This window comes from Sphaeramia orbicularis, chromosome 9 (assembly GCF_902148855.1).
Source record: "Sphaeramia orbicularis chromosome 9, fSphaOr1.1, whole genome shotgun sequence".
Classification (NCBI taxonomy): Eukaryota; Metazoa; Chordata; class Actinopteri; order Kurtiformes; family Apogonidae; genus Sphaeramia; species Sphaeramia orbicularis.
In genome coordinates, this window is record NC_043965.1 from 33,326,440 (window position 1) to 33,386,576 (window position 60,137).

The window sequence follows — 60,137 nt, forward strand, 5'->3', positions numbered from 1 at the left end:
TGTATTGTGACTTTTCTTGCCATTCTCATTAATTCATTATATTTACTCTGAATTGTGATGCTAAATTTAACATAACAAGATATGAACTGATAAAAGTCTGTTAGCTGTGACTCACATTTTGCTCATCAGAACGACACGACCGTGTTGACAGTGAGAGGCAGACGGAGACAACAGGGAACAGAGGCATCCTCATCGCCCACAACAGGCCCCTCTGATGTTCATTTTCCAGCAAAAGCACCTTTCCATCACAAAGTTCATCATGAGCAGCGTGCAGCAAGAATGAGCAGAGCTTTGAGACACGGCAGTCTTACCCGAGACACCCACCCACGTCAGCAGTGACACTTCGACTGAGTCAGGTCTTAAAAACTGAAAACCTCCACATTCTGAATGACTGTATATGTGACTACCAACTGTCTGAGCACATACAGTCACTACTTATTCTCAGAAAAGTTTTCTATAGCAACACATTAAATTTTTTTAATTACATATTTTTAAAAAACTCATTCTTAAATATCCAAAACACACACAAATTGTCCAAATGTGTTATTTCTTTTTAGCAAACTAAACAACAACATGCTGCCACTTCACTGCGGCTTTTCACTTGGATTCCAAAACACCATCTTTACACTTCTGCTCAGATGTGTCATTTACAACTAATTAAATTGTCAGAATGCATTTGCACATTTTTGCAGGTGTAATTAGTATTAGAAACTCATTACTGGATTAATGTCCTTGTTGTTAATTAGGCTCTCCTCCTGCTAAGTTTGTGAACTTCTGATTTCTGCTAACAGTGCAGATTTTATCAACCAAAATTCCTAATGGCTTTTGGTATTCACAGGTGTTTAATGAAGCGTACAGCAGATGACACCCCTCTACGAGTGTTTGTGGTAACTCCTCTGTTCTGCTGCTGGAATCAGAGCGACGGTCTGAGGAATCCTCTGCAGAGGGAACAGCTTTCACGCTCTTCATGAAGGTGACACTCATGTCAGTGATGCCCTAGAGCACAATGACAGCCTCCGACAGCACTCTTCCCTGCTGTGCATAAACTACATATACTGTACGCCATATGCACTGTATCCATACCGCCACCTGAGACTGTACAAGCCAACAATGACAAAGTCCACACTCATATTTACTCTTTAGATTCAGAGTAAAACTATAACTTTGTCTGAGAAATGTATAATGTTAATACTTTTTTGCAGCATTGCCATTTTTATTATTCATAGTTTTCATGTTTTAATTACAAGTGGACCACAGGTAGAATTGGATGCTTGTCAAATGTTTAGGTCTTTAGTGAACTTGATCACCTTTTGTATCCGAAGTGTCGATGGTGGGATAAGCAGTGTAGCCAAACTCTCCAGATGGGCACAGACCACTTTTGCTGTCAGAACCACAACTCCATCGTGAACCCTGCCCAGCTTCACCCATCAAAAAGCTTTCTCACATGGTTTCACTTTTCTACTCCACTTTATGATATGGAGTATAATGATGATTTTCAAAGACCACATTCTAAAATTAAAATGGAAACAACCTTTTCTCAGTGTGTGCAAGCTGTATAAGCAGTTTAAGTGTTGAAGGACAAGTTAGGAGCAGTTGCGTGTGTTTAAACATTTCACATGTGGCGGACGTGTTTTAAGGCATCTTTTAAACTCCCTTGCTATCTCCTCAAACCTTCCAGGCCCACTTACTGCTCCTCGCAGCTATGTTGCTCAGAGGATTTGGCCCGCTGAAGTTGAGCTAAACTGCAGAGCAGCACATCAAAGCCCCACCCTCTGAGAGTCCACCAGATGTCCCATGGTCATTTTTAAACTCACACCCCGGTGCATGACATGGAGCGGTGTGGAAGCATGTAGACAGAGGTGGATGGACTGCTTGGAAATTGGAAAAGGAAGCCTGTATTTATGAGGTGGTTTGAGGTGCTGTGTTAAGACGGGCTTAGCCTGCCACTCTCCCTCTGACAGCCCTGTTTCCCCTGAGCTGGGGTGACCAGAGACGGAGAGAGGTGAGGCCTGTCAAAGCAGGTCCGGACCAGACCTGAACCCACGGTGAACAGACCCCCAGACAGGTGATCGGCAAATCACATGGACAGAGGTGTTATTAAGGAAGATTTAACTGGACCAAATAGTCACTTGACTGGTAGGTTGTTAGTAAACAGGAAACATGGACAGATTGGCTGCTAATATGATGCCTGTTACCTATAACTTACTTTAAAATCAAAAAGAAACACTAAGGAAAATTAACAAATAAAACTGATACAGTGTTAAAGACATAACCACACAGATTGGAGGCCACCACTCTCCTGTTGACGTCAGTGTCCCAAAGTGTCTTAAAGGAAGAAGCTGAACGTGTGGTCTTCCTCTGCAAGGCCACCTTAACAAGCCCCCAGGCTGCACTCTGAGAAAAGCAGCACATCAAATCTATCTTTCTGTACCTCAGCTAGAGGTAAGATGAGTGATCTCCCAGAGCAGGGATCCCCCTCCACCCCCACCCCCACCCACAGCTCTCCTCCCCTCACTCTGCCACGGCGGCCAGCGCATGTGAGTCAAATTATTGTAATTGAGCAGGGATGGAGTCGGGTGTGAGGTGATCTCTCTCTTCATCCCCTCCCTCTTGCTCTCTCGTTCTCTCTCTCAGATATTTTGGCACATGTTGTGAAATGACCAGCAAGCATCTTTTCCTTTCACCCCCCAGCCCCCCACCCATAACACTGCCCCTAACACAGAAATCAATTAACTTCTTTCATGTCAGATCAAAGGCCCAATGCACCGTCCAGATCTCTCCACAACCTGTGGGACAATTAGCTCTCCCTTTGGACATGGACCAGGCTGGACAGATGAAGGTAAGCTGCTGCCACTGTTCACAGACGTGTGAACTAGTCATAAACAAACATGACCTGACTGGACAGAATGTCAGCTCGCCTCAGTGTGGATCCGCAGTGCTAAAGTTTCAATCTAACTAATAGTCAGCTGAAAAATGAACAAATTTAGTTCTTCACTATCTTAAGGGTCCAGTGTGTGATATTTAATGATCTATAATTACAGAAAATTTTATAATTAAATTTTGAAGTCAAATAATTAAATCAGTTGATTTAGTTATAATGCTGATGTTAACACATACCCTTCACCTAAACCCAAATAAACCAAGGTTTGGGTGAATCACTTGTGTACTTTTTAACTTCTCAAACACTTTTTCACACTTTACTGAACACATGTAATATTCAACAGTGCCATAAACGTTAGCTCTACATCTCTGTGAAGTAAAAAAAAAAAAAATCCCCTCCCAGTCCAACCCGCAAAAAACGAGTCAACTCTTAGAAAGAAAGATGTCAGCTATGCTTACTGCTTAGGCTAATAGACTAATCAATTGTTCATGCACATTCATAATTCATAGTTGTTTTCATTATCATGTAATCACATGAAAATAATGAGAAGAATTGTGTTTGTTGCCCTAAAACATGCCATTTGTACCTAGTCTATAACCAACTGAAAATTAATTTTGACATAATTGGCTTTGAATTCTGGGTAATTTTAAGACTTTTTTTTCAATTTAAAAAACATGGCTGATCAACTCCCTTCCCACTGTCTAACCATTCAGTTAGACAGTTCACATCATCAGAGAACTTCTACTTTCAGAAAGAGTTTTTCGAGATGTTTTACTAGAAAAATTGTAGTGCAGTGTTTGAGGAAAAACACTTGAATAAAATAATGACAGTGTCTCAGGGCGTAGCATTTAAGATAACTCTTCAGTCAGGTTCAGGTCACTAAATAATTTACAGTACCCTCATCACGTAATTCCTGCATTTCTTACACTTTCAAACAACGATTTCTTACCCTTGTTCCACGATATTATTAAACCACAAACAAACCACAAATTTTGACCTATGTGATGCTCCTTTTTGTCACTTGCTGTGACTGTTACCAAGGTAAAGTATGTCCTCAAATACAGTTCAGTTTCTAGTTGCTACCTTTTTAAGCTTAATACAAAGCAGACATTGTTTTTCTTAAACTATCTGTCATACATTAGACTAATCTAAAAGAAAACCAAGACCAGTCTGACACTAAGGACCAACATCTTTATGCACCCAGACCCTGATTTACCAATTACTTGTGCAACAGGGGGTTTAACTCATCAGCAGAGGAAATGATGAGAAAAAGAAACATGCAACTGAAGGAAAATTGGCTTTTACTTGGGCTGGCACTGCGGTGGCACTAAAAAAGGAGAGGGACATCAAACTGGTCAGACTTGGGGAGGGTGGGAGGAGAGCTTTCGTCCACAGACAGGTGCACTGACCCTGTCCACCCCTGAAGGTGCCACTTGCATTTTATTGGACATTTATGGCTGGCCAGCATTTTTTAACAGCCACCTGGATGCAATAAAGGGCCAGCTCCTGAGCTCTGGCTGCCCAGAGGATTTCCCAGCAGCTCCCGCGGGACCTCTGGCTAGTTAAGATGTTTATTAAGCTGAAAGTGGTCCAGTGGGAAAACACAGCACTTCTGAGAGATTCGGGCCAGCAGTTTTCTTGTTAGTCGGAGCGCTCCCCGGAGGATTGGGTTTCTTTTCCCTTCAAACCTCATTGGGAGGACAGGGTCAGTTCATGGGGCATGAGGTTGACCAACTGGTAACTAGGCACATGAATGCAGAGAGGGAAATATCTAGAGACTATCAAGGTCAGCTCGGAGCGATTCCCACAAACTGAGCATATGAGTCAAACATACAGCTCCCCTGTACCGTCATGGAGCCACAGTAAAAAAGTTTCTAATTTCTTAGGAAGTAGTAACAGCACAAAATGTGGGTTTCAAGCATTGTTTATATCTGAGATGAGATTTGTTTTCATTGAGAGTTATCTTACAATACCCTCAAGTTAATTTAGTAACTAAAATAAGTGATTTTATAAAAGCAGAGCGGCAAATAAGTGTGGTTATAGCTTTTTCTGGACACATGGGAATCTAATAGGAATCTGTTCAGTGGATTGTGATGTTAGTTTTGCGTGGTGTGTGACAGATCTTGACCTCACTAAGCTTTTCTGGACCTTTTAGTTCAAAGCTATGGCCTCAGGCGCCTTCCCCTTCAAACCTCAGTTAGCATGCTAGCCCTTGTTTTGCTTTCTGAAAGTCTGCAGCCACATTCTGCCCAAAAGAGAGGATTTTAGAACAAAAATTCATTGAGGATTAGCGTGGTTAAAATTACATCCTTGTTGCACAGTTGTTATAAATATGACTTTTTTTTTTTTCTAGTTTAATTTTGTGCTTTCTCCGAGCCAAAGAACCAAGCCTGTGGTGAGAACTGAGCAGCACATGCGGCCAGTGATGGGTTTTTTAGTGCTCTCTGCCTAATGTTCAGGACAGATTAGAAATGTTCGCCTGTGACAGATGCTGTCTAGATCTTCACTACCAGATCCACCCAGCTGCAGAACATCTGGTGGATTTCTACCTTTTCTCTGAAGTGCAGCCTATTAATGACACACTCACAATCATACATGTGCGGCACACACACAAACACGTACACTTAGTTCACACAAATCACGCTCAGCTTGTTGAAATGAGACAGAGAAAAAGAACCACACTTGTACAGTATTTATTTATGGCCACGCTAAAATAAGAGATGCCTGATTGTAATGATAATTTAATGCCTCTGTTGCAAGATTTTATGCATATTTTGTCTCTATTGCAATCAAACGCTTATGATTTTTCATTTCTTGCCCCAATCATTTATCATAGTGTACTTATTTTAATAGCTGTTATGAACTTTAACACCTACACTAAGGCTAATTACCCAATAATATCCATTATAATAGAGCCATTTAGTCCCAACTCATTTTCAGAGCCAGTATTATGTAGATGTATTTAGAATGTCTTTCACTACTTAAGCCACAAAGTCTGCAAGTCTGCAGTTTATTCAACAGACACACAATTTATGCATTCCACATGAGGGGTGGGTAGAGAAGTTCTACGTTTGTTGTTAATGGCACACATCCTAAAATCATGCTCCTGGCCTCCTGTAGCTTCACGTTTTCTTTCTTTTTTTTTTTTTTTCACCAGAGGAAACATTATTTTTGTCGAGACAAATCCACTGAATAACATGATCAACTGATGAAAGGTGCTGCAAATCTTGCCCGAACTGAGGCTCTTTTGCTAATGATGAAAACGGCCACGTATGAGAAAACAAACGCCCGTTTCCCACCGTGAAGTGACGAAATGCCGCCTTTTGTGCACATGAGCCAATGTTTGCATTATGATTTTGATGGTGTCTGATTGTTACCCTCCGCCGGCCTTTTCTCACAGGGCAAATCATTGTTTTGTTTTTGTGTCAGTCCCCCACTCAACACCTCCACGTTGGATATTCAATGGTCCTTGTTAGAGAAATATTTCAGATTCCTTGGGCGCTGATCAACAGTGTTCTCCAAATGCCCAGCAGTTTGGGGAAGTCACAAATGGATGTAGATGTGAGCCTCATGAGGACATTTGGAAACCATGGTTTAATTTATTTTGAAACAATCCAGCGGTAAATTGTTCCTCGTGTGTCTGAACAGTTTAGACTCACATGCAGACTTGTTTGGTCATTGTCTGTGAAGTAAAACAGAAGGGAAGGGGAGATCCCCACATCATAGACCAAAAAGCTTTTGTTATTACTAGGCTTCATAGTGTTTCATCTGTTGCCATCTGTGATCCAAATTTGAAGCACTTTTTTTTTTCTAATGTTTTGAAGGTAATCCTTTGGAAAAGCAAAATACTCATCGAACTCTCACAAAATATTTAATATTTCTTTTTATTGTTGTGTGATGCAGAAGAGGCCTCAGTCAATTTACATCTAAGGTTTTATGACTATGCAACAAAAAACTATGACAAAATACTTACATAAATTATATGATTTATCTTAATAGAAAAAACATGTAAATTTTTCTGTCAAAATGAAAGCGTCTCAAATCTGAACCATGTAAGCAAACATGACAACTTCCAGAAAAATAATAGAATAAAAGTATAAAGTTATTTCATACATTAAATACATTATAATTATGTTTATATTTAATCTATAATCAGGCATTTTAATATATTACACTTATTTATTGCTTAAATTTTGGTGAATGCTGTATAATTTAATTGTATATGTACATTCACTTTTCTCACATGTTTATTCTCTCACTGTAGATTTAACAACATTTTACGAGAGAAATAAAAGTATCAAATGTGTAAATTTCAGATATTTAATATAGTTTCAGTTTTTGCTCAAACATCCATTTATTTGCTGTTTCATTTCCTCATCAATGAACTATATTAATTCAGCTTTTTTTTCCATGCATAAATACATTCACCTCCAACTTTCATCTCATATTTATTTTTTGCTTATTCAATACTTTTTGTAATCTTTCATCATAAACCTGACTATGTCTAGATCTGTTGTTTCAGATTTTGCTGCTACACTAGTGTTGTTGTAACTTCAGATGCATTTAGACGTCATGTGTACAAGGTAATGGTTTCATGTACAGTAGTTTTATAAGATAACATTTTACGTTTGTATAATTTTTATAAGTGCATACCAGACTCACTGCTTTTATCATTCAAACAAAAATGTGAATTAAAAAGTTAGCAAAACAAAGACCATGAAACTATAAAAATGGCAAACTTAAAGTCTGCCTTTAAATATATACTATTTTTCTCATAATTTTCTGCATATCCTTATAAAGATGAACATGTCATTTAGTTTATGTTTGTCTTTCATAATTAGAAGCATAGTTTGGGAGAAGAAAGCACATAATTAAATATTTTCCTTTAAAAAAATCTATATATTTTTTTCTGAAAACATGCAGCGCAATTAGTTTTCTACCACCAAGCTGACTTTGCAGTGTTTTAATTTTAGCACTGTCCAAATCACTGCGTTTTTGAGGGACTGTGTAAGCTGTACTCTGGTTAAGCAGAGTATAGTTGTACTACCTGGTTTTGTCCAGCAGGGGATGATATTGTAATTCAGATAATAGACAGAGGGTCTCACCATCACCTCATTGGGGTAAAGGGACCTTGTAAATAAATCTGACTCCCTCTTGGATCACTGTCATCAGATGAGCTCGTCTTTGACAAAAACCTCTCCACACATAATGATTAGTATTTTTAATATGATAGCACGGTTTATAGCATTTTATCACCTGGAATTAAAAAAAAAAGTATTAAAAAGTTGAAGTTTAACCAAACGAGAGCTTGATTAAAAGTTTCTTATTTTATTTTATTTTATTATGATGATGTATATTTTGAATGTCACCAGGGGATCTGTGTTTCCATAGATTTAATAAACCAGAATTTGAGTACAGTATTATTTTAAATCTATCCATATCCTCTTCAGAGTTTGTTAAATAAATACAAATAAGCACATCTAATTTATAACACTTGAATTATTAGCTGCATAAAAGGCACAGTTAATCTTCCAATACTCACCTGTCATATCTTTAAATCCTTTAACCAACTTGTTTTTACTTGTCTTTTAATAAGTTAAACCAATGATAGGCAAATTACTCTAACATTTTTTCCCATTAATATTAATATAGATTACACCAGTGTTGCAATATTATTCATTTTTTATTATTATGTCTTTGAATAAATAAGTTTAGAATAAAGCAAAGTATCAAATCTTAATTTTACTTCATGTTGAACAAACGGATCTAAAAGGTTTTTTTTTTTTTAGACTCACAGTACATTTCAGACTTGTATGTCAGCTAGCTGTCACACAGGGCCCTGTCAGACCATCTGTCAAGAACTCAATAAATTTGTCAGTGGAAAAAAGCTGAATCCAATAAATCATAACATAAACAAATCTAGCCATGGGTTGACAGTGCTGTATTGTACTTTGGTTTAATCCCCTGGGAGTTGGGATTATCCTGCAGTATCATTTTTTGGCTGTCTCAGTAAGATAAGAAGGGCCATGTGGTTCAGGCGAATAAAATCACAAATATGTCACTGCAAAGGATGATGGGGATTGGACGGAGCTGAAATAACTGTTTACTGTTTGTGCGTCTGCATTTAACAAATCGAATCAAGTTTTAGTGTTTAAGTAAGCATGAGAAATTCAGAAATTAAAACGTATATGTTGAATTTTACTTCTTTTTTTTAAAAAAATTATTACTATTATTGAGGTGACGTTGATATTAAAACAAGTTTTCTAAATTTCGCAGGCTGTTCTGGGGCCTCAGGCCTCTACATGTGGCCCCTCTTTTTTAAGTATAGCTCCAACAATATTCATTATTCGAAGTATGGATGCAACTTTAAAAAAAACAACAAAACAAAAAAAAAACTGCAGAAATATTAAGACTCAGCAAAGAGAGATTCAATTACAGTTGATTCGTCGTAAAATGCCGACGAGCAAACCTTCAATAAGCTCCTGATCGGTCAGCGGTTCCGTTGGAAAAAGTGCTCTGCCCTTGAAACCTGCAAAACCCCGCAGCCGCATGTGCGCAGGAGCGTCCGTTGCGCGTCGCATCCGGATAGAGAAGTAATAATAACAAGCGCCGAAAGTGGGGAAAAAAAAAAAATCGGATCAAAACGTGCAGACTGCAAAGTGTCACTGTTGTTGCAAGGATGTTCAAGAGCAACTAGCACCGCAAATAAATCAAGGGTGGCTCTATTTTTTTTTTTTTTTCTTTCACTGTAGCTTTTTAAAAAAGCATCATGGAGAGCTAGAAACACTCATTAAAAGATCAAAGTGAGTTAACTATCAGAGTCCCCCAGCCCTGCAATTTAGGGAGCCATTATGTCTTTAGTTTGCAGAGTTTCCCCTTTGAGGATGTTAAGTGTTCTCCCCTTTTTCACTAAGGTATTTTATTTTTAAATGCTTTGTATTGGACACAGGCCTGTCACTGAAAATGCTCATATTTCAGCTGAAGGAAACTAAGGTGGTAGGATAATACAACTGAAAAAATAATAATAACAACATGATGACATAGATGCAACTCTTATTACTGCCCACATTTAATTCAATATGTTCTGGTTTTGCGCTGAACGTTATTATTTCGTGTGATTTTGGATTCCATTGATGATCGCCTCCGGGTTGACACAGGCCTGACACTCGGTCACAGTGGGAGATGTGTGAGTTATTGTCCTGGTAGGAAAATACATGGATCCTGTGAGGATTATAAACGGTTTGATGCAAATGTAATTAAAGCACAATAACTGTCCATATGTTTATAACTATATTCTACTTTTTGTTTGTCAATTTATGGAAGATATTTGTATTTATTTGTATTCACCAAACATCAGTCATATTTTATTTATGGATCTTTTTCGGACTAAAACCTCGATTATTATATAAAATTGACTGATTTCATTAATAGTATACCAACCATAATTTGTTCCCGTCTTCGTTTTCTGTATGTACTTTTCTGAAAAACTTGCAGCCTGGTTTAATAACTTGTCAAATTCACTAAGTTTGGGCTGACAGCAGACACCACTGTGCGCAAATGGTCACAATTTTTAACTCCACAGGCCAAACCCCTGCTCTATCATTTGAGCTTCAGAATAATCATTTCTCCTTTTTCCGACACCATATAATCTTCTGCATTGAAATCCTCCTTCATTTTTGTGTAAGACTTAGAGTAATAATTAGAATCGTCAAGTTTAACCCAAATAAATGCGCATTGCTTTAACCGTGCATTGGAACGCTCTCTTACCTTTCCGCTGGATGCAACAGTTCTGGTTGCTTTAAAGTGAATTGCTTAAACTTTAGGGACCATTGGTTTTTGTTCTTACACACCTGCTGCAGTTTTTTTTTTTTCTTCTTCTTCTTGCTTTATTATATAGAAGGCGAGGGAGGGCTCGTTGTGCAGAGGCTCATTAAAACACTGCAGGCTAAAAGTTGGCGGATTGATTTATTGAATGAATGTTTGATGTCCTCATTCACACAAGTGACCCGGCTGATCACTGAATGATGAGGGGGAGGTTGGACGAGCACTGGATTTATATATGTTTTTTTTTTTTCAAAAATGTATTGATTATATGGTATCTGCTCATAATGCTGCTTAGTGGTAAAATAATCCAATATAGTGCGAGGCGGAGGTAATTGACCCCATGCTGATGGAAGTGCTAGAAATGGAGGAAAAAAAAGCTGAGCTGGGGGTGGATGACTTCATGATTGGCAGCTATGGACGTTTTACACCAGTAGGATATGTCTTCTGCAAAAGCTTTAACAGACAATGACTTTTATATGTCTTTACTGCAGGTATTTGTGAGGTGGTTATATTACAATAAAAAAACGGGACTACAGGTGAAAGTAATGAATATCCTTTTTTTTCTGCTTTTGTTTGTACTGTCTCTATTTCCAGCTATTCTCCTTTTGGACGGCAGAGGGCAACGCCAACAATCCGTTCTCTGTTTCCCAAACTGGGCTACAGGTCATCGCCTTGATACCTCAGAAAAGACACCAAAAATAACACGCTGCTGTAGGCCATAGGACTGGAGCTAAATAATGCAAATAGAGATTTTACACATACATTTATTTATGCATTTATATTTACCTCTAATTCTGTAAATACAAACATTTTAGTTAAATAATGATGGTTTATTTGTTTAATTTTGAGCGATATTAGCTGTAACTTTTTTTTTTATTTTACCACATCATTATTATTATTATAATTATTATTATTATTATTATTATTGTTGTTGTTGTTGTTGTTGTTGAGAGTTGGGACAGTCTGATATTCACTCCTCATGTTTTCATCATTTTTATGCAGCATCGAGTAGGTTTTATTCTAAAATATTAAACGGTAACTTGTCCAGCATTACGCACACAATGCGCGTAAATCATGCGTAAAGTAATATTCCTGTGCCTTCCTTTTAAACGTTGCTCAGTCGTGTTGCATCATGCGTCCAGTTTTCTTATGTCTTCATGTTGGAGCCTTTTTTTCTTTCTTTCTCTCTATCTCTGTCTCTCTCTTTTTTTTTTTTTTTTTGGTAAAGAGGTTGATAACAATCAGCCTCTCACGCAGCGTGACATGGGAAGCGCCGCGCAATCCCATTAGCAGCCCTGTAATTTCAGACAGGCCTCAGTGCAATATTTCATCACACCTTCGCAAACATCTCCACTTTAGTGCACATAGGCCTGCAGACAGAAAAAAACAGAGAACGGGGCTGCTCATTGCTAGAATATGCGTTACTGAATAACGCTTATTTTAACGATGGGCAGAATTTAATGTTATATTTAAGGAGATTTTTTTTAAAAATTTATTTATTTATTTATTTATTTTGGAGCAGACCTGCAGCTGATGCATTTTAAGTAAAAAAAATGATAATAATAATAACAGGCTATAAAATGAAAATACAGCATGCACTAGAAATATTTTTTAATAATAATGACAATAATAATAGGCTACTGCTTCAATAAACAAGTCAGCAATAATACTAAAAAATATAATGACCATAATAAGCAATTCCTGTGTATTCTTCTTGTTCTATGTGTTCACCGGTGGATGGATATGACCCATGGTGGCCACCTCAGTGCTGGACAGACTAGTCTTATCTCCAGTCATCGCCAGGTGCATCAGCTGAAAGCAGACAGCAGCCTCCACAGGAAACAATACACAAAAGAGCAAGGAAAAGGCATCTGATGCTCCAAGAAACACACACTGTCTGTATACTCAGCCAAATGCTTTTTTTTTTTAAATAGTGGAGACATTTACTGTTTTTATGTGTTGTAATATTTAAAGTATTTTCTGCTAAAAAGAAAAAAAAATGATACACAGAAATATATCTGCAGCAGATATCAGAAAGCGCATTCAATTATCGTAAAGTGTAAATGTATTGCACCATATTATTATTATTATTATTATTATTATTATTATTATTATTATTATTATTATTATTATTATTATTATGGGTGGTGGTGGTGGTTGTTATGTTGTTGTTTAGAGTAAAGCCGGGCCTCTGCAAAATATCATTTTTCTTCGGTTGACTCTCCATGTGTGTTGTTATTGGACTGTGTGGAGTGCACTGGATTCTGCTCCAATCGCATCCCAATAGCAGTGAATGGGGATTGAAAAAAGTGTAGCCATGCATGCAGGAGTGGGAGGATCCACTGGCTTCATTCTCGATCTCAGACTTTTGCAGCGACAGGGGCACAACTAACCGTGTCTGTACTTCTAAAGAGTTACTGCCGGGACATCTCCACTCTCACTATCTTTGGATTTGTTTGTCACGTTTTTTTTTTTTTCTTCATCTTCTTCCACTTGTTTTTTTCTCCACCTCCTCTTTGGCGAAACTGTTTCTTTCCTGCAGAAATTCCCTTCTTTCTCCCCGTCGGCTTGAGGACGTGAAGATAAAGCTTCCTCAGTCCCAGTATTAACAGGTGACTGTTCAGAGAGTTTTCCACGTGTATTGTTTTGTTTATGCGTCTCTGACACTTGAGGGATTTCCATAACCGGCTTAGACTCATTCTAACTTTTAACCTGTAAACACCAGACGCGCCTTTTTTTTCTAGGCTATTTCTCCCTAAGTTGATTTTCTTTTTCTTTCCTCCTCCAAGCTGCAGGCTGTCTCACATACGGAACTCAAAAACGGTTTCAACAGGTTTCAAGTTCGTCGGCGGCTCTTCCTCCAGACTGCTTTTTTTTCTGGATTTTCTTGTCAAGTCTGATCGTATTCTTATGGATATTGCAACAGGTCTGGTGTCACTGGAGCGCCTCTCCGCGGGAGAACAGCCCGAGACGTGCATCATGCTGGACGGCATAAAAATTGAAGATCATCCCCTGCGATCGGGACAAGCCACACTCGGAGTCATGCTCGGTGAGTCTCTTTTTTTTTGGATTATTTTATTATTTGACTGTAAACCTCAGCAGATCACTCACAGGTCCAAACCCTGCTCTGTTATTCCTGTCTGGATGCCATTACCTTTTGCGTGCATGCCCACTGTTTTGTTTCCTGACACGTTTCTTAACCTCCGGCCGGCAGACAGCATGCAAAACCTCACCAAAGACGCATTAATGTGCGTAAAAACATGGCAAAACTAAACCAACATTGGCCACTTTAGCTTTATTTTTGACTAAATTGTCAAAGAAACGCATCTTGAAATACCCAGACACACCAAACGAGGATGTGTGATGCATTCTACAGGCCTTAGATGATGGGAAATCTCATATTTACGCATTTCTTAAAACTATTAATTTGTTGGAATTTACCTTTTAATCAAACAGTGTGTAGGTTTCAGCCAGTTTGGAACATTTTACCACACATGTTAAACGGTGTCCCAGGCCTAATGTGCTTTTGTTGTGTTGTGTTTTGTGTTTTTTTTCTGACGGGGCCTATCCTGTTCGGGTGTCTGCCGTTTCCAGGGACTGAATGTCATCATCCATCCGTGTGTGAAGGATGCCAGCGTCCCATCTCCGACCGCTTCTTGATGCGCGTCAACGATTCGTCATGGCACGAAGAGTGTTTGCAGTGCACCGTGTGTCAACAGCCTCTCACCACCAGCTGTTACTTCAGAGAAAGGAAACTTTACTGCAAACACGACTACCAACAGTAAGCACATTTCGGGGGATCCCATTTTCTTTCTTTCTTTCTTTTTTTTTTTTTTTTTTTTTTTTGGCATTTCTTTACATGCTTTGGTTTGTTTGTGCAGTGGCTGTCCTGCTATGGCTGACCTGCAGGCCCTTTAATGTCTCACTTATTGTGCAAAGAAAAGTCCTCTGGAAGAAAAAAAAAAATCATAAGAGTTTATATTTTAATTTTACCAACTTTAGAAAAAACAAATTGCAGTTAGAAATATGATAAACAATAGTTGGTACCTGTTGTCATTGCACAATTATTCTACCGTGTGTACAAGATTTGCATCAGATATCACAAATAGGAAATCAACCTTAGAAATACGTAGAATCAAATCATGTCCAAAACAAAGCAGAAAAGTATTTCAATAATCTGTAACATGGAAATATCCATAGTGCGTTCACTCTGGCTGCAGGACGCTTGCGTTATGTTATTGGTCATATATTATTTGTCACATGCTTGGCTTTGTTATTGTCACAGTGGCCCACGATATTTCCACATTTGTCTCGCCGGAACAATTTCATTTTTAACAAAAGACGTAATCCCACTCAGGCCCGAGAAAGCGCAGGCGGTGCAGTGTCGGTTTTTATTCCGTTCTCTGCAATATGTTCCCTGAACGCATCATAAGGTCTTTTTCCCCATCAACCGCTTTACACTCAGTCGAAACATTTAGCAAGTAATTTCTGTAGGTTTCTTTGTAAATCCTGAGCTACAGTGCATGCAGGGTAAAAAAAAAAAAAAAAATTCAGATCAGCTTGTCGACATTTATTTCTAAATCCGTTGCATCGATTTTCCTTAAATATGACATTATATCTTTATTTTGTATTTTTATATGATTATGTTTAGTTTTTGTAGTATTTTATTTTATTTATTGCATTTCACTATATGTGATTTTTTTTCTTTTTATTTTCTTTCCATGGCAATTACTTCACGTTATTATTAAATAAATCTGCACGTTTTACTCTGTAATACATTATGGTAAATTAAATAAGGCAAATTATAAAAATTACTCGGGCCATTTTCCTACGCGTGAATTATGCACATGAACACACTCACGGTGTTTAATGATATGAATAATTTTCAGATAAACTGTAGCAGAGTTTGGAAACATTTCAAAACTGTCGCACGATAACTGATGGGTGACGTATAATTATGTCATTATAGGATTAAATTCAGCTTTATAATTTATTATCATATCTGCCAAATTTATAGAATATATGAGGAAAAATACATTTTAAAATTTCCTTTTGCTAACATTTGCCTTTAAAAAAAATTATAATAAAACAAAAGAAGTCTAAAATTGTGCTTTTTATAAATTATTTTTCACAGCAAATATTCAGAACAGTATTTTTAAATTGCAAAAAAGGCCTAAAGCAGAAAGTACTTTAAATCAAATTGCATTTTTTATTTTTTCCTTTGCAAAAAAAAATGGAGGTAATGGCACCAATTAGTAAATTATGTTATTAAATTATCACATATAAGCTAAAAGTTGGCAGATGCATTGAGGCACATACTAGGGCAAGTAGCAGCAGTAACAGTGCTGAGGGTTACTGTTTGGCCTGTGAGGACCCTGGGGTGCCCTGTGTTTCTCGTTGCATGAGTGCTTTTCATGCTTGTCACTAAATTTTCAGCTTTTGTGTCTGGGCTTTTTAACAATCCTTCTTCGATTACCAGGACATTATGGCTCTCTGCTAGATACCTTGCAACCAACAAAGAGTTACATCTATTGCCATGCGTGCCATTCATCCAGCTTTGTGACAGGAGTGTAGGCCGCTGTTAACAATGGAAAATTCATAGCAGTAACTATGGGATACCAGAGTCACGGCGTCACGGCTCAGAGGTGGCTGGAAGCTGAGACAGTCCGGCAAAGAGCAGGATCTCTTTCTCATGCCTGTTTTACCACAGTTCACTTGTAGTTTGTTTTATTTATGTAGTGTGTGTAAAAAGAAACACTAGACACAGATATGGACGTATTTTACTTCCAAATAACATTCTTTCCTGACATTTAGATATGATTTTTCAGAGCCATATTTGGTGTAAAGCTCCCTTTTTCTTTACTACGTTTGGTATTGTGAATCGTGTGAGCTTGTTAGTCCGATCATCCCTGCCAAACACAACAACCTGCTGGGCACCGCTCTGCCCCCTCACACACTTCTTCATCACACGTTCCATCTTTTAATTCTTCACCCTCCTTCTCCCACTTTTTTTTTCCCCCACCCCTTATTCCCTCCCAGGTTAAAAACTAGCTGGAGGGTCCTTCCATCATGTAGACAGAAGTATCTCTCTCTCTCTTTTTTTTTTTTTTTGTTTATTTCATTTGCATTGATGGGATACTTAAAGATGTAATTGGCACCTTTTTGACTTTTATGACACCCATTTAAGATGCATTTGTCAGCCCACAAACTGCTTTGGGCTGTGAGGAGAGCTCCTAGCCTTACAGAGGTCTGCGTGCCTAATTACATTCCTACAGCAACTGATTCATTCCCCGTAATCAGCTCTCACTAGCTATAATAAATCAAGGAATTGGCAAGCAGTCTTTTTTCACACCTTTGGATCAGGTTTAAGTGCAGACAGGGGAAAACAATTGTGTACTGTGTTATTAAAACTCCCACCAACACAGTTTAACACACCTTGCTCCATATAGTGCAGTTATATAGTAACAAGATTGGATTTTATTAGCCTTTATCCCATATATTTTCCTCTTTTGTATGTCAAGCAGCTGACCAGTGTTAATCATTCCTGATTTGTATGGAGATTTGACAAAACATTGAGTGTAATTAAATAATAAATTGGGTGATTATTTTTAGGAGACAAAAGTATTACATGCAGATATATTTTCCCAAAAAAATTGACAAATATATGCGGTCATATTCTGGAGCAGGAGAAGGACTTTAGTGAGAATATTTCATGTGTGAGTTCGATAAAATGAGAGCAAACAGGCAGAGCTGTCACTTGAACGGGAGCCGTAGCCGTAGAGAAGGAACATGCTTGAACGAGACGGGCGGTATGTAAAAGGCAGAGTGGAATTACACCACCTTGAGAGAGTTTGTTGTGCCCTGGTGTTTGGAGGTCAATTATACATCATTAGAAAGAAGGAGATCCTTTCCCCAGAGGGATCTTTCCTCTAACCAAGCAGATGGTTTGAGAGGAGCCATGTAATAAGGCTATCACTTGACCGAAGTGTTGGACAACACCCCTGTAATGGACTGCCTTGTTAGAAACTGCCATGGGTTCCATCTACAAACATAACATTAACAAACTATATTATACACTATGCAGCCTACTTTTGGTCCTGCTGATGCATAAAACCTTGCATTCCACAGCGGATTTTTTCCACGCTCTATAAAGTTTTACTGTCTAGCAAAATGTTATTTTAGAATGTTTTATTTGTAACCTATCCAAATACATCAGCATGCCGAATTTTCCGAATTTTGTAATTCATGTGTTGTAAGCAAAATTAAATTCAGGTCACGGTAGTATGAGTAGTAGAAAAACACAGCAGTGATGAAGCCATAAAAGCAGAGCTCCCAGAACCTGTCTCACCTCCCATGCATGCTGGACGATCCCCCAGTGTGCTGAGAGGTGCTTTTTAGAACTGTTTGGAGTGCCCTCCTGTGAAATTGTTGTTTTTTAATTAGCTGTGCTTGGGACGCTGCAGCAGTGTGCTGGATAGATGCTGACGGCTGGGTTTCTGTGTTAGCTAACCAAGTGTGTGTTTTACTCACTATAGGACACTCCCGTGTGGCCTGGCACTTTGTGAACACTCATACATGCACATAAAAAAAGAAACAAATGAATGTGCTTTGCATTGTCAACCCAGCCGGGTACCTTTATACCCGTTTAATTAAAGACTGTCCACACTATTTCACAAAAAAAAACACCCGTGTAACTCTCATAGGCTGAACTGTGGGTGTATGTTCTAACTTCTAGCTATTTTGTTTTTCTGTAAATTCTCCCTAAAAAGGATACAAATGTGTTTTCAGCCACTGCTCTTCTGGATAAATAAAAGAGGACCTCTATAGAGAGACAAATCTAATGTTAGAAACACTAAGCTGGATAATATTGCTTCAGCTTGCTGGGATTTTTAGTGCTGGGCCAGGAGCTAGCTGAAGCTGGCCCCGTTCCTCTGTAAGGAAGTATTGGGTTTTATGTCAACATGGCCTGGCCTGTCCCAGCAGCGTACTAGGATGCATCATCTGTCATCTCATGCTTTGCTAACAGTTCCACTAACATATTTAGCCCCATTAAAGAACCTGTTGATAGTGATAGTGAGTAATATTTATGTGTATCACCAGCTACATCAGGGATTCTCCTTTTTTTGTCCTTTCCAGTTCTCCCAAATAGCTTCTTGAAGAGATAAATATTTGATTTAAACACATAATTTCACATGATACCCTGGATATGTAGTTAGTGCGGTTATAAATTTTACACCATCTTAATATGTAAACCGTCCAGTAGTGTTCTCTATATATATTGATTTTATTTATTTATTTATTTTGTGATGCTGCCAGTAAATCTTTGGTGATAGCCGCTGCGTTATTCAATCAGGTGATTTTCAAGCAGGTTTATTTTTGTAAAGGCATTTCCGCTGTGTGTTTTTCTGTAGGAATGAGTTGGTGCAGAGTGTGTGTCTGAGTGGGGGGGTTTGTGAGTATGTGTGTGTAGCAGCAGTTGGAACACAAAGCACTTTGCAGGACGCTATGGGAAGCCACAGAGGCTCAGCCACGGTAATGCCCATCACCACTTTAGAGGCCAGACTGGTGGCGAGGGATGTGGAAAGAGGTCTCTGTGGCTTTGTGTGGGGGAGCTGTAGTGCAGGGGAGGAGAAGGATCTGCAGAGGGATCTGCCTGGTGTGCTCACATTACACTGGATGATAGCAGAGGGGTGCAGAGGAACTCAAGCATGCAATTTGTTGGTAGCCACAATTTAACCTCATCTCCTAAAGCCGGCTGTTAGGCAGCCAGTGGGACATGTCAGTCAATCGGGAATGCTAATCAGTGACGGTGGAGAGAAAGCCTTCGGCTCGGGCAATGCAGTGATTTTCATTACTGGCTCCAAGTCCTCGGGCCTTCAGGTTTATTTTCACAGCATGACAACTCTTCATAACAAAAAGGAAGGCAACCACAAACCATTAAATGCAATTTACAAATTAGATTTTGGCTAAATCTGTGAAATACTGTAATAGGCTTGGCATTTTTAAAGTAGCCAGCAGAGAAATACACACACTCAGCAAATGTTTTCAGTTTCAATTTGCCAGATTACATGTTTAAGGATTGGCTGATACAGTTTTATTCAGTGGCAAAATTTTGGTCTTTTAAGATTATTAATTGCAATTTTCATTTGTGGTGTATAGACAGTGAAGTGTAACATTCACAGAATGAGTTTGTTGAGTCATTTTTAATTACTTCAGATCTGTTTGTTTCATTTTGCTTCTGTTTAAGCCACGTTAGTTTGGAAATAGCCCACACTTGTTCTCGAAACAGCCTGGTCGAACGTGCATGAGAAATTGAGACACGGACTCTGCTGCTGGCTCATAGTATCGCTGCTGGCCCCAACTGTGTATATGTGATCCCACTCTGGAATGTTTTTCCAACACGTAGGCTTTTCACAGATACACTAGAGAGGACTGGCATCATAGTGGCAAGTGCTGCATTCAGACTGTTGTGTGCCCAAGGCTTACTCTCACACTCACGCCACACATTCTAACTCTACATGGGAATGGGCAGAGCACTGTGTTTGTCTACATACACCCCAGGTTTTGTGAGGGTGTGGGCGCATGTGTATGTGTGTGTGTACACTTGCTTCCTTTCTCTGCTCCTTCCTTTCTTCCTTTGTCTTTAATCTTTGCTCATTCTACTTCTTTATACTCACCCTCGATTTTATTTTTCAACAAGGATACTTTATATTTTACCAGTTCATCTTACATGTTCCATGTCAAATTTGGTTGTTTGACTTTCAGCAGTATAGATATTTATACGGACAAAGCAAAACACATTTTTTGTCTTTTTTTCACTCTTAATCTTCATCAAATGAGATTAGCTTCCAAATACCGGTATTCCTGCCCAAAGTGACTGACAGAGATTTGCACTTTTATCATTAAGTGTGACACTAAGCTGGTCAGAGCTTTGTCTTGAATGGAGGGTCTGACGGAAACGGGGGCTCCTAATCCTTTTATTTGTGTCAGGCCCAGAAAGAGGGAAGAATGGGGCCGGGGTGGGATGGGGCCGCAGAATGCCACGGCCCTTAGTCCCCTCCAGACTCGGCCTCCACAGCCAAGTGAGCATGAGACTCTTCTTATGTGGTCTATGCACTCGAGCGGACGTGAACGCACACACACACACACACACACACACACACACAAACACACACACACAGTTGCACACATAGGGATGGTTGTGCATCACCACTACAGTATGTGCAAATGTTTGCACAAGCACATGCACACAAACATAAATAACATGTCATATGTACAAATACATATGTTCGCCTAGCTACATACACAATCAGAGTACCATCACACACTTACACATTTTTGTGTGTACCTGCACACAGCTGAGTATGTGTCTGTGTATGAGGTTGTGGATTGCAATAGCAGGAGGTTCAGTCTAGGATGAGATTAATAAAGTTTGCCGGTTCCCTGGTTGAGGTCCAACCCTGGCTTTTGTCTGCAGCTCACATCGGGTTGTGGGACTTCAGCTCCTTTGTGTGTGCACCCTTGTGGTAATCCATCTCCAGCGGGAGTCCCCTGGGGCACTTTATTTACTCATTCAACTGTTTGGAAGTCTGTTAGACTGCAGATCAGATGCAGTGAGACCAATGTGATTACTTTAACCAGCACTGCAGATTCCTACCCAGCATCTCCTCTCACCCTGAGCTGGTGTGCTCTGCAGGTGGGAGAAAAGGTCCGCTCCATCATCCTCCTCTGTCCAGCCTGTTTACTGGCCCACTTTGAGGGCCTATCCAATATTCTTGCAATCTGTTGTAAAAAATATTCTGCAGTCGGTATTGAACCTCCTGTGCCCACACAGTCCAGAGCTTATTTGATTCTTCCATCATCCTTTTTATCATCCTTGTGTACTTTCCTTTGTTATTTTCCCTCCAGCATTTCCAAAATACAAGTTATGCATATAGAGAGGGTTTCCAAAACTCAGAATCATAATTCAACACCATATCAAGTGTGGTGTCACAGTGTAAAAACTAACATCTCTGTTTTATTGCAAACAATGAGATGGATTTGGTTATCCATCCATCAACATAAACCCAGAGCTATGTATTTGGGGCTAACCCCTATGTTAAACCACTTCAGGCTGTCAGGCTCTCTGAATTTACTCTCCGTCTCTCCCCCTGGTGTGGCAGGGGAATATGGTTGAAATCAGCTGCCAGGACAGCATCTCGAGCAAAAGCTCCCTAAACTCACTCTTAGAACTGGCCGCTGATTGGTGATGGCTGTCTTGGCAAGAAAAATATCCCTGTATGAAAACAGTGCAGATTGAGTTTCTATTCGTCTGACTCACTCCCGTCCTCTCTGACCGGCCCCCCCACAGCAAGCCAGCATGATTTGTGCATGAGGTCCCGTGACCCATGGAAGCTTCAAAAAGCAGCAAGGGGAAATATTTGGATGATCCTGATGGGGGAGTAGAGATGTGGGAGGGAGGCAAAGATGGTGGGGGCTTGGTGAGAGCAGGGCTAACTGGTGTAAGGCGAGGCAGATGTGGAAGATCTGCAGTGCAGTGGTGGTGATGACAGGGGAGTGTGTGTGTGCAGAGTACAGAGAAGGTGACTCCCCATACTGGAGACTTAGCCCACTATCCAAGTACCCCCCAGGCACCTACCACCACCATCAGTGTCCTTAAGGAAAGCTACAACACAGACCCATAAAGAGATAGCAAACAGTAGAAGAAACTGTGCACTGGGGGTTGGAATGAGCTGCAACACAAGAGGCATTTTATCATCAGGTACCATGCCATGATACTGATCGTCTGTACCCCACCCCCCTGCTGTACACCCCCATCCCCTCTCTCCTCTCCCTTTACCTTTCCTCTGCTGGCTGCATATTAATATTTCCCAGAAAGCTGCTACAATACATCTTCTTGGGAAATTCCACGACTCTTGAATGCTGCAAAATGATCTGGTGTCTCTGAAAGGGATGGATAAGGGGATAAAACATAAACATTTTTCAAAATGTTTTTGGTGCATGTGTGATTTCATAGGGGTCTCTGGATGGAGATTTCTATTCGGTTGCCTTTATAAGAAAAATGTGTTGCTGCAGGTGAACGCTGAGTTGTTTGCACAATTCATCTAAATTTTGTCTTCTAGCATATCGTATTGTTTGATTCAACCTCATGGTTTCATAGCGCATTATTTATGCATGGAATCTGCCTCCAGGGCCAGTTCAATGGAAGCCCCATTGAACAGAAATAGCTATAGAAGACTGAGGCTTGATGCAAACCCAAACTCAGCGGTTAAAAAAGCAAAGCTGCGGTCTGAGGCAGCTCAATCAGTCTTTGGCTTCTATGCTTGTCGCTGCCTCCTCCTGAGAGTGAGTGGGTGAGTGGGCCTGCTGACCCCCTGAGTGTCTGTCTGCCTCACGTTGGCCCAGCAGGCCCTTCCACACGGGGGATCGCCATCCCAGCCCCAGGCTGAAGCTGTGCTCTGAAACCCAAGCTCCAGCGTTGTGTTGTGATCCCAGCTGGAGAGACAGCTCTGGCTCTGAGTGGAGCCCCCTCGCAGTGTGCAGCCAGGGTCATCGGTGGCCTCTGAACCCCCATCACTCCTCTATGCTTCTGCTCAGTACTGACTCAATACTCAGTATGACTATGTTATTTATTAACCCAGAGTCTAATAGTTCTTCTAAGGCTCTGTCTCACAACAAATATCAGAGAAATACGTTCTGTTGAGGTCATGTTATCAATAACATCTAGCTTGAGAGGTTAAGCTTTCCAAAATGTTAGCTCTGTCTGGACAATTTTCTAGATGAATGTTTCACATGACTTGTAATGTCACTAATAACACACTGTCAGTGAATATGCAGTGATCTGTTATGTCTGTGTTTGACAGTTTCACTCTCAAATGTTAATCTGTAAAGTAACCAGAAAATATGGTCTTAGGAAAAATGTCTCTCTGAGTGTTTGTGGTGTGACTATGTATTCATGTGTGTGTTTTTGCAGCATCTTACCACCGCATGTTTATCTCATGGTATCTTATAGGTTCCAGCTTTATTTTATGCAGTAGTGTTTCTGCATTCCTGTGTGAACGTGCTTGCATGTGTGTAGTCATATGTATGCTTGTACAGTGTACCCACTTGCATGTGTGTGTGTCTAGTGGGTCTGTCACTCAGCCAGGCCTTGGACATGCAGTTGGCAGGCGACGCAGTCTGTGGATTCTCCTCTTGGTCATGCTGCTGTGGAGGCAGAAAGCGGTGCGTGCCACCCAAACCACCAGTCAGCCCCCCCTCTATCATCATCAGCAGCCCTCTCCCTGCTCTCCTTGCTCTCCCTTCCTGGGCCCCAGTGCCTGGGCTGTGGCCTGTGGATGAGTGCTACATCCTGGCTGTCAGCACAGGGGTTAGCTGGGGATTGGCCTGCGGTGGAAGCGCAGTATCAGGCCCTGTCTGTCAGCTCCTCAGTTCCACTTCCTCCCGCCCCTCAGCGCAGGCTGCCGTCAGTGGCACAGTCGTACGCAGAGTCCTGCCGGAACGCTGAGCTGTGACTGACTCAGATATCTGGTTTGAAAATGAAACGAACGCTCTCAGAATAGGCATATTCATAACCATGCCAATGAAAAGGGGTTGTTTAAAACCCTTAAGTGCTCGGGTGTTGTGTTTTTTAAACAGACCGCGAAAGCTTTGACAGATGGTTTACTATTTCGCCCAGTATTTAATTTCAGGTACTTTTAACTGTCGCTGTCTAACTTCCGAGGAACGACCACTCACCCACAGCATGTATTTGCATACTGTTACATCTCCCTTGAGAGCTTTTTATTTTTTTTAACTGGAAAGACCCATTCCCATTTATCAGATTGATAAATGCTTGCCAAATGTCACTCAAGATATTTTATATATCTTGTGGGTCATGTATTTTGAGCCAAGTTTTGGATTTTGTGTGTACTTGGAGCCGTATCTTCACTGTCTGTGGATCACATTATCTGATACACACACAGGTATATACATGCTTACACACACATGGACACACATCTGTACTCCACATGGCCACAGACAGGCCTACACATGTCGAAGGATTTGCGACTATAATCAGATTAATTGGTCCATCTCTCCTTGGAAACATCACATATACACATGAAGGCCTCTGGTAGCTTTCAGCTGGATGCTGCTTACACTAACCAGAAGCCAGGCAGCAGGCGCAAGGTCAGCCGGGTCACAGCATGCTCTCTGGCATCAGCATCTCTTTATGGCTTACATGTACAGAAAATTATTACAGCACTTTCAGCCTCGTTCTGTCTGACAGGGAAGGAATTTCAGTCTGTTCCTCCTGAGGGTTCCCACTTATTTAAGCTGCACTTTCTTTTAGTTACATTTGACACAGAGAAACTTTTTTTTTTTTCTAAAACACAAACATGAAAGTTAGTATTGCTTGGCAGAAACGTCGTCCTCTTCAAAGTCAGTGCAAAACACGCTTGGCCTTTGCAACGAATATTATAAGTGCATTAACCATAATCCTTAATAACATTCTCCAAGCTGCATGCAGGTTTAGTGCCTGTGTGCCCTGTGTATGTTTTTCTTATTGCCCACAAATATGTCTATGCAAGGAACTATCTACACACATGCTGCCATTCATGATTTTATTATAGGTTTTTAGCTTTACCGCAACTTATACACAGGAGTAAGCAATGCATGCTGTCTCTGTGGTCAAAAAGTATAAACTCCTAATACCCACATTTACCATGTATTTAATTAATAATCATGTCTTGATGGCGACTTAAGTATTGTTTTATACAGTGTTGAGGGTAGTATCAATACCACACCAACTTCCACTTACATTAGGAGGGCACTTTAAAATTCAGGTTTGTTGGCTGCAGTTAACCACATCAGCTAATTCCAGATCTAGCTGTCAATAACATTAATAGTGAAACTAACTAAATTAACCTTCACATACTTCCTTGTTATTGTCTAAATGTTCTTACTGTCTGTGCTGCCTGAACCTCCCTCTGCTGGCACTTAAGAAAAGTGAACCAGGCCATAAAAACTTATTTGCAAATACAGTTTCACCCTGCTCTGTTTTTTTCACACATTCTGGCGCTAATAAGCTCTGACACACCCTAAACAACCAGCCGCTCAAAGAGTACATCTAGTGTGGAGCAGCGGGTTTGGTGTCCAGGGGAAGCCTGTGGTTCTGGAGCCAGAAAGGGAGTCGTGCCCTGCCATCCCACAGAGATGACAGGAAGATAAGAAAGAGAGGTGGCCTCTCCACACAAAAACATCCCACCAGGAACTAACCTAACCTGGGGGAGAGATGGAGGGCTTCAGGGCTCATGTCAAAATCTATCTTTACTAGAAGAAAATACACAGAAAAAACATTTATTGCTTATCAAAATGTCTTAAACAATGCTGACTAGCAAGTCTTTGTACACATATTTGTGTTGTCAGAGCTGTTCTTGCAGTATCACAAATTTCCATATCAACTTTATCCAACAACAACATGCATCTGTATGTCACAACTTTGGCTTTGTGACATGGCTTCTCCAAACCAACAGCCACAGAAATAAAGGGAGGGCTGGGGGCTAAGTGCAAGCGACAGACTCTTGGCAGAGACAGCCCCTGCAGTTATAACTTAGAAAACCGCTTATAGTTTGCAATATTTGAGAAGGCGAAGTGAAAAGGTAGCCATTTCTCCTAGACGATGCGTAATGAGGGAACCGTAGGGAAGGAGAAACAGCGAGAGGTTTCTAGAAGCGGCACTAACACAGGGATCAGCAGCATTAAAAGAGATTTACACCCCCAGCTCTTAAACAGTTTTCTTTTGCTCAATGGTTCCTCTTTTACAGATATTTCAAGGAAGTAATAAACTGCACTGACAAGCGTTCGAGTGGCTTTGAAACATCCCTCATGGGCAACAGAGCTCCATCACTTCTATCACTGTGCCTTAGCTCTGCAACATTATTTCTGTTGAAGTCAGTCTGTTTCTCTCCGTTAACAGCATTTGGTCTCCCCTGGATATTATGATCAGCTTGTTGTTGTTTATATCAAAGAAATGTTGCGTAACTAACTATAATCCATCAGGCATTATACTCTCCCCAAGGGTAAGTCAGTTCAGCATTTATCTAGTTGTGAGTGGTGCTTTTGCCGTGTGGTTTAGGACTACAGACTGTTTTTCCTGACGGTTAAGTTCTTTTGAAGCTGTCTGCATGGTCCAGAATGAGGCCCTGCACAGTGTAAGATGTCATACTCCCACTGTGCTGACCAACATGCGCTGTGGGCCTTGATGTGCCCATAACATTTAATGGTACTTTGGCAAATGGTAGTGGAAACTCTTACTTTGCCTAGCAATCACATTTCGTTCCCCTCTTTCAGGTTGCTTTTTTTTTTATTTACCATAATTATTCGTTTGCGTCTTTGATATGCTTAAGTATGAACTCGTGGCTGAGACACAGAATGGAAAGAATATGTATTATCTGCTAATTATTAAGATTAAGGGTGGGATAAATAAACCAGAACGAAAGGGAACATTTGTCTTGAGTAAAACATGGTTCCCTGTGTTCTGCACCCCGCAGCATGCATGTTTGTAGTCTCGCTGGGATAACAGAACATCACAGAGTGTCCCTTCGGATTCGGAGCTGGGACCTCTGGATTTGGAGCTGGTAAGGTCCCGAGGAGGAGGAGGAGGAGAGGGGGAGGTCATGCCGTGGCACGTTCGTGTCTCAGTGTGGGATGAGGAAACATCACGACCTCGCTCAGGTTCAAGAAGAAACAGCCTGCTTCTGATTAGTCACTCTGATCCACAGTGATAAACAATTCCTGTGGTCTCCTGCTCACAGAACATCGCTGGCAACAATCGAGTGTTCACGGGTGGTTTGTGTTTTTGTATATACATTCAGACAGGCAGTATGTGTCTGTGTTTGGTTGGAAAAAATTCTACAGATGAAAAAAAAACTTTCTAATCAATATTTTATCAGAAATGTGTTTATTTTCATATTTTATCTAGTTAGATATGGAGATCAGCTACACTTATTCAAACATAATGGCGTTAAATTGAATAATGCGATGTTCTTATGGTCTAGAATGACATCAGAATTGTAATTTGCAATCCAAAACACTAGGGTTTGTGGTGTTTTTATTAACATAGTAAGATAGTCACATGTTTCACCAGAGCAAATAAAAATGTATGCACAGTAGTTTAAAAGATTTCAGACAATGTGTTGTCCCCTTTGGCCTTGGAAAGGTAAACTTAGTAACTGGCAAATATATCTGTTGCTGCACTTCCGTGCAGATGCCTGGCATCAAGCCTCAGGGTGATAAAAATGTCTTCAGACGGTAAGTGTTTATGGTGAGGATCCATAAGGTTAGAAGGATCAAAGCTCTGTTGAAAGGACATTAAGCAAAGACACAGGAATAATAAACAAAATAACTAGTTAGTCATACAATCAGATTTATGACATCTTCAAACAATGTCAGGGAGAGTCAACCTTCTGTCATGCTGTTCTTTATTGCTGTGAAAAATAGCCTCAAGTCCTAAAAAATACAAAACACACACAAAATAGTAGGCCAGTCACGTAAGAAGAACAATAACTGTGAGGAAAGGAGTGGAGCTTTCAGATTTCACACTTTTTTTTGTGCATTTTATATTGATTGAAGACACAGATAAGATGACAAACTACATTTTACTTTTTCACTGAGATGAATATCTGGGTTTGTCAGTGAATTCTCAGCCCTCAGTCTGAACAAGAAAAAGCATTTTAGCAGCAGACAGGAGCCTTGTGTATGGCTCTTTGCTGACCCTCAACTTGGGTTTTCTCTGGTCCTCGTCGAGTAGGAATGGCTGATTGAGTTGACGGTTCATTCACAGAGGTCCTTGGACACCCTTAGCCTCAACCATTATCTTCAGGGCTAGATTAACCTGATGGTAAAGTTAATAAATATATGGAATTTCTATACATTGGAGGCACTCGATTATATATTTGTTTTGTTGCATGTTCCTTCTTAAATCAGATTGTAGGAGTCTTACGAAGACTAGCCACAGTGGTCAGAAATATTTTAGCAGTGAGGTTTTTGGTAGCTTCTACCTCCGTGGAGCCTGTAGGAGTTCAGGAGTAGAAGGGGGAGTGGTGTACCACCCGGGTCTGCTATTCCCGTACTGTCCAGTCATTTGCTTGAGGCTGCAGCTTTAAGTTGAAATTATTACTAGTGAGATAAGTATAGAGATAAGCTGGTCCTTACCTGTAAGATCTATGAGGTGTCTGGACACTGTGAGAGGTGCACCTGACCTGGAAATGAATGGTGTGAAGGTACAAGTGCAGCTCATGAACCTCCTTTTTCATCCGTCCTCTGTCTTGTGCGCACAACGCCCCAGATCATGACACAGATATTTCTTATTAAGGTCCAGACAGTTTAAAAAGATTTTATCTCGTATTTCAGCTCTTTGTATATTATAGCACTAAAGTTGTAGATATTATTGTTGTATTGAATTGTCATTTTGAAATCTGAACATTTAGTATCTTTAGCTCCAATGAATGCTGATGAAATTCCATCACAAAAATTTCCTTTCATTCAACTGATTTATGAACAAATACACAATTATGGAATTAGAGATTTTTCTCAGAAAAGAAAAGTGATTAGGTTGCTGCTTCACGAAGGTGTGTGGGAGAAGCATTCCTGGTGTTTGGTATGTTAATTCACAGCTCCAGGGCCTGCACCAGCCTTGGATTTTTTTGAAGTTTCTCTTCACTTTGCCTTCTCCAGTCAGATGAACTTGTGGCCTCTTACCATTTTTATTTATTAGACAATCCTTCACATGTACAAGATGATAAAGTTGACAAGTTACAGGCAATTGCAGCTTTGGCACTTTGAGAACAGCATTTTGTTGAGCACCTCAACAAATTTGAGCTTTAAATTTGATGACATTTACATGCCAAAGGAGTTTGCTCATTGGACGCCTGCCAAGTTGAGAAAAAAGAAGCCAGACCAGATCATTATGATCCTACAAACAGTGTTGATGTAAGTACTCACAGGATAATTTTTGTATTTACCTATCTCTTTCTTAATTCTTAAATCCCTTCAATCCTCCTGATTCATTCGTAAAATCTGCTGTGTGTGCTGCACATTTCTCCTGGTTCGCTACCTGGAACATTTCCTCACCCGTGCCAGTACTGCTTTTTTATTCTGCTCCAAAACTAAGAATCATTGTCAGGCAGCCAGCTTATGTCCAAAAAGGTCACCTGCTGTTATGATTGAAGTGAGCACTGGTGGTTTGACCCACTGCATGGAGAGTTATAGGTGGCTGGTCAGCTTGTCAGTCAGGTTGGGTGGTTTTTTAATCATTTCATCTTCGCTGGGGGGCTCTCCAGAGACCCCTGCAACGTTTAGCAGTCTGCAGCTCAGGACCCCGGGGCTCGTCTAAGCCCTGCCTGTATCCGAGCTGCCATTATTAGCTCTGCTCTCCAGAGCACGCCGCTCATCTCTCCCTCGAGAAGGAGGCTGAGAAATGAAGCATGCTGGCTGGGCGCGGCAGCGGAGGGCCAATAGCCCGACATGGAACAGTAATTACTCCATTGATATTCCTCACACAATAACACTGTCATCTCTCATTTGCATAACCTCGCTCAGTTCGCCACAACAGATGAATGCATATGATCTTGTCAAGAAGCTGCAGGAGTTTAGATGGCACATGAGTGGAGGGGTTTTTCACCTTCTTTTAGGTGCCAGTTTTGTTTCAAACAGACGGGATAAACTGGTTGATTATGATTAAATTGCCAGAGTGAAAAGGGAAACCACCTTTCTACTGTTCTGAGCATATAGAGCATGGTGGCTCAGCTATCTTTGTGATATTAGAAGAGAAACAACAAAATGAAGAGGGGAGGTTGTGGTGTATCGGGTTTGTAACAGTGCATGTTTGTGTACAAGTGTGAGTCTGCATGAGAGAATGAGAGAACGTCGGGGAGGAGGGGTGTCAGTGGATGTCATAGGGCCCTGTCTCAGTTCTTGCTTAATGGCCATTGGTCATAGGCTGTCTCCCCTTTATTTCTTTTGCTCTCCTGCTCTGTCCTCCCAGGTCTCCCACTGGAGCAGCGCCCTCAGGCACCGCATCATTTATTGCTGTCAGGAGTCACAGGGGAGAGGAGGGGGAGAGAGGGGGTATGCTGAAGAGAGGAGGTGGGGAGTGCAGGAGGAGGGGAGACAGGGAAGATGTGCTGCAGAGAGAAGCCAATGGAGGCGATGGGGAGAGGCAGGCATGCTAGACTGTCAAATCTCAGCCGTTGAATATTTAATGGAGCCTGGAGTGTTTATTTAGTTAGCCTGTCGATTTTTACCGCTCTGTCAATAGCGACTCCCGTGTAGCCTGCTGATGATCTTTAGTGTCTCTTCCCCCAGGAGAGGCCAGGCACTAAATGCAATTATGGATTTTCCTGCACCGCAATGTGTTTGATATTTTTACTGATCTAATTTGCAATCTGGTAGTTTATTGTTTGGCATTTTAGTGGCGCTCAAGTGGCGAGGCAAATTTGATTTCCCCTCATAATTCTTTATAACTTCATTAATGCTGTTAGCACATTGGCACAGATCTTAAATAAAGCTAGAGAATCATCCCATGGATGAATGCATTCCTCATTTTATTGTCTCCATGCCCCATTCTTTTTACTGATTCTGGTTCTAATTAAAAATCATCCTGGTGGTGTACTGTCTTTGTGAAATATGAAATCATAATCGGATTTGAATGGCTCCCTTCACAGAGGCATGCAAATCCAACCATACACCCAGAACTGTTGTGGAACTGAGTCAAAACAACTTTCTTTCAGTGGCATTCAGCATCTTCAGAGACAAATGAGGGTATTAACAACAGAGCAACAAAAGTAACACAGGCGAAACGGGGGTGATTGTCTCAGAGAGACAATGTGGTTCCACGTGTTTCTGTAGAGCCGTAGGATTTCTAGCACTATGACGGATGTGTTGGTTAGAGGGGCAGCATTAGCTGTAATGCTGTTAGCATGTAGCTGTGTGAGTGATGTGCTAGTTAGATGCCCAGCAGTAGAGCTAATGGTGTTAGCGTGTTGAGCCTTCAGAGGGATGCAATCGGTTAAGCTGTGATGGATGAGTGTCGTGCCGCGGAGGCCTGCAAGCCTCCTCATTCGCCAAGCTGTCAGCTTCTTAAGTGGACGTGCACAATTAGTGGTGAAATCAGAGACTGCTTAATCTGATGGTAGGCTTAACATTCAGTCGGAAAAATGGCTCATCCAGCCGGTGGTGAGTGAACGGTGGCTACTATAAAAAGACGAGTCAAAGCAGTGTAAGGGAGAAGGAGCTGATACACATCTTTCTCATGAAGCATTCAGTATTCGTGCATGTACAGTAAGTAGTACATGTCGCTGAAACCTAGTCTTGGTTGAGAAAGCACAGACAGAGAAGAACTTTGAAGCCTTTATCCTACTGCACCACTTCCTCTCTATTCTAGATCCAATTATCTATTAAAAAAATTGGATCATCTGTCATCACTGTATTTGCTGTCAAGTAACTGAATGACAGACAGGTGATGTCATGTGTCATAGCACAAAACACATTCCACTTCAGTGCTGATGAACAAGGCAAATTTCACACTAAAATATCCACAAGCACGGGACATATTCACACATCAGTGAGTTTCCAAAACAAACAGAGGAATTATCAAAGGCAGTCGTACTTGAACTCTGTCTGCTTTAGATCAACAAAACCTGTTCTCACTTGGCCTGCTGCTCGGTACAGACACATAGCTCATATGTAGCAGAACTGTGAAATTCACTGCTCTTTCTGGGTACTCTTTAGTTACTTTGCCGACTACTTTGGCACGTTTCCAAATGTTGTAAGAATATGTAATTGGAATTTGAGGGATGTGATTCAGAATGATTTATTTGTTGATGTAGATCTGAGTGACAAGGTTCATGCAATCAGCTGATTTATTCAAAGAAATGTGTGTTGTTTATTTTTATCTGCACTACCTTTTTTAAGTATATTAAGTCGTATCTCTTAGATTATTTACTGCAAAAAAAAAGATCTATTCCGTTCCTCTGTAGTGATGTAACACAAATTTTCATACACAAAGAAAACATTAGATTTTTTATTTGCAGTAATCCCTAAAATTGCTACTGTTAGGGCTCAATTTGAACATGTGCTCTTATTTTGTGTAGACATTCTTGACAGCAAAGATCCCTTCTCTAATTGAGGACTGTCATCAAATCAGCTGTAACTTTTGCCCTTCCCTCTTACATCACTTGTGGTTTCAGAGGAACACGGACCCTCACGGCCAAATCCTAATGATATGAGCGCAGATGAGATATGTTTGTATTCCAGCTGTACTTTTTTTCCTGAGTGTGTAAAATTTATGGTGCTTATCAGCTGAGATGAGAAGAGGAGAGAGGCTGAGGAGGATTTCTCTTGGAGCAGGAAATGTCATTTCTCTGTAATAGTGTATGATTCATCCCTCCACCTTTGACTAAATAATGAGGGATGACAATTAGAGCAGGCCATGGGAGTAGGAATCAAAGGGCTGAGATTCCCCTTGGCAGAGTCAGGCTTGTCTGAGTGTGCTCCCAGCAAACTGGATCCAGATGTCGAGGTCTGTGCTGCCATAGGCTGCTGCCACAGCCACACAACAGGGTCTTTCTGCCAGCCAGCCACTCATCCAGCCAGCCAGCAGCTAGCCAGCCAATCTCCAAGAGAGCGTTCGCCTGGGACAGAGGCCCTGCTTCGAATAAAAGAATTCCAGCCTGCGGCCCTCGCAGAGCCAGCGGCTGCAAAGTATCATTTCTTTGCATGCTGTGATTTATCTAACCTTCGGTTTGTGTCTCTATCTCTTTGTCTTCTTTCATCCCTCTGTTTGTGTCTCTCAGTCCTCTCTGCGCATGTGCACTGGCTGGTGAAAGTAAAAAAAAACATTGTAGGCCTGTGCTGGGTTAGTTTGCAGGCTGGCATGAGATGATAGTTCTAACAGATTAATTGATTAGTTGTAAACAATTGAATTAACCAGTGACTATTCTAATCAGTCAATATCATTAAAAAATTTTATTAATAAAAATAATTATCGTGATTATACTTACAATAATTGTAAATTAATAACTGCAAATTGGATAGCGTAACACTGACCAACCAAGACATGTTAGGATATAATTTTTGTGATTTGGTAACATTTTCCACCATTTTCTCTCAAGTCATCAGATAAGCATGAAAATAATCAACAGATTTAGCAGTAGAGATGCTCATTTGGAGCGCTACAGCAGATATTAGTTTTTTTGTTTCATTATATCCCTCATCATCTTTGCCCTTTACAGTTTCTTGCCAAAAAAAAGTACAGCACATTTGTTACCCTGTAAGTGATGTGATGTGTCTGTTGCTGCTATTGTATAAGCCCGGGGGGGGTGGGGGTGGGGGGGGTGGAAGTGGGGAGGCTGTTGTCACTCACTGCACCGGCTGAATCAATGGTCCGGTGTGGCGGAGAAAAGGCCAGCAGAGCGCTATTGATATGTTTAACAAATTAGCTCTGATGACGGCAGGTGTGATTGTGAGCGCGGCCCTGAGGTCAGCTCGTCATATGGTGGCTAACAGACACGATATTGCTGCGTGTCCTGATCTCTCCATTCCCTCACAATGGCATTAGGGGCACCCCAGGGAAATAAAGAGTCCCACTCCCCTATCCCCAGTGCTCTTCAAATTAACTCCCCAGAAGGTTAAGCTCCCTGATTCATAATTATTCAAGCCCACCACCACCAACACCACCTTTCTCCACATCCACTTTCCAACCCCTCTCTCTCCCTGCCACTTCTCCTGAGTGGCACTTGGCTTTTTGTGGGAAAGCCCAGGAATTAGATTAGCTAAGCCTGACCTGTGAACATACAGCCAGATGACGGGAGCGGGATTGGACTTGATCTCTGCCTGTCTAGCTGTCTCTCTATTCAATCTAGCTGTCTGTCTCTCATCTTGTGCGTTATTACTTGTGAGCCTCCCTATAGATGAGACATTTTCAGCCTTAGCTATTCTGCAATTGCATATATGGCTCTCTGAGGAGCGGCCAGTGTCAAGAGTACATCTCACTTGCATGGACATGATTTGAATGATGTGAGGTGCTATTGGCCTTCAGTTCTCCCTTTGTGGCTTGTGACAGTCTCTGAGCTGGAATCAATTGAGTCCGTTCATTAAACAAGTGCTAACATCAAACAAAACATAGTGACTGTTAAACAAAGATACACCATAAGGCTTTACGCATTCTGCACCCACACAGCTGCAGTTGGAGAGTCCCTCTTCTTAGACTTTTCTACTAATATCTAAGATCTTAAGAGGAATGTTGGTGGTCAAAAAGCAAAGCACTCCACTGTTGCTAAAAGCGATTTCATTTTAAATGAAATGCAAAATGATTATCCATGGTTTTCTGAGGGTTTTGCTATGTCTGAGCACAAAGAAAACCTCGGCATCTACAAAGAAACCTGATATAGTGAGTGTTATATATTAAATAATTGTCTATGAGAATTAACAGAAAACTCAAAAGTTTTGGAATTTTATGAAACCTCTAAATGGATTATTTGATGGAATATGGAGTTTGATAGTGACTTCAAGAGGACGAGGGTAGTTACTACCAGATGTATGGTAATTTTATTTGTATAGTTTTGCCCTGTGTTATATCAATAATGTAAAATGTATGATCATTTAATCACTTAGTATTAATTGTAGTTAGCCCAGTCTGTCTCATGCTAGTACAATATGTATATATGTTTACGCATTTCTTTTGACCTCTTTCCAACCACTCGTACTTGCTTTCATACGGAATACAACTCAAGAACACCGCATTGACTTTACTCTTTACTAATCAGAATTTTCAGTCTTTTAAATTGAATACAGTAAATTACCGGCCACTGTTATATTTAACCAGTACAAATCTCTTGTTTATGACTCATGCAATGATTTCCCTCAAATTCGATCAATTTTTCCAATCAATTTTTCCATCTGTCAACACTGACACCACTGCGGCTATTTTAAGCTGGTGCACCAGTAATAGTTTTTCAGTTCTCAATCAGTATAGATCTGCGGTGGATATGGCTCACGATGGAGGAACTGTTTGCCTCTGAAGTCAATTGGGTTCCTCTGGAGGCCAAGGTAATGTAATGAGGGACCACTCTGACTGAGGGCCCAGGCTCTTTTTCTACAATCACATAATTAATCTCCTGATTCTACCACTCACCATGTCATGACAGATACGTTTGTGTTTGGTGCATAATGGTGAAGTGTTCTGTGCTCCCGTATGCCTCTGTTTTGGAAAATGGTTATAAAGCCCATTCCTTTACAGCCTACTGAGGGTACGTACAAAACAACACTCCCTTTGGGCCCTATTAGGAGACAAAGAGAAACACACACACTTCTAAAGCAGGTACCCTAATAATATGTCGGCAATTTAGATAATGACTGGGAGTGAGATAAACTGAAGTGCGTATTACAGGTAATTGGATCTGCAGTGTGTTGGCTACCTAAGCATCTATGGGTTGTGTATTGTAAGCTGGGTCCCCCTGCAAGGGCCGAATGAGATGGACTATCAATGATAAGTATTGTAAGGCTTTCTAGCGTATTAAGTAATAACAGCTGAGATATTTGAGATATTTTAGCTGCCCACACTCGCAGATATCATAAGAACGCAAAGCAAATCAGAACTGGCTTCAGGTATCTTGCCCTGGACACGGCAAACTTTATATAATTTCTCCTCAGCTCCCTGGCTCTTACGAACACGTCCAGTTAGTCGGAGGATGACAAATACAACACCTGGGGCTGTCAGAATGATCAAGTTGAGAGAGTTTTTTCTCTAAGGTGAGGCCTAGAAAAGTTGGAGCCATAATGAGAGTTGTCAAGCCTGTGAGGTGAAGCGCAGAGTAGCAGGCATTGGGAGCAACACCGGTGCCTTTAGGGGCTGGTGGGCTGGATCTCCCAGGCCTTTAAAGAGATTACCTCGGCACTGTAAGGAGCAGGTCTACCCAGAGGGTTTAGGGGAAGATAGGCCAACCAGCCCATTACCAATACTGCAGAGGATGCTCACAAGCTTCATTAATAATCTGATGATGAATCACTACTTTAATTGGACCTTTATAGCCGTTTCTTAATCCCAAGTCCCATCTTCTCAACTCTATTCTTAATGTGTTTGGTAGTTTGTTTTACACAATAATCTTTTTTTTTTTTAATTGATTAAGTTTTAAGTTATTTGTTTTATGAAGGACAGTCAGATAAAGATGAATCACGGTTAATGGGATGTCTCTGTAATGAGGCATTCCTTTATTTCAGTATGCTTAATTTGAAGTCTTTGTTTAGATATGTCCATATGGTTCGAGCTTTTGCCTGTTTTAAGACAACACACAGGGTCAGATTTCTCCCACTCTTAATTAGATGAGGGATGGGCTAATTAAATCAAATTCATTATCCTCAGCTCTAGAAATCAAGAGGCTCTATTGGAAATAAGGTTAGGCTCCCCCTCATCCATCATGCCCTAACTAACCAATTTACAGACCAGCCTTTTGCATGAGGCATTATTACCTTGTCATAAACAGTTACCTTTAAAATCCTTGAATCAAGCCGTGATATGCTAAGCTTTTATCACATTAGTTTGTGCTACTGTGTCAGCCTCTTTCTGCCTAAGATAAAGTAGGCTCCAAATAATTATATTAGCCACATAAGGCAGAGACAGTGCAAACGACTGCTATTTAAAGCTGGCTGATAATTCCGTATAATTAAGACATACTACAGTTCTTCACACAGGAGTGGGATCGAGGGCATTTTTTTCTGTCGCAAAGCAGTGAAAAAGAGAACAAAAAGGTGAGGATTATTTGTAAAGCAAAGAAGAAGATGCAAAAAAATACATTCACCTCAGTCATGTCCAGCTTTGGCTGCATGTGAGTCTCATTTGGCCTCATGTATTACTCTTAACGACACTCTTGGCTACAATATGTCATTCCTGTAAAAGTGAGTCACTGTGTCTGTGTTTTGGAAACAAAAACCTGCCATCATTATTCTAGGCTCAACTGCTCTGTTCAGGCTAATGAGTCATTCATCGTATTGCTCATCTTTTGATATTACTGATGCTAAAAGTGATTACAATCCTGCAAGCTTGTGCAGCTCTTATTCACTTTTTAGATCTTTGCATATTCACTGAATTTCACATCAGTGCAGGGTTAGTGTGTGAAGAGTACAGTAAAATTTATAACAGTCCACCATAGGGCCACAAGCCCTTTAAGTGCCACTCGGTGGTGGAGCCATATTCTGCAACACATGAGGCCTGTCCTCTGATCTGTGTTGGAAAGTGAATTAGTAAGCTCCATTCTAAAGCCTGTGATAGCAATAGCCTGAGAGCAGTGATTTGTTGGCAGTGTATATTACAGCCCACGGTCAGGGAGGGAGGGATCAGAGAAGCGTGTGTGTGAGGGATAGGACAGGGGGCCTTATCACTCAGTGTTTACTCACAGTAAATTGAGTTGAAATAATAGTCTTTCTCTGAGGCTAAACAATGGAGCAGGCTGCAGGCCGAGGGCCCAGGCTGTGGCAGAGCTGGCCCGCGCCACTTCAAAATGAAAGGCTCAGCCCGGGGCCATGGGGAGGAGGCACTGTGGGAGGGGGGCCTTTATTTGGATGGCTACACCAGTCGCAGAGCAGACACCCCTCTGACAGGCACCTGGGTAGGACAACAGGGAGAGAGCAGCGTGGATGGCGGGGGGGTAGGGGTGTAGTGATGAGGCCTCGGGGCTCTGTCATTAGGTTGATGGTGGAAGGAAGATGACTGCCCCGAGGACAGAAGAGCGACAGGTCCCGGTGGGACCGAGACCACAACCTCTCATTCCCCTGGGTCTGAACCGGGACTGGTGGGACATGTCAGTCTGTTAACCCCCCTGCTTCAACACGCTCTCATATCCTCCAGCTATGGTTTAGCTCCAGGAGTCTAACCTGCAGAGAGAAAGAGAGCGTGTGGTAGCAACAGAGGCAGAGAGTGAAAGAGGAACAGAGAAAGAGCATATCCATGTAATGCTCAGACCCTCCTATGCCATTGTTTCTGTGTGTGTGTTTCAGCTGCACCTCGGCTCTGCCTCTTCTCCTTCATTTATCATTCTGCAACATAAAGTGCTGCCACAGCATTATAGAAACAGCTGCTTTTTTCAGACAGCGACAGAGAATGGGCTGCTCCCCAGAACACAAAGACACTCCTGGACCTAAAGAGAGTGTAAAATTGCTCGGTGAATACAAACCTTTTTCCTTGCTGAGAGGGCTGACCGCGGGTGTCACTGTGGCGGGAGACATTGTCATCACATTTAAAGACAAATATCAGCCAAATCATGTGTACAATGAGTGGCAGGGGCACCAGCGATATTGTCCTTGTTCACAGCTAAATATGCATAACTACAGCTGCTACCACATCATGCTCTCTTGAGAATTCATAGCAGGCTATTTAACCAGGCCTTATATGTATGAATTATCAGAGCTGAGGCACCTGTATCTCTGCGTGCTTCCTTCGGTACAAAACAGTGTCAATTTATTGAGTCCCGAGCTAAAGCAAATGGAAAACAAACCCTGTCAGTGCTCTGTTAGGGGTCATAATACAGTCACTAAAGGGCTATGGTAACACTGCTGAGGTAAGCGCCGCAGGGCCATGCAGATACACTGTCGGTTGGTTTGTGGAGAGAACCAGACGTGCTGTGCCATGCTTCGCCATTCCACTCCATGCCTTAAAGGCTCCACGTGGAGAAAAGGGAATTTTGTCAAACCTGTTCTCTTCCAGCTGGAGAGATGAGATTTTACACTCCGCCAACCACATGACAGAGAAATGTTCGCTGTGCGTGTGTGTGGGAAAGAAAAGAGAAGAGTAAAAGGGCATCAGACGACTGCTCTGCCAGACCTCCTGGGGCAAAAAGCATGCTTGAATACTTTAAGACATGAACAAAATAGTTTCACGGTAACATTAGCAGCTACGATGGGGAGAGAATTTCCCTTTCAAGATTAAACACACAAACAGTGACATACACAATGCAGGTTACAGCAAGTATCAGACATTCAGACAATTCATTTATTGTTCTTTTAGAGTTACCTCCTGTGGAATGTATATCACAGATAACACTGATGAAATATAAACACAGATTGTATACTGTGTACTCCAGGTGGTGTAGTTAACACTGACTATAAACAGAAAACACATTATCGTCCATATGCTGTAGGTATGATGTTTAGCTCTTGAGTGCACAACTAAAATGAAGTCTGTATTATCTCTTGAATTAAATATAGCCTAAAATAACATTAAAATCTAATTTATATTATTTTATACATATTATGTATTACATTATAATGTCATTTGACCTTCAGTATAATCCATTTTTTATAAAAACAAATAATAATAATAATAATAATAGTGATGACAATCGTAGGAGTTGCTATTTCTTTAAAACCTTTTTATCTAGACTTCATTTACTGAGAATTCACCAGATAACCCATGTTTGATAAAATGGCGAGAGCTTTGTATCACTCACCATTATTCTTTATTACAGATTTAGCATTTTCTTGTAAATTCCAGTGTAAATTCATCACTTTTATGTTTAGCCCCCATGTCAGTGCACTTGTAAATGAAACCAATCGGTAAAGAATGTATTAAAAATAAAAATGATGATGCAAAATGACCTTTCTTTCCTTCTCGACCTAAAGATCTTTGGAATTTGTAGGTGGTCTCAATAATGTAGCTGATGGTCTTTAGTGAAACAGCAGGTTTTTGGTTTGCTCTGTGGTGTATGTGCGCCCCTCTGTCTGTTTGACACATTCCAACACTGCACCCCTCTCCAAGGCTCCTAACTACCAGTCAGTCGCCATGGTTACAGCCATACATCCATGCCAGCCCTTCACACTCAAAGACATATTTGTTTGGCTAGTGTAGCCACATTGCGACAAAAAAAACACAGCTTTTTAGCATAACACCTGCTAATCTTAGGATTTAGCTCTTTGAAGAGGATTGCTGATCAGAAATTCAAATATATTATTTGAATGCTAATCTGAATGTTAATCCCTGGCCCCCGGGTCTTAAAGCATCCTGTCTTTCAATAATAGTGTTTATTTTTCATTTGCTTTCTCTTTTTCATTTTCTCTCGCCCCGCCCTCCCACCCCCCATTTAGCTGCGTAGTCTATTCCCAGAAGAATATTATAGGTGGACTCATCTTTTAAATATATATGTGACACTTTGAGAGCATTGATGATTTGGCTGCCCCCAGAGAAATGAATTATTATTATTATTGCTCGCTCTGATGAGAATTTAAGTTGACTGCAGTCGTTCTGTGTAGGTTGCCAAGGGTGCAATGCTTCGTATGGATTCTGTTTAATTGGTGTAATCTGCCACAGTCATTCAGACGGCAGCACGGTTTGGGCGTGTTTTATCCAGCCTCAATTGTGTCTTATTTTACCATTTCTTCATGCTGTCGTCTTTGTATTTTTCTTGAAAATGGCACACACCACACGCTTTATTCTTTTCATTTATTTTCCTGCATCTTGACACCTTTTGCCAAATTTCCTCTCAGTGTTTTCTCATGAGTTTTCTTCTCATCCTGTGGTTTTGTTTTGCATTGCTAAATACTAGAAACTAAAGGAAATGCCAATAAAAAAAAAATGACATGATGAGATTAAATCAGCCTCATGATGTGCATATAATTGTATATATTTCTGCAGTTATCAGGCTTTAGCTTGGGTTGAGATCCCTGTAGCTTCTTTTGATTTCTTCCTCAACAGAGCTGACTTTTGTCTTGGTTAAGACTCACAGATAGAGAATCAAGGGCAGCAGGATCACAAACAGATGAATCCGGATCTTGTGAACAACGTCTAATTCCTGGTTGCCTCACATTCTCTCCCTCCAAACTCATTTTGGGCTTAGACTGAATCTTTGTTAAGTAAACAGAGCCCCCTCATACAACCAGTCTCCATCACAATGATCTCCAGATCATCTCTACCCATTAAAACCTGGGCAAACACTTTACTTCGTCCCAATATACTAAAGATTGGAGGAAGAGAATTGAAGGGGGGTGCACACAAGGGATTTTTTTCCACTCTTTCCCAGATTGTCTCTCTTTCTCCTTTTCTACCTATTAATCCAGTATCTTTCAGCCCTGGTAAACTCCTCAAGATGGACATTGCTTGGTTCAGGGTGGAAAGGGGTCAAGCTCCGCTGGCCTCTGCACAGAGCTGTGGAATTTTTCATTAGTGCACAGCTGGGTCACAAGTGGCTCCAAAGCCGTCTTAATATTGTGTAGGCCCACAGATTAGGAGCTGAGAAAAGAAGCCAAAGCGTGATGCTCTCCACCAGACCCTGTCTTTGCATATTTGCAGACTTGTGCTTTAGAACACCTCATATTACTGTTTGTTTTATTTCTTAGACCCAGAACCTCTGGGTCAATAGTAATTATAAAGCCCTCCAATCCAAATGTTGTTTTTTAACCATTCCAGTGCTGAATGTGTAAGACGAGTCCATTTATTTTCTTCCAATAAGGGAAGTAACGTATCTTAGTGCTCGCTGAAGTTTATTCTAGTTAAAGTGAACATTTATATTAGCGTGATTTAATCTAGTCTTTAAGAATTAATTGTTATTAGATGGACTGGACATGGGATCGTAGTTATTTTCATCTCTCCAAAAGTTATACAAGCAATAGGAGTAGCAGTGAACTTCCCCTACACATACATCTTTCAATTCTCATTAAGAAAATACAAATGAAAAAAATAAACCGACTGTATCTGTGGGCACTTATGCTCAGCCGTAGCTCAATAACATGTGATAGCCATTAGACTTATTGTAGCCATCACTCTCTCTGTTCTTGTAGCTCTTTCAGAAGCAGCAGTCTGTCCTGGTGGCTCATCGAGCGCTATGTAATGGTGGGCTCTGCTCCGCCTCACACAGATTAGCTCGGACAGGGTGGACAAACACAGACCCAATGATGGAATTATTAAAAAAAATACATAAAATGTGATCAGATGATTTTACAGGTGCTTTTGTTGGGTGCGTGCCAGACCTTTCTTTTCTTGTTCTTGGCGTTCTTTGCTTTTTTTAATAGGGTTTGTATGTCACATGTCCAACAGTGATTGCTCTTACAAACAGCTTCACTTACAGCAGTGACAAAAGACAGAGCACAAACCACTTTATAGCAGCCTTGGATTTCATAGACTCCTAATTTATTTGTGTAAGGATAAACTTGGCCATTTTGAGAACAGGTAAAAATATGCAGGAAAAAAAAGCCCCAAAAAAAGACTTTATAGTCATAATTTCCTGACTGATGCTGTTGTTCATAGTATGTATCCACGTTGTTTGTTCTGAGCTCTATAAACTGAGCCTAAATGCAATGTTGCACTCATTTTACATACTCAGGAACACCAGCTGTCCAAACAGCATCATGTGTGCTTGCCTGCTTACTCTTGTATTTAAATGTGTACTTAGCCTCCTCTGCCGCCTCGTACACTGTCCTTTTCACTCCATGAGCTTTGTTCTACCTGTGTGGCTGGGGAGGATTATTTCCATGCAGAGAGGGACCCTGTTTTTACTAGTGGCTCATTAGCAGACACGTGTAAAGCAGAAGCAACAGATCGCTTGATGCTGCAAGACGATTCACGACATACTGCTGTTGCTTTCAGAGTTTTGCACGAACACATTGCACGGATGTGTAGCTTTATATATGTTTCCCATGTGATTTAGTTGGACAGCACCTTAAATAATGGCTAATAATAATAATACATCTGTTGTAATGGACACATCTCAGTAACCATTAAAGATATATATTTGCATATATCTTGCACTGATACACATGAACATGACGTCCTCTTTAAATCATTTTTCAAGTGTTGAGTAATCTGTGAAGCACTCAGATTCTCCAATGAGATCATTTAAATAACGACTTAAGGGTTAGGATTTCTTTGTGCAGCTGTGCAGTATAGCGTTATGTACAGATATGCCTGGGATGTCTGCCTGGCCGGGGACTCGTCTCAGGAGCTACACATTCCTGCACATAGGAGCTCACGCTGCCATAGAAATAAAGTGGACATATTTATTTTCACAATAGCGGACGTACGGGACGGATGATTGTGGAAAAAAGAGCTCTTTTTACAGATTCAGTGTGGTTCTGTTCAGCAGCGATTACTAAATGTGTTGCCTTTGAGATGTAGGGCAGGTGCATATGCATACACTAACCCATCGAACACGTCTCTGCTATTATCTTCGCTATGCCAAGTGCAATCAGCTCGCATCATGCCTCCCTGGTGAGCTCCCAGGCAGCCGGTGCTGTGCTTCAGTGCAGAGAACAAGCAGAACCCTGTGGCCAGAGCTGTGTGATGAAGAAGGCACCTTTGGGCCATTAGTGGTGTACACATCTCCCGTTAATGTGTTTTACTTTTACCTGCTGGGAGTTTAATTAAAAAACAAAGAGCCTCAATTTAAAGGCCATTATTATGCTAATGTAGTAAGCACGGGATGGTGATTAAGCAGCTTTTAGAGCTGACTGGAGCTGGCCCTTGGGAGCAGAAGGATGGCACTTTTTATTTGGCTTCATTACTCTCCATGAATCTATGCTCCAAAGAGAAATGCTGATACTATAAAACAAGGTCAGCTACTGAGATCATTTATTCAGACAGTATTATTATCGGTAACACTTTTTTTTTCCCACTATTGCACTGTACTATTCATGGAGACTGAAAGTTTCTTCGCTCAGAGGGAAAAAATAACCAGGACATGCTGTTTTTATTTACACATGCATAGCGATTGTTTTAAAATACAGCTTTCTTTTGCATAGTGTGGAATACTTTTATTATTTGTATCTCTGTAAGCAATCAGACACTTGTTTTAACTAAATTCAGGCTCTGCTATTTTTAGCCCAGTGCAGTCAACATCTAGTGTCTGCTGCATCTATAGAACCATGCATAACAAAGTAATTTTCATCATGTTCAGATGAAGTTAAAAAGAAGGTTCCCTTCGTTCATGCACAGCAAAACATCTGGGCATCAAATGTTTTTCCTCCTTAGCTAAAGCTCTTGATTCCATTGCTAAGAGCTGATTTTCACATAAGGCGTGTCTCATGAGAAGCTGAGAAGTGGCTGTTCAACAGTTTGGGACCTCTGATGCCTCTGTCAGACAGCTCCGTTTGTTGTCTTTCCAGAAGACAAACAGAACAAGATCCCACCTGAAAATCTGGACAAGAAATGAGTCAATCATTAAATTTAGGCATTTGGTTACAATTTGTATTTCAAATTAAAATGTCTTTGATGTACATCAATACAATATCCCTGAAAAAGAAACCTGCATTTTAAAGTCACTGCTGAGCTGCAGAGGGAAGACAATGCACTTTGGAAATCAGGAAGTATCAAGCGTGCGCGGTCAACCAGTTGCTCCACATGCCCTTTATCCAGCCCAGAGGCCCTTGTCTGACCTGCCTTGCAGGCCTCATGTCTCACCTCGGCATGATTGGCATGGCCACAGGTTTCCTGCCCAAACACGAGAGCCCATCTTCAAAGTAATGGCTTACAGCTGCTGCCTGGATAATCCTCATCCCCTCTGTCTTTGAAGAGATGTGGTGACATAATAGCCCAGGCTATTCTTCCCTAAATTGTTATGGTATTTCTCCAAGTGTTGTTCAATAGCAAAGGGGAGTAGGTGAGACAGTTGCACGTGTTGCTAAATGTAGCATGATTATCAAGCGCCATAAGCAGCTCCATACTCTCCCCCTCCCCCTTTTTTCTTATTCTTCTGGGGTTCTTTTATCCCGCCCAGTCCTCCTGATGCTTATCACTGCGGCAGAAGCATTAAATGTAATGTCTGTAGAAGGGAAATCATTGGCAACATGTGGTGAGAGCTTAAGATGTTGTCACACTTTAAGTTGCCTATAATCTGTTCAAAGGGAGCGTGCATAGTTCTCCAAAGTGCTTGGAAAGGGGGAAAGAAGAGCGGCAGAGAGGCCAAAGTTTCTCAGCTGCACTTGGCTCGGCTGAAGTGTTCATCAGACAAAATAACCGTTGGTCCCCGTTGGTTTTGTCTTCTTCATACTGCTCTGTTTTTTTGCTTTTGCGTTTATCAGAAAAACAGGCTGTAGTGTTACAAGCCTCAACAGTGTGATAATCTGTCACTGAGAGTGCTAAAAAAAAACAGATAACGGTAAAGAACAGACAAGGGATTACAGGTATGTGGACACAGGATTAAAAAGAGGGACGTAATGATTCCTTTAGGAGGATGGTATGTGCTGAGACAGGCTCTTTTTTCATTTATGAGTCCAGTTCTGGGGAGGCCTGGGTAAATATTGACAGTTCTCTGCTTGAGATGCGGCCATTGATCCACACAGGAGGGTCTCATCAGTTGATCTGTGCGTTCAGGTGTGGGAGGAGGAAAGTGAGAGCAGTGACATGGATTTTATGCTGGTGGTCCTCTTTGTGTTGCTCTTGTGTTGTATTTTTCTAAACAGACTAGCCTGAGACTGCTGATCTTCCTGCCTCTGCGACAGTGGGAGTCATGTTACCAAAGCAGCCTGGAGCCCAGAAAGTGGATTTTGGGTGGATACAAGTCTAGTGTGTGATGGGTCACTGGGATCAAGTAGAGGCAGAAAGTGGTAAATGATCACTTTAACCACTTTAAGTCAGATTCCAGTCCCACCTACATTTCCTTTACAGCTTTAATGTCCCAGTACATTTATACTATTACATATCTGTATTCTGTTCATCTCCAGTTAGTTATCAAGAGCCTCTGGTGATGTTTTTAGATGTAAAATCATCACTTCCATCTTTGCCCCGTCTCCTGTTAGCTCAGTGGCCTGGTCCTCAAACCTCTAATCAGGTAATGTTGGAGAGGTTGAATGGCGTGCCTCCCCCTGGTCAACCTTCACTGCTCACACAGTGGTGTTGTTTTAAAGAGCATTCTTTAGCAGCTGAACTTGGAAAGGTATTAAAGTGGGATTAGGCTCCTCCACAATCCACTGCTTGTGTCATTCAGGGAGTTTGTGTTCTCCTCTCCCCACTGCCACCTCCCCACTCCTCCTCTGTTTGATTGTGGCTAGCCGCAGGAGTGGGACTGACTGTGCCTTTCAAAGGAGAGGGGTAGGGTTAAATCCCTAGTCCACTGCTCCCTGCTAATTCTCCTTGTTCCTTAGAGAAGGATTTACTTCTGCTGCCAGCTTCTCAAAGGCCTTCTCTGCCCATCCGAAAAGTCGCCGTTGCCTTCCTGTGGAGGTGTGGTTGCCATAGAAGAGGCGTCATGCATGGCTATTCCATCTGAACCCCGCTGAGAATGGGGACCAGGGACTGAAAACAGGCAGAAAGTCCGGATTAGGCCAGAGGACAAAGCAGGACAGGAAGATTCCAGAAGGGACGAATAGGAATTACAGCAGCAAAAATAATGCAAAGTGACAGAGAGGGGAAATAGAAAAATAATGGCTTACAAGATTAGACTCGGTGAGGAGAAAGAAGAAAGGAAAGAGGGCTGAATGAGAATGTTTTCATCTAGATGAGAAGATTTGAAAGAGCGGTTGTAGGTGAATGCGGAGGCCAGGACGTATCAAAACCACGCTAACAAGTCATTTCCTCAACTTTTTGCGCTCTTTCTTAGCCTAAGCCGGCAATCATTAGCTAAACATTAGAAGTAGAGCTGGGAACTTGTCTTGACAGATTCATCACCTCTTTTCTCTGATCCCTGCATGTTATACACTAATCCCTCTAAAAACCAGGAGCAGGTCCCGGAATATTGAGTTTATCATTACGTACACAAGTTGAAGTGCAATTTTCTTTTTTTTTTTAATATTTCCTAATTTTTTATTAATAGTGTCCCTCTTGCATTTTGAGTGCCAGAGAACCAAAGCTGGGGGTTTGTTTAGAAGATAGATCCAGGTTGGCAGGTCACTAAAATGAGAACCCTGCTTGTTTGAGAAACATGCCAAAATTTCTTTTTCATGGGATTATCCTTGAGGTTTTTCCGTAGTTGAATAATAATCTTCTTAACTTATTGTAATAAATGGAAGATTAAAGGATTTTATGAACCCTGCAAGTGCCAGATTGTGATATCTTTGTTGTTTTGCTGCTGTAAAATGGTTAAAGAAGAAAAGGCACTATTACTGAAGTAGGATTACTACATAGAGGCTGTGATTTTGATGTCACTCCACAGATATTGTGTATAAACCAGTAATTGTCTATTAATTGCTGTGATGTAATTAAGATTACATAAATTTTGCTTTGCTGATGCTGGTTTGATGATCACAAAGCTGTATGGATGACAACAAAAACCACACGCTCTGGTTTTCAGCATGCATACAGCTGCTCTGTGCTGCGTACACATGCGCTTACACGTGTGAACATTTATACACACACACACACCGTATCAGTACTCAATCAGCACCTATAACAGCATTACCATAACAAAACCATCCCTTGGTTTCCCTCCTCTCATATTTACACATTATATTCATCACTATCGCTCATCCCTGTCCCAAACCAGCAGATGATGTCAATTGCTCCTGTTGCTGCCTCCCTGCCTTGCACAATGAAATAGATGTTCACCACAAATAGATAGGCGGTTGCCAGCTGTCTTCCAGACCAGGGCAAACAAAGAGGCCACTAATAAATCCAGCTTTACGGCTGGACAAGATCAACCACACTCCCTGCCTTCTTGCTCCATTTAATGTGGCTTCTTCTGAACAACAGAGAACGAATTAAATGCCTCTCAGTCACCAATAAAACAATGCAAACATCTTCCTGAAAGGATATAAAAGAAGATGGAGGTGTTGTCTTGGAAATGGTGATAGAAGCAGCCATAGAGGAATAATATTAGACAGTAAGATGAGATATGAACAGACTACAGGGCAGCCCAGTAGTCGCCAATGAATCATCCGCTCTGATATCATCTGATGCATATGGAATCTTATGGTTATGAAAAAACAGTGTAGATCAGCTGCATTTAGTTAAGATTATTAGGGTTTAGTGTTCCGGTTGCTTTTGCACATTTGAGGAGGTATGGGTGCCCATGACTGATCTCACTTGGAATGACATGGATAAGGACCCACCCTAGGAATTTTAACAGATGAGCTACTGCCAGAAGAGTCACCTCCAGCCAGAAAGCCTGACTCTTAATCAAAACCCTTTGATGGGACAAAATAAAGACGCACAGTTCACTAGAGACATCAACATGAAGACAATATTTAAATAAACTCTGTATTTTGTACTTTTCCAGGTTGTTTGCGACCAAGTGCAGCGGCTGCATGGAGAAGATCGCCCCTACAGAGTTTGTGATGCGCGCTCTGGAGTGTGTGTACCACCTCAACTGCTTCTGCTGCTGTGTGTGCGACCGCCAGCTGAGGAAGGGCGACGAGTTTGTCCTGAAGGAGGGTCAGCTGCTGTGTAAGATTGACTATGAGAGGGAGAAGGACTTACTCAGCTCTGTCAGCCCCGATGACTCAGACTCAGGTGAGCCCCCTACACCCTCTCACACAAGAGTGAGAGCAGCACCGGGGTGCTATCATCAGATGACACCGGGGTGTTGTATTCTGTATGCTCTGTTCCATCACACTGGCAGCCAACATAGAAGTCCACCATGATGGATCTAAACCGAATGAACTGGCTCAGTGCTTTAGGAGTTCAATTTAACTATCAGCTTGTCCCAGCCTATAGGGTTTTATTAATAAATACTATTATTAGTGATGTTTGTATTGTTTATATTTTATTTTTCCACGATCCTTATGCATGCACATTTTTATGCGCTTTATCCTGTTGCTGCTTTAACCCGTGAATTTCCCCATTGTGGGATCAATAAAGTTTCATCTACCTATCTTAAAGACGACCATTCAGATATGTTTCAGAAAGGATAAAAAGTAATGTGTAATGAATAAATTTTTTCTTTTTTTTTTGCAAAATGGTTCAATTACCTTAAAGTCTTCTCAAGTACAGGGTCATGCACAGCAAACTGATCACCCTAAAGGGGTTTATGTCACTAAAATGACAATACATTATCCCCCTCATTGCACAGCTACTTTAAGTTATCAATTATTTAACAAAAAATGTTGATGAGAAAATGCTTTAATTGAATTAAAATGATCTTCAGCCTCTACAATAAGAACTGCGCTCATAGCAATGATCATCCAGAAATTACATGTCACAGAATTTCATCGATTTGACCAATTGGAGTTAAGTCTTCAACAAATCTATGTGTCACACATATTCTCCACAACACTGTGGAATCTCTAAATATAAAAGTATTGCTCATCTCCTGAGACCTAATGATTCATGCGTCCCTAAAAATATACATTTCAACCTTTGTGCGTTGATTGTGTCAGTTATCCACATCTTACTTGAAAAAGTTGTATAGCAGATCATGACTAGCTAAAAAGATTCTGTGATTTGCAAATACTGCTGGTAAATCAAGTTTTGCAGATCAATGTGGGTCTCAGTCTGTGTAGATATAATTCTGCACAGTGAGAGTGAAAGATTACATGTAATAAACATTGAAAGACGCTTATTTTTGAGTGAAGAGGGACTTTTTGGGAGATTTAACATGCAGCTCGGGCTGTAAAAACCTCTACATCTGCAGCTTTTCAGTGGCTGATTTTTGTAGCAGTCTAATTCAAGCAGGGAGCGTAGGTTTATGATACAGTAGGAAGTGGAAACAGGACGAAGCCAAGTCGCCCTGTATTAATGGCTCTCCATGCGTGGGCAGGATCTGGTGCTGGAAAGAATTAAATCACTGTATCATGGTGAGTGACGGAGGGATTTGGGGCCTTTCTGCAGAAACCCTGAGCCTCCACTCTTATCAGCTCGAGTGTTCCTCGCCTATAGCCTCCACCACACAATGAGGCATCTCGCCAAGCCTCACTGTTCACTACCATCTGGCTCACATTTAAACACGCACAAAAGCAGGGAATTTGTCAAATACATCTGTGCCTGTGTCAACTTTTGTCAACTTGTGGGAATATTTGCTCTGCTTCTTCCTCGTTTGGTTGTGTCCCAGTGTATCACGGAGGCATGTCTTTGTGCATGTCTCTAACGTTCAAGATGGAGAAAATGTCGACAGGAACAGAGGTTAACCTCGGCATGTGGCAGATGAAATGTAGGTTTTTTAGTGCAGAAATGTAGATACATATCAGAACCAGATGACAGGAGACAGTGAGGCATCGGGTAGGACTCTCCTCACAGCCACTAGACCCCACAGTCATTAGGATTCATTAATGGCGCTGCTGGTTCTCATTTGTGCACACTTGTATTCAGCCTGACAGATTTTTTTTTTTTTTTTTCCATTCATTCATTTTAGTTTTCATATAACATTAACATTGCTTTGTGCCTTCAGTTCAACTGTTTATCAAATGCTAAATGTGATTTTTATTATTCATTCAGCATCACAGGAGTATAAACTTTTACCAAATGTGAACATGAATTTGGCCCAAAAAAAACAAACAAACAGGTTTACAGCTTCCCCATGCTTATTTCATAGTCTAAAAGTTGCCATTCCATAAAAATTATCATTTTCTCTTACAACAATTGACTGCTGTGAGAGGCTATTTAATATTAAGGCAGTGTTTGTAATAAAAATACACTTAAATGCATGGCTTTTGTTACATATTTCAGATAGCTAATAAAGCACGATTATTATTTTGTCTTAATGGTGCATTGCAGAATATAACATTAAAATTAAACGCATTTTACTACTTTAATCTATAACATCCTGCTGCAGACAGTAAAATCCATATAGAAGTCATTTTTTTAAGATCTGAAATCCAGTGAAAATTGCGTTTTCTAGCTGTGTCATGGAAGATGCATGTCCCATATGTACTTGTGTTGCCTTTTTCATGTTGCACGTGATGTAGTATTCTTATCAGAGATTGATTTAGTGTAAATCAGACAAAGCTGAGAGCAATAAATTACCAATGACGCAGTGTTCAGCTCAGTGACAAATGTGCATATTTCATTGCACTCTCCAAGCAAGAGCCATAGACTTCTGTAAGTCTAATCGTACATGTGGCCTTTTCCTTTTGTAATAAATTGATAACAAAGTATCAAAAACACATGTGTCTCCTTTGATTATGCACTGGTGTGTGTGAATCTCCAGGAAAAGGGAAGAAGAAAAAAAATATATTTATCAGCAAACTGTCATTGACTAAAAGGGTGTAGTCACTTCAAACTAGTGCCGATGATACAGAAAAATGATTGTCTTCGCAGAGAAAAGTGACGATGAAGAGCTGGACATCAAGCCGGAAAAAGGCATCGGAGGCCAGGGGAAGGGGGATGATGGGAAGGATCCCAGGAGGCCCAAAAGACCACGAACCATCCTGACCACTCAGCAGAGACGGGCTTTCAAGGCTTCCTTTGAGGTGTCCTCAAAACCCTGCAGAAAGGTAAAACTAGGATTAGATAATCTGCTACACTCAGGACATACGTACTCAAACAATAACATATTACAACTGCATCACTCTAGGTTTTATCAGTGTTTTTATATTCGTTGGTCCGTTTTTGGAATAATGGACACATGGCTATTTAAATGCGAACCACAAGCCCTACAGTAGTTTCACAAATAAAATTCTCAAATTAAAAAAATTCCCCCCACCTCAGAGCTTAGCTTTGAAGTGGCGAGCAGCATTCTGTTCTGTGTTAACTGAGACAGACTGGTGCAGTCCGCCTGCACAGAATGACATACTGAGATAGGAAAAGTGCCTCTGCAGCCCGGGCCCTAAAACAGGCGCTGCAACTGGTCCAAGGCTTTGAAGAGGCAATAACCAAAGGGTCCAAAAAAGACCACTGCATTCATTCACCGTTCACTGAAATCAAAGCATATCACAGAGCCCACTAAGAAATGTGGCAGATTAGGAGGAAAAAGCGCTCCAGTGTATTCTAAGGTGTTTTGTTTTCTTATGTGATTCTGGAATTGTTTTGTTTTCAGGTGAGAGAGACGTTGGCTGCAGAGACAGGACTCAGTGTTCGGGTGGTCCAGGTGTGGTTCCAGAACCAGAGAGCTAAGGTGAGATCAGCTAATGCAAAACCCCTCTGCTGGTGAGCGATTTGTGTCCACACAGAACAGCCTTATTCCATCATGGATTTACAGAAAGAACTCCGCTAATAAATCACCACAACTATGTGTGTTAAACTTATCACCGCATTCCTTTAACAAATGTAAAAAAAAAGTTGCAAATCTAGCTCACTCTTGCATTAAATGTCTACACCCTCCTCTTTTTCTGATTATTATCTGTGAAAAACCTTTGATACTTGACAATGAAGTGCGCTCACATTCAATTTTATGCAGTTCATTCGAGGGTGAACGGCGAGGAGCATCCTTTTTAAATTAAAGAGTGCATGTTAGTTTTGGGAGTTCCTCACAACTTTGACTCCTTCGTTTCAGATGAAGAAGTTGGCAAGAAGACAGCAGCAACAACAAGAACAACAGAATTCTCAGAGACTTGGCCAAGGTACGATTTTCTACATGTCCTGTCTTTTTTTCCTACTTATATATTCACTGGATTTTACATTTATGTTACAAACATTTCTAAAGTTTTTCTTATGATACCACTACTGTATATAGTATTAGGTGTGTGCTTTAGGCTTTGTTAAACACAATAAATGTTCTTCTTTATTCAGTTTCTGTAGTCGACTCAGATTTGAGTTCATAAATTCAATAAACACACAAGTTACAGATTACAAATATGTGAAGAGCATTTTACAGTATAAGTTTGTGCTCTTAATTCTGTTTGGTAACTCGGTTTGGAAGCCAAACTGTATGAATGGTAGACGTCATCACACAAAGCCACTGCAAAGGAAAGTGCAGGGGGTTGAGGTTCCAGTGATGAAGCCACAAGATTTGCGTGTCCCCACATTTGACAGTTATCCAAAAGCAGTGTTTGTGAAGGGAATTGTGGGAGAATCAGGCAAAGCCTCAAGAAAGACGATCATAGTTTTCAATTATCCACGTATACTGAGGTAATATCTCACCATTTGCTGCTATTAGCATAACAAAGTGACTCAGTTTGACAGCGAATCGCAAAACACAGTCTTGGATTACCAGGTTTGACTGAGATAATGCTCTTGTCATCATGTTTTTTGCTTGGTTTGCACTGTCTTTCTGTGTGTGCCCATTGTGCTCTGCTACATTTATATTCTGCAGACTCATCCCATGTTTTGGCGTCTGTTTTAATAGCGTTTCCTGTTTGATCTCGTTGCGTTTTAGAAGTAATGTCCAATCGGATGGAGGGGATGATGAACTCCTTCACGCCGCTCGCTCCACCACAGCAGCAGCTGGTCGCCATGGATCAGAACGGTTACAGCACAGACCCGTTCCAACAGGGGCTCACCCCCCCACAGATGCCCGGGGACCACATGAACCCATATGGTGAGCATCCAGTAACTCCCACCCCCCCCTCATGTTTTCATTAAAAAAAAAAAAAAAAAAACACCCACTCCTGCTCTGAACACACGCACATGCCTGTCCCTTGATCAACCTCATAGCTCCCCAGTGTGGGACATGTGTTCAGGCCACAGCCCCCTGATTTAAGTCACTCAGAAGTACGAGCAACATCTCCTCCCACATGAGATAACATGAGCAAACTCATAAGCTATTGGGTTTTGAAGTTCATTTTCAAAACTGTTTAATATGGTTTTGACTCTCCGCCTCCATCTCTGAAACATACCCTGTTACTGGTGATGTTTTCCAATGGCGGTAAAAACATGTGGTCAGTGTGGACAACATGAGATAAGTGTGATCCAAACAACGATTGAGGCTTGTGTGAGCTAATACATCAGAAAGTCGCCTTGAATTCAGTGTGATAAAGAAGATAAAAACACGAAGAATTAAAACGCAAACAAGAAGACCAGGGAAAATCAGTCAATCAAGTGTTAGTCCACAGGATGTAACTGGAATAACACATTTCTGAGTGATGTCCTAAACTAGTCCCTGAGGGACCATTTCCTGAAGTTCATAACTTCCTTATAATTTGCCTCCATTTAGTTCTTCTCGGTAGTAAGAACCTAAATCCCCAGTCTCATCACTCTCCTTTGGTTTGGGGAAAAGAACAATATTGGCAAGGCATTAAAAGATATGTCTCAAAACACTGTCCCCATTTTGTGCAACACTATCATTAAGATCCAGAGTGTAATAAAGTTAACTATTCCCTCCAGAGAAATAACATGTTGAGGTTTTATGAAAGGCGTAAACAGTTGCTATTAACCAGATCTTTTAGGAGGATGCCCCTTGTTTACATGCTCCCTCATAGACCACAATTGTCCCAGTGAGGGCAGCAAAAAGTGAGCTTTGATGATATCTAACAAAACAGTTCTCACAATTGTGATGACACACTACAGCAATTTCTCAAAGAGACTATTAGTAATTATGATTTCCCCACACTGCAATAAATCTGAAATTCAAGATCGCTCTGATTTTACAGTCACTTATACCCAGTGTGGCGTCGTTGCCTTTTTGAATGACGCTTCCGCCACCAAATTGTGACAGCTATCTCTATATCGTCTCTCCGCAGGTAATGATTCTGCATTCCATGACATAGACAGTGACACATCTTTAACCAGCCTCAGTGACTGCTTCATGGCATCATCAGAAGTCAACTCCATGCAGGCCCGTGTGGGGAACCCCATCGACCGCCTCTACTCCATGCAGAACTCTTATTTCGCTTCATGAAAGAGTGTGGAGGGAAAAAAAAAAACATCAGCACAGAAAAAAAAAAACTGCCCGTCTCAACCTAAAAGTGCGATCGCCAGGAGTTTCTACACCAACATGGACACGACAGAAGAAACGCCTCCTCGCAGTAGCTCCTGGTTATGTGCGGAAGCTTACTCAAAGATATGAAAACCACTTGTTGTTGAACAGTGACGATTCCTGGGGAAAAGACTTAAATATTGTTAGAGATTATTCGGTAGGATTACTTATCTGTCACAGGAGATATAATACTCTTTACTTGTTCACTTAAATAAAACAAATAGATACTGAAGCCACTGATTACACAGTCTCAAACCAAATAACCCAGTGAATTTATACAGTGCATGATCAATTGTATTCTAAAACTTTTTGTAAGCCCCCTGGTTAAGATGTGGTGTTTGGACAGTTTCTTCTTTACACTACATGGATTTCCATGTTCACCGTTAGCATTTTGATCCCTTTCAATAGGTTTAGATATTGTGTTAATAGTAAATAGGTGCAGCATGTCTGCAAGAGTGACTGTACATTTGTGTATGTATGAGAGTTTGTGGTGAGAAAGAATTGTTTAGCAGAAAAAACAAGTGGAGAATTTGGTGGACAAGTAGGATCAGTGAAGTGTAAATACTTTCCCCAGGCAAATTGGATGTGCATGTTAAAAATGGAAAGCATTCTATTTATTTAACTATAACAGGCTCTTGAAGGTACATATTAAAACTGAAAAGCTTTATTTAAAAAGGAGAGCATTTTTTTTTGTTGAGCAATTAGTGAGCACATGAGTATCACGACTCATTTGTATGCCTTTTTAATATGAAGATTAACCCTTTTGTTTTTGTTTTTTTTTTCTTCAGCCAAGCTGTAAATGAGCAATGTGCTATTTATTTCGTACAAACCATAAACCGTTTTTGTTGTCATTGTCATATGTGCATTCTCACAATGTTAAAGTTGCTAATTGACCAAAGTTGACTGGTTTCATGAATAAACAATGTCTTTCTCCTGATAACATTAAATAAATGCCATTCAGTGATCATTCAGAGGTTGAAATCTCTTATCAACGCTGTGTATCCTTGCCAAGATGTATCATTTCCAACAAAACTTTGTCATTTTAACATTTTTTATTGCCGTCTGAGCAAGAACCTGTCTGAAACTTGCACTAGGTGTAACGTATGACACCTCTGTGAGAGAATGAGGACGCTGAGGTAGAAACATGTACAAGTGAGGGTGAGGTCGAAGAAAAGTTCAGGTGACATACCAATATTGCTGCATGACTAGAGTGTGACTCCGCCTATAACCTCAGGGCTTGTCGGGCGGCAGCTTGGAAGTACCATCTGGGTGCTCCTTCATCTTTTTGACAACCCTTCAATGTAGCCAGGCAAGCTTCTACCCACTGTCTATACAGTCATGTGACCACAGGCGTAAACACTGTTGCTATGACTCATTAAAGTCCTAATATGATAATCACAGGTTTTGCTAATCTAGATCAAACTGTCAAATCAGGGTGAGTTTAGCGCATGAGTGCAGTGTGGTTTATATATAGATATAGATATATCTCTGCTATCTAGTCTTCAATCTGACAGCCAGGTGTTGGACTTGTTGGCAAGGTTACAAGGCCATTTATCTTGACTTGTCACGACAGTAGCCTAGTACCCCAGGAAGCAGCGTGCAGTGACGTCATCTATCTCAGTGTCAAACCTCACTGAATGATCTCAAGTGTGCAAAGGCCTCAAACCCAAGACACAGAATGCTTCTCAGGTTTTTGCATATTTTTCCTCAATGCTTTAAATAGTTGCCCATCAGGAAGGAGAACTATCTATGTCAGGCCGAGCAGGAAACACCGTGTGGGGTGGTAAGTGACGACAATGAGCAGGTCTGCGTCAGGTTTCCAGTATAGATGTGGATTATAGTGTGAAAGATGTAAAAGACTGAGTAAACAGACGCGACAAAGGCCACCATTTACAGTAAACATGGATGGGGCTGCTCGGCAAACACTGTGTTTGCACGGGATAGACAGTACAATCGGTTTGAACCTTTCCCTTTACAGAACACGCCAGGTGAGCCTACAGAGAGGTGTTTAGGTGTGTACGAGGACAGAAAACCTCGCTGCAGGCATTGTAGTGGAAATGTGACTGGAAAGCCTCAAAAACCATAAATTCTCCCGCATAACATTTTAGATCTACTTCATTTACTCCCAAAATTATACTCCAATAATTGCCAATGCAATGTTTTCCTTAAAAAAATATTAAGGTAACAACACTTCATATACACTGTTGCCTATGAAGCTGGATCATTTTGTTTTATTATTATTAATTTATTAAGCTTTGTTTAACCAGGAAAAAAAGACCCATTGAGATTAAAAATTTCTTTTGCAAGAACGTCCTAGCCAAGACAAAAGCTACAGAGAATAGACATTTCAGCCATCCGTTACGTTTACTTTTGTATGTACGTTTTCAAACCCATTCTTCTTTTTATTCCTATTTATACACATCATTAATGACAGTTATACTTTATCTATTAAGAATAACTCACTTTATCAGAGTCACTTCACACAAAGAGGTAAATATTTATTTATTTATTTATTTATTTTCCAACTTAATGGGGAACAGTGTATTTGATATTCTCATAGCAAACATATTAGTAGCATTTTGTGTATTAACCTCATAATAAATGCTCGTAAGGGTAAAATATATAAATTATAATGTTGATGTATATATATGGCTCAGTATGACCTTTGCTTCCTCCATACAAGACTCATTTTAAGAGCTTTATAATAACTAAATAAATAGCCAATATGCTTCTAATATGTAATTTTGCAAGACACCTACATAATCTGCATAATATTAACACTTAATTTTACTTCTTTGTGCCCGTTCCTGCTTTTTTCTTGCCTCTTTTCTACCCTCCAAGCCTCCAATTTGCCAAACAGTAGAGGCAATGAGTGCATATAACCTACAGTATGTCAGAGCTTGTTCACTGGCACTAGCATGTGAATCAGCCAAAGACGACTCTCAGAGGTTGAGGTAAGTGTGGCCTCGATATGAAAACAGTCGTGCTGAAACCCGACCTGTAGACACACACGCACACACAAACTCACGGAAAGTTAAGTGTTTGCCCTCAGTAAACTGTTCACACATTTACTCTTCTGCCATTCTGGCACCACATAGGAAATGAGTCTAGTGACAATATTTTCATTAGATAACCAAAATCCTGAAATTCTCAACCTGAGACACAATTGGAGGTTTGTGATTCGTCTTCTTTCTCAAGTGTTCGCCACTCTAGCCCATCCCATGAAAAACATATGCAGCTTGATTTGTTATTCGGGGTAATTTAAGCAAGATTCCCACCGGCTGCCCCATAAAGGCCCAGCATGACCTTAAGACAGTAGCAACAAGGCTACGTATACCACCATCACTTCATTAGGATAAATGAGTCAGTCAGTCACTCATTCAGACCAACCTCTGGAAACTACTATTCTTTTACTGTACATGACATGCCATGACTTTTATTTCTCAACACAGCTTTACCAACAGACCAATTTTAAATTTTTTCTAACAAACCAAGCCCAATTAATTGTTGCTTTGCCGGGCCAAAGACACTCAGACATTTGTGGGTTTAATACGGTCTAGATTTCTTCTCTTGATTTCACAAGAGTTCACCAGAGTTCACAGTGAGTCCCATGTGGGAACAGGGGGAGTTTTTGGGTGTTTTCATTGGGCATTTTCCATGGTGTGTGGTTAATTGTTAAAGGGGACTTTTAACCAGCGTCTGACACATATTCTTTGAGCCTTGAGGGCTGGTGCATAATCAAATGACAGACTATGCTGTGGTTTTGGCCAGAGAAGGGGGTCAAAGCCAAACATCCAAACATGTCCTCACAGCAGTGCGTTGCTTTATTGTGTCAGTCAGTAGTACAAAACACTGGTGCCACTGTATGGAGCATTGTTTGCATAGTTCAGGTCGAACATAGATGTAGCAGGAATGGTTTACAAATACTTTAATCATTACACATTAGGAAACAGTGTTGCTTAAATACCACAAATGGTGCAATGCAGAAAAAAACAAAAGAGGAAAATTCATTTGCAATATTTATAATCATATGATAAATGAAACCTATTAGGAAGCTATCATTCAAAATCAATTACTCATGTTGTGTTTAAAACATATAACCACTTGAACCTTTCCGTTGGCATTACTGGGACATATAAACACATTGCCGCAACTGTTGTTTTCACCTCCTACCTTCTGTTCTGGCGCTGAGAAAAAGATGGTGAGGGATTCACCTCTCAGTGCCCAGAGGTGCAGATAGAGCCCCGGATAGCGCTCAGTAATCCCCACCACTATTGGAGCCCATCTGTTTTGGTTTTCATTTTTCTGCATTATTAGTGCTTATTGGTACATGGTCTAGGAATGTAGCCAGGGTGTTTGAAGTCAAAGAGGAAGGTGATGCCAGGGGCATTAGTTGAAGGAATGATGACCTTAAGGTCTAACACAAGCCAGCACTGCTAACCTCCAGGAGCCTCTCCCTTGATGTTGGAATCCAAGACCTGCACTCGCTTCTGCTTCGAACGGTCCAAACTTTCACTGGTTCACAGATTCAACATTTCATTTGGAAAGGTATGCCATTGCCAGTAGATTTGATGGTAACTGAGAACTGCCACATAGATTTCTGCATTTGTAAATGTAAAAAAAAAAAAAAAAAAATCATTAAAAATCTCTCATAAGAACAAACAATATTTATTCTGACTCCAGGTTTTTAGATGTATCTGCTGTCTCCTTTAACCATAATCCAAGGTTTGTCCTACCAAAGATGTAAGCAACAG

At 40.8% G+C, this 60,137-nt stretch overlaps 1 protein-coding gene across 3 annotated transcripts; it reads left to right on the forward strand.

The window, feature by feature from the left end:
* Window positions 1–13,082: 13,082 nt before the first annotated feature.
* lmx1bb (LIM homeobox transcription factor 1, beta b) lies at window positions 13,083–56,348 on the forward strand. Of its 3 annotated transcripts, XM_030142536.1 has the most exons (9): window positions 13,083–13,317; window positions 13,632–13,754; window positions 14,300–14,486; window positions 48,874–49,106; window positions 51,849–52,024; window positions 52,567–52,644; window positions 53,023–53,089; window positions 53,845–54,006; window positions 55,148–56,348. In XM_030142536.1, exons 2-9 carry the CDS (start codon window positions 13,685–13,687, stop codon window positions 55,303–55,305), a joined length of 1,131 nt encoding a protein of 376 aa, XP_029998396.1. In that variant the 5' UTR covers window positions 13,083–13,317; window positions 13,632–13,684; the 3' UTR covers window positions 55,306–56,348. The 3 variants fall into 3 exon arrangements, with proteins under 3 accessions (XP_029998396.1, XP_029998394.1, XP_029998395.1); XM_030142534.1 differs by having other exon boundaries at window positions 13,083–13,754; XM_030142535.1 differs by having other exon boundaries at window positions 13,083–13,754; window positions 53,848–54,006.
* The last annotated feature ends 3,789 nt before the right edge of the window (window positions 56,349–60,137 follow it).

Excerpts from the sequence above, each read along its gene's own strand:
- lmx1bb (XM_030142534.1), top strand. The coding sequence starts at position 13,616 with ATGGATATTGCAACAGGTCTGGTGTCACTGGAGCGCCTCTCCGCGGGA. Across the intron at positions 52,025-52,566 it reads CCTCAAAACCCTGCAGAAAG|GTGAGAGAGACGTTGGCTGC; the intron begins GTAAAACTAGGA and ends TTTTGTTTTCAG. Across the intron at positions 53,090-53,844 it reads TTCTCAGAGACTTGGCCAAG|AAGTAATGTCCAATCGGATG; the intron begins GTACGATTTTCT and ends GTTGCGTTTTAG.